Genomic DNA, 72,089 nt, shown 5'->3' with positions numbered 1-72,089 from the left:
TCACTCATATACTATGTACTACACTGTGCTTTTCTTATATTCTTAGTTTTTCAGTGCAACTCACTCATATACTATGTACTACACTGTGCATTTCGTGTAATGCGATTTTTTCAGTAAATTCTAAGTTTTTCAGTGCAACTCATTCATATACTATGTACTATATGTGCGTTTCTTATATTCTAAGTTTTTCAGTGCAACTCACTCATATACTATGTACTACACTGTGCGTTTCTTATATTCTAAGTTTTTCAGTGCAACTCACTCATATACTATGTACTACACTGTGCGTTTCTTATATTCTAAGTTTTTCAGTGCAACTCACTCATATACTATGTACTACACTGTGCGTTTCTTATATTCTAAGTTTTTCAGTGCAACTCAATCATATACCATGTACTACACTGTGCGTTTCTTATATTCTAAGTTTTTCAGTGCAACTCACTCATATACTATGTACTACACTGTGCATTTCGTGTAATGCGGGTTTTTCAGTAAATTCTAAGTTTTTCAGTGCAACTCACTCATATACTATGTACTACACTGTGCGTTTCTTATATTCTAAGTTTTTCAGTGCAACTCACTCATATACTATGTACTACACTGTGCGTTTCTTATATTCTAAGTTTTTCAGTGCACTCACTCATATACTATGTACTACACTGTGCGTTTCTTATATTCTAAGTTTTTCAGTGCAACTCACTCATATACTATGTACTACACTGTGCGTTTCTTATATTCTAAGTTTTTCAGTGCAACTCACTCATATACTATGTACTACACTGTGCGTTTCTTATATTCTAAGTTTTTCAGTGCAACTCACTCATATACTATGTACTACACTGTGCGTTTCTTATATTCTAAGTTTTTCAGTGCAACTCATTCATGTACTATGTACTATATGTGCGTTTCTTATATTCTAAGTTTTTCAGTGCAACTCACTCATATACTATGTACTACACTGTGCGTTTCTTATATTCTAAGTTTTTCAGTGCAACTCACTCATATACTATGTACTACACTGTGCGTTTCTTATATTCTAAGTTTTTCAGTGAAACTCACTCATATACTATGTACTACACTGTGCGTTTCTTAAATTCTAAGTTTTTCAGTGCAACTCACTCATATACTATGTACTACACTGTGCGTTTCTTATATTCTAAGTTTTTCAGTGCAACTCGCTCATATACTATGTACTACACTGTGCGTTTCTTATATTCTAAGTTTTTCAGTGCAACTCACTCATAAACTATGTACTACACTGTGCGTTTCTTAAATTCTAAGTTTTTCAGTGCAACTCACTCATATACTATGTACTACACTGTGCGTTTCTTATATTCTAAGTTTTTCAGTGCAACTCACTCATATACTATGTACTACACTGTGCGTTTCTTAAATTCTAAGTTTTTCAGTGCAACTCACTCATATACTATGTACGTACTACACTGTGCGTTTCTTATATTCTAAGTTTTTCAGTGCAACTCACTCATATACTATGTACTACACTGTGCGTTTCTTATATTCTAAGTTTTTCAGTGCAACTCACTCATATACTATGTACTACACTGTGCGTTTCTTATATTCTAAGTTTTTCAGTGCAACTCACTCATATACTATGTACTACACTGTGCGTTTCTTAAATTCTAAGTTTTTCAGTGCAACTCACTCATATACTATGTACTACACTGTGCGTTTCTTATATTCTAAGTTTTTCAGTGCAACTCACTCATATACTATGTACTACACTGTGCGTTTCTTATATTCTAAGTTTTTCAGTGCAACTCACTCATATACTATGTACTACACTGTGCGTTTCTTATATTCTAAGTTTTTCAGAGCAACTCACTCATATACTATGTACTACACTGTTCGTTTCTTATATTCTAAGTTTTTCAGTGCAACTCACTCGTATACTATATACTACACTGTGCGTTTCTTATATTCTAAGTTTTTCAGTGCAACTCACTCGTATACTATGTACTACACTGTGCGTTTCTTAAATTCTAAGTTTTTCAGTGCAACTCACTCATATACTATGTACTACACTGTGCGTTTCTTATATTCTAAGTTTTTCAATGCAACTCACTCATATACTATGTACTACACTGTGCGTTTCTTATATTCTAAGTTTTTCAGTGCAACTCACTCATATACTATGTACTACACTGTGCGTTTCTTATATTCTAAGTTTTTCAGTGCAACTCACTCATATACTATGTACTACACTGTGCGTTTCTTAAATTCTAAGTTTTTCAGTGCAACTCACTCATATACTATGTACTACACTGTGCGTTTCTTATATTCTAAGTTTTTAAGTGCAACTCACTCATATACTATGTACTACACTGTGCGTTTCTTATATTCTAAGTTTTTCAGTGCAACTCACTCATATACTATGTACTACACTGTGCATTTCGTGTAATGCGGGTTTTTCAGTAAATTCTAAGTTTTTCAGTGCAACTCACTCATATACTATGTACTACACTGTGCGTTTCTTATATTCTAAGTTTTTCAGTGCAACTCACTCATATTCTATGTACTACACTGTGCGTTTCTTATATTCTAAGTTTTTCAGTGCAACTCACTCATATACTATGTACTACACTGTGCATTTCGTGTAATGCGGGTTTTTCAGTACATTCTAAGTTTTTCAGTGCAACTCACTCATATACTATGTACTACACTGTGCGTTTCTTATATTCTAAGTTTTTCAGTGCAACTCACTCATATACTATGTACTACACTGTGCGTTTCTTATATTCTAAGTTTTTCAGTGCAACTCACTCATATACTATGTACTACACTGTGCTAGTCTTATATTCTAAGTTTTTCAGTGCAACTCACTCATATACTATGTACTACACTGTGCGTTTCTTAAATTCTAAGTTTTTCAGTGCAACTCACTCATACACTATGTACTACAATGTGCATTTCTTATTTTCTAAGTTTTTCAGTGCAACTCACTCATATACTATGTACTACACTGTGCGTTTCTTATAATCTAAGTTTTTCAGTGCAACTCACTCATATACTATGTACTACACTGTGCGTTTCTTAGATTCAAAGTTTTTCAGTGCAATTCACTCATATACTATGTACTACACTGTGCATTTCGTGTAATGCGGGTTTTTCAGTACATTCTAAGTTTTTCAGTGCAACTCACTCATATACTACGTACTACACTGTGCGTTTCTTATATTCTAAGTTTTTCAGTGCAACTCACTCATATACTGTGTACTACTCTGTGCGTTTCTTATATTCTAAGTTTTTCAGTGCAACTCACTCATATACTATGTACTACACTGTGCATTTCGTGTAATGCTGGTTTTTCAGTAAATTCTAAGTTTTTCAGTGCAACTCACTCATATACTATGTACTACACTGTGCGTTTCTTATATTCTAAGTTTTTCAGTGCAACTCACTCATATACTATGTACTACTACACTGTGCGTTTCTTATATTCTAAGTTTTTCAGTGCAACTCACTCATATACTATGTACTACACTGTGCGTTTCTTATATTCTAAGTTTTTCAATGCAACTCACTCATATACTATGTACTACACTGTGCGTTTCTTATATTCTAAGTTTTTCAGTGCAACTCACTCATATACTATGTACTACACTGTGCGTTTCTTATATTCTAAGTTTTTCAGTGCAACTCACTCATATACTATGTACTACACTGTGCGTTTCTTAAATTCTAAGTTTTTCAGTGCAACTCACTCATATACTATGTACTACACTGTGCGTTTCTTATATTCTAAGTTTTTAAGTGCAACTCACTCATATACTATGTACTACACTGTGCGTTTCTTATATTCTAAGTTTTTCAGTGCAACTCACTCATATACTATGTACTACACTGTGCATTTCGTGTAATGCGGGTTTTTCAGTAAATTCTAAGTTTTTCAGTGCAACTCACTCATATACTATGTACTACACTGTGCGTTTCTTATATTGTAAGTTTTTCAGTGCAACTCACTCATATACTATGTACTACACTGTGCGTTTCTTATATTCTAAGTTTTTCAGTGCAACTCACTCATATACTATGTACTACACTGTGCTTTTCTTATATTCTAAGTTTTTCAGTGCAACTCACTCATATACTATGTACTACACTGTGCGTTTCTTATATTCTAAGTTTTTCAGTGCAACTCACTCATATACTATGTACTACACTGTGCGTTTCTTATATTCTAAGTTTTTCAGTGCAACTCACTCATACACTATGTACTACAATGTGCGTTTCTTATATTCTAAGTTTTTCAGTGCAACTCACTCATATACTATGTACTACACTGTGCATTTCGTGTAATGCGGGTTTTTCAGTAAATTCTAAGTTTTTCAGTGCAACTCACTCATATACTATGTACTACACTGTGCGTTTCTTATATTCTAAGTTTTTCAGTGCAACTCACTCATATTCTATGTACTACACTGTGCGTTTCTTATATTCTAAGTTTTTCAGTGCAACTCACTCATATACTATGTACTACACTGTGCATTTCGTGTAATGCGGGTTTTTCAGTACATTCTAAGTTTTTCAGTGCAACTCACTCATATACTATGTACTACACTGTGCGTTTCTTATATTCTAAGTTTTTCAGTGCAACTCACTCATATACTATGTACTACACTGTGCGTTTCTTATATTCTAAGTTTTTCAGTGCAACTCACTCATATACTATGTACTACACTGTGCGTTTCTTATATTCTATGTTTTTCAGTGCAACTCACTCATATACTATGTACTACACTGTGCATTTCGTGTAATGCGGGTTTTTCAGTAAATTCTAAGTTTTTCAGTGCAACTCACTCATATACTATGTACTACACTGTGCGTTTCTTATATTCTAAGTTTTTCAGTGCAACTCACTCATATACTATGTACTACACTGTGCATTTCTTAAATTCTAAGATTTTCAGTGCAACTCACTCATACACTATGTACTACAATGTGCGTTTCTTATATTCTAAGTTTTTCAGTGCAACTCAGTCATATACTATGTACTACACTGTGCATTTCGTGTAATGCGGGTTTTTCAGTAAATTCTAAGTTTTTCAGTGCAACTCACTCATATACTATGTACTACACTGTGCGTTTCTTATATTCTAAGTTTTTCAGTGCAACTCACTTATATACTATGTACTACACTGTGCGTTTCTTAAATTCTAAGTTTTTCAGTGCAACTCACTCATATACTATGTACTACACTGTGCGTTTCTTATATTCTAAGTTTTTCAGTGCAACTCACTCATATACTATGTACTACACTGTGCATTTCGTGTAATGCGGGTTTTTCAGTAAATTCTAAGTTTTTCAGTGCAACTCATTCATATACTATGTACTATATGTGCGTTTCTTATATTCTAAGTTTTTCAGTGCAACTCACTCATATACTATGTACTACACTGTGCGTTTCTTAAATTCTAAGTTTTTCAGTGCAACTCACTCATATACTATGTACTACACTGTGCGTTTCTTATATTCTAAGTTTGTCAGTGCAACTCACTCATATACTATGTACTACACTGTGCGTTTCTTATATTCTAAGTTTTTCAGTGCAACTCACTCATATACTATGTACTACACTGTGCGTTTCTTAAATTCTAAGTTTTTCAGTGCAACTCACTCATATACTATGTACTACACTGTGCTTTTCTTATATTCTAAGTTTTTGAGTGCAACTCACTCATATACTATGTACTATACTGTGCGTTTCTTATATTCTAAGTTTTTCAGTGCAACTCACTCATATACTATGTACTACACTGTGCGTTTCTTAAATTCTAAGTTTTTCAGTGCAACTCACTCATATACTATGTACTACACTGTGCTTTTCTTATATTCTAAGTTTTTGAGTGCAACTCACTCATATACTATGTACTACACTGTGCGTTTCTTATATTCTAAGTTTTTCAGTGCAACTCACTCATATACTATGTACTACACTGTGCATTTCGTGTAATGCAGGTTTTTCAGTAAATTCTAAGTTTTTCAGTGCAACTCACTCATACACTATGTACTATATGTGCGTTTCTTATATTCTAAGTTTTTCAGTGCAACTCACTCATACACTATGTACTATATGTGCGTTTCTTATATTCTAAGTTTTTCAGTGCAACTCACTCATATACTATGTACTACACTGTGCTTTTCTTATATTCTAAGTTTTTCAGTGCAACTCACTCATATACTATGTACTACACTGTGCGTTTCTTATATTCTAAGTTTTTGAGTGCAACTCACTCATATACTATGTACTATACTGTGCGTTTCTTATATTCTAAGTTTTTCAGTGCAACTCACTCATATACTATGTACTACACTGTGCGTTTCTTAAATTCTAAGTTTTTCAGTGCAACTCACTCATATACTATGTACTACACTGTGCGTTTCTTATATTCTAAGTTTTTCAGTGCAACTCACTCATATACTATGTACTACACTGTGCGTTTCTTACATTCTAAGTTTTTCAGTGCAACTCACTCATATACTATGTACTACACTATGCGTTTCTTATATTCTAAGTTTTTCAGTTTAACTCACTCATATACTATGTACTACACTGTGCGTTTCTTATATTCTAAGTTTTTCAGTGCAACTCACTCATATACTATGTACTACACTGTGCGTTTCTTATATTCTAAGTTTTTCAGTGCAACTCACTCATATACTATGTGCTACACTGTGCATTTAGTGTAATGCGGGTTTTTCAGTAAATTCTAAGTTTTTCAGTGCAACTCACTCATATACTATGTACTACACTGTGCGTTTCTTATATTCTAAGTTTTTCAGTGCAACTCACTCATATACTATGTACTACACTGTGCGTTTCTTATATTCTAAGTTTTTCAGTGCAACTCGCTCATATACTATGTACTACACTGTGCGTTTCTTATATTCTAAGTTTTTCAGTGCAACTAGCTCATATACTATGTACTACACTGTGCGTGTCTTATATTCTAAGTTTTTCAGTGCAACTCACTCATATACTATGTACTACACTGTGCGTTTCTTAAATTCTAAGTTTTTCAGTGCAACTCACTCATATACTATGTACTACACTGTGCGTTTCTTATATTCTAAGTTTTTCAGTGCAACTCACTCATATACTATGTACTACACTGTGCGTTTCTTATATTCTAAGTTTTTCAGTGCAACTCACTCATATACTATGTACTACACTGTGCGTTTCTTATATTCTTAGTTTTTCAGTGCAACTCACTCATATACTATGTACTACACTGTGCATTTCGTGTAATGCGATTTTTTCAGTAAATTCTAAGTTTTTCAGTGCAACTCATTCATATACTATGTACTATATGTGCGTTTCTTATATTCTAAGTTTTTCAGTGCAACTCACTCATATACTATGTACTACACTGTGCGTTTCTTATATTCTAAGTTTTTCAGTGCAACTCACTCATATACTATGTACTACACTGTGCGTTTCTTATATTCTAAGTTTTTCAGTGCAACTCACTCATATACTATGTACTACACTGTGCGTTTCTTATATTCTAAGTTTTTCAGTGCAACTCAATCATATACCATGTACTACACTGTGCGTTTCTTATATTCTAAGTTTTTCAGTGCAACTCACTCATATACTATGTACTACACTGTGCATTTCGTGTAATGCGGGTTTTTCAGTAAATTCTAAGTTTTTCAGTGCAACTCACTCATATACTATGTACTACACTGTGCGTTTCTTATATTCTAAGTTTTTCAGTGCAACTCACTCATATACTATGTACTACACTGTGCGTTTCTTATATTCTAAGTTTTTCAGTGCACTCACTCATATACTATGTACTACACTGTGCGTTTCTTATATTCTAAGTTTTTCAGTGCAACTCACTCATATACTATGTACTACACTGTGCGTTTCTTATATTCTAAGTTTTTCAGTGCAACTCACTCATATACTATGTACTACACTGTGCGTTTCTTATATTCTAAGTTTTTCAGTGCAACTCACTCATATACTATGTACTACACTGTGCGTTTCTTATATTCTAAGTTTTTCAGTGCAACTCATTCATGTACTATGTACTATATGTGCGTTTCTTATATTCTAAGTTTTTCAGTGCAACTCACTCATATACTATGTACTACACTGTGCGTTTCTTATATTCTAAGTTTTTCAGTGCAACTCACTCATATACTATGTACTACACTGTGCGTTTCTTATATTCTAAGTTTTTCAGTGAAACTCACTCATATACTATGTACTACACTGTGCGTTTCTTAAATTCTAAGTTTTTCAGTGCAACTCACTCATATACTATGTACTACACTGTGCGTTTCTTATATTCTAAGTTTTTCAGTGCAACTCGCTCATATACTATGTACTACACTGTGCGTTTCTTATATTCTAAGTTTTTCAGTGCAACTCACTCATAAACTATGTACTACACTGTGCGTTTCTTAAATTCTAAGTTTTTCAGTGCAACTCACTCATATACTATGTACTACACTGTGCGTTTCTTATATTCTAAGTTTTTCAGTGCAACTCACTCATATACTATGTACTACACTGTGCGTTTCTTAAATTCTAAGTTTTTCAGTGCAACTCACTCATATACTATGTACGTACTACACTGTGCGTTTCTTATATTCTAAGTTTTTCAGTGCAACTCACTCATATACTATGTACTACACTGTGCGTTTCTTATATTCTAAGTTTTTCAGTGCAACTCACTCATATACTATGTACTACACTGTGCGTTTCTTATATTCTAAGTTTTTCAGTGCAACTCACTCATATACTATGTACTACACTGTGCGTTTCTTAAATTCTAAGTTTTTCAGTGCAACTCACTCATATACTATGTACTACACTGTGCGTTTCTTATATTCTAAGTTTTTCAGTGCAACTCACTCATATACTATGTACTACACTGTGCGTTTCTTATATTCTAAGTTTTTCAGTGCAACTCACTCATATACTATGTACTACACTGTGCGTTTCTTATATTCTAAGTTTTTCAGAGCAACTCACTCATATACTATGTACTACACTGTTCGTTTCTTATATTCTAAGTTTTTCAGTGCAACTCACTCGTATACTATATACTACACTGTGCGTTTCTTATATTCTAAGTTTTTCAGTGCAACTCACTCGTATACTATGTACTACACTGTGCGTTTCTTAAATTCTAAGTTTTTCAGTGCAACTCACTCATATACTATGTACTACACTGTGCGTTTCTTATATTCTAAGTTTTTCAATGCAACTCACTCATATACTATGTACTACACTGTGCGTTTCTTATATTCTAAGTTTTTCAGTGCAACTCACTCATATACTATGTACTACACTGTGCGTTTCTTATATTCTAAGTTTTTCAGTGCAACTCACTCATATACTATGTACTACACTGTGCGTTTCTTAAATTCTAAGTTTTTCAGTGCAACTCACTCATATACTATGTACTACACTGTGCGTTTCTTATATTCTAAGTTTTTAAGTGCAACTCACTCATATACTATGTACTACACTGTGCGTTTCTTATATTCTAAGTTTTTCAGTGCAACTCACTCATATACTATGTACTACACTGTGCATTTCGTGTAATGCGGGTTTTTCAGTAAATTCTAAGTTTTTCAGTGCAACTCACTCATATACTATGTACTACACTGTGCGTTTCTTATATTCTAAGTTTTTCAGTGCAACTCACTCATATTCTATGTACTACACTGTGCGTTTCTTATATTCTAAGTTTTTCAGTGCAACTCACTCATATACTATGTACTACACTGTGCATTTCGTGTAATGCGGGTTTTTCAGTACATTCTAAGTTTTTCAGTGCAACTCACTCATATACTATGTACTACACTGTGCGTTTCTTATATTCTAAGTTTTTCAGTGCAACTCACTCATATACTATGTACTACACTGTGCGTTTCTTATATTCTAAGTTTTTCAGTGCAACTCACTCATATACTATGTACTACACTGTGCTAGTCTTATATTCTAAGTTTTTCAGTGCAACTCACTCATATACTATGTACTACACTGTGCGTTTCTTAAATTCTAAGTTTTTCAGTGCAACTCACTCATACACTATGTACTACAATGTGCATTTCTTATTTTCTAAGTTTTTCAGTGCAACTCACTCATATACTATGTACTACACTGTGCGTTTCTTATAATCTAAGTTTTTCAGTGCAACTCACTCATATACTATGTACTACACTGTGCGTTTCTTAGATTCAAAGTTTTTCAGTGCAATTCACTCATATACTATGTACTACACTGTGCATTTCGTGTAATGCGGGTTTTTCAGTACATTCTAAGTTTTTCAGTGCAACTCACTCATATACTACGTACTACACTGTGCGTTTCTTATATTCTAAGTTTTTCAGTGCAACTCACTCATATACTGTGTACTACTCTGTGCGTTTCTTATATTCTAAGTTTTTCAGTGCAACTCACTCATATACTATGTACTACACTGTGCATTTCGTGTAATGCTGGTTTTTCAGTAAATTCTAAGTTTTTCAGTGCAACTCACTCATATACTATGTACTACACTGTGCGTTTCTTATATTCTAAGTTTTTCAGTGCAACTCACTCATATACTATGTACTACTACACTGTGCGTTTCTTATATTCTAAGTTTTTCAGTGCAACTCACTCATATACTATGTACTACACTGTGCGTTTCTTATATTCTAAGTTTTTCAATGCAACTCACTCATATACTATGTACTACACTGTGCGTTTCTTATATTCTAAGTTTTTCAGTGCAACTCACTCATATACTATGTACTACACTGTGCGTTTCTTATATTCTAAGTTTTTCAGTGCAACTCACTCATATACTATGTACTACACTGTGCGTTTCTTAAATTCTAAGTTTTTCAGTGCAACTCACTCATATACTATGTACTACACTGTGCGTTTCTTATATTCTAAGTTTTTAAGTGCAACTCACTCATATACTATGTACTACACTGTGCGTTTCTTATATTCTAAGTTTTTCAGTGCAACTCACTCATATACTATGTACTACACTGTGCATTTCGTGTAATGCGGGTTTTTCAGTAAATTCTAAGTTTTTCAGTGCAACTCACTCATATACTATGTACTACACTGTGCGTTTCTTATATTGTAAGTTTTTCAGTGCAACTCACTCATATACTATGTACTACACTGTGCGTTTCTTATATTCTAAGTTTTTCAGTGCAACTCACTCATATACTATGTACTACACTGTGCTTTTCTTATATTCTAAGTTTTTCAGTGCAACTCACTCATATACTATGTACTACACTGTGCGTTTCTTATATTCTAAGTTTTTCAGTGCAACTCACTCATATACTATGTACTACACTGTGCGTTTCTTATATTCTAAGTTTTTCAGTGCAACTCACTCATACACTATGTACTACAATGTGCGTTTCTTATATTCTAAGTTTTTCAGTGCAACTCACTCATATACTATGTACTACACTGTGCATTTCGTGTAATGCGGGTTTTTCAGTAAATTCTAAGTTTTTCAGTGCAACTCACTCATATACTATGTACTACACTGTGCGTTTCTTATATTCTAAGTTTTTCAGTGCAACTCACTCATATTCTATGTACTACACTGTGCGTTTCTTATATTCTAAGTTTTTCAGTGCAACTCACTCATATACTATGTACTACACTGTGCATTTCGTGTAATGCGGGTTTTTCAGTACATTCTAAGTTTTTCAGTGCAACTCACTCATATACTATGTACTACACTGTGCGTTTCTTATATTCTAAGTTTTTCAGTGCAACTCACTCATATACTATGTACTACACTGTGCGTTTCTTATATTCTAAGTTTTTCAGTGCAACTCACTCATATACTATGTACTACACTGTGCGTTTCTTATATTCTATGTTTTTCAGTGCAACTCACTCATATACTATGTACTACACTGTGCATTTCGTGTAATGCGGGTTTTTCAGTAAATTCTAAGTTTTTCAGTGCAACTCACTCATATACTATGTACTACACTGTGCGTTTCTTATATTCTAAGTTTTTCAGTGCAACTCACTCATATACTATGTACTACACTGTGCATTTCTTAAATTCTAAGATTTTCAGTGCAACTCACTCATACACTATGTACTACAATGTGCGTTTCTTATATTCTAAGTTTTTCAGTGCAACTCAGTCATATACTATGTACTACACTGTGCATTTCGTGTAATGCGGGTTTTTCAGTAAATTCTAAGTTTTTCAGTGCAACTCACTCATATACTATGTACTACACTGTGCGTTTCTTATATTCTAAGTTTTTCAGTGCAACTCACTTATATACTATGTACTACACTGTGCGTTTCTTAAATTCTAAGTTTTTCAGTGCAACTCACTCATATACTATGTACTACACTGTGCGTTTCTTATATTCTAAGTTTTTCAGTGCAACTCACTCATATACTATGTACTACACTGTGCGTTTCTTATATTCTAAGTTTTTCAGTGCAACTCATATAATATGTACTACACTGTGCGTTTCTTATATTCTAAGTTTTTCAGTGCAACTCACTCATATACTATGTACTACACTGTGCGTTTCTTAAATTCTAAGTTTTTCAGTGCAACTCACTCATATACTATGTACTACACTGTGCGTTTCTTATATTCTAAGTTTTTCAGTGCAACTCACTCATATACTATGTACTACACTGTGCGTTTCTTATATTCTAAGTTTTTCAGTGCAACTCACTCATATACTATGTACTACACTGTGCGTTTCTTATATTCTAAGTTTTTCAGTGCAACTCACTCATATACTATGTACTACACTGTGCATTTCTTATATTCTAAGTTTTTCAGTGCAACTCACTCATATACTATGTACTACACTGTGCATTTCGTGTAATGCGGGTTTTTCAGTAAATTCTAAGTTTTTCAGTGCAACTCATTCATATACTATGTACTATATGTGCGTTTCTTATATTCTAAGTTTTTCAGTGCAACTCACTCATATACTATGTACTACACTGTGCATTTCGTGTAATGCGGGTTTTTCAGTAAATTCTAAGTTTTTCAGTGCAACTCACTCATATACTATGTACTACACTGTGCGTTTCTTATATTCTAAGTTTTTCAGTGCAACTCACTCATACACTATGTACTACAATGTGCGTTTCTTATATTCTAAGTTTTTCAGTGCAACTCACTCATATACTATGTACTACACTGTGCATTTCGTGTAATGCGGGTTTTTCAGTAAATTCTAAGTTTTTCAGTGCAACTCACTCATATACTATGTACTACACTGTGCGTTTCTTATATTCTAAGTTTTTCAGTGCAACTCACTCATATACTATATACTACACTGTGCAATTCGTGTAATGCGGGTTTTTCAGTAAATTCTAAGTTTTTCAGTGCAACTCACTCATATACTATGTACTACACTGTGCGTTTCTTATATTCTAAGTTTTTCAGTGCAACTCACTCATATACTATATACTACACTGTGCATTTCTTATATTCTAAGTTTTTCAGTGCAACTCACTCGTATACTATGTACTACACTGTGCGTTTCTTAAATTCTAAGTTTTTCAGTGCAACTCACTCATATACTATGTACTACACTGTGTGTTTCTTAAATTCTAAGTTTTTCAGTGCAACTCACTCATATACTATGTACTACACTGTGCGTTTCTTATATTCTAAGTTTTTCAGTGCAACTCACTCATATACTATGTACTACACTGTGCGTTTCTTATATTCTAAGTTTTTCAGTGCAACTCACTCATATACTATGTACTACACTGTGCGTTTCTTATATTCTAAGTTTTTCAGTGCAACTCACTCGTATACTATGTACTACACTGTGCGTTTCTTAAATTCTAAGTTTTTCAGTGCAACTCACTCATACACTATGTACTACAATGTGCATTTCTTATTTTCTAAGTTTTTCAGTGCAATTCACTCATATACTATGTACTACACTGTGCGTTTCTTATATTCTAAGTTTTTCAGTGCAACTCACTCATAAACTATGTACTACACTGTGCGTTTCTTAGATTCAAAGTTTTTCAGTGCAACTCACTCATATACTATGTACTACACTGTGCATTTCGTGTAATGCGGGTTTTTCAGTACATTCTAAGTTTTTCAGTGCAACTCACTCATATACTATGTACTACACTGTGCGTTTCTTATATTCTAAGTTTTTCAGTGCAACTCACTCATATACTGTGTACTACTCTGTGCGTTTCTTATATTCTAAGTTTTTCAGTGCAACTCACTCATATACTATGTACGTACTACACTGTGCGTTTCTTATATTCTAAGTTTTTCAGTGCAACTCACTCATATACTATGTACTACACTGTGCGTTTCTTATATTCTAAGTTTTTCAGTGCAACTCACTCATATACTATGTACTACACTGTGCGTTTCTTATATTCTAAGTTTTTCAGTGCAACTCACTCATATACTATGTACTACACTGTGCGTTTCTTAAATTCTAAGTTTTTCAGTGCAACTCACTCATATACTATGTACTACACTGTGCGTTTCTTATATTCTAAGTTTTTCAGTGCAACTCACTCATATACTATGTACTACACTGTGCGTTTCTTATATTCTAAGTTTTTCAGTGCAACTCACTCATATACTATGTACTACACTGTGCGTTTCTTATATTCTAAGGTTTTCAGTGCAACTCACTCATAAACTATGTACTACACTGTGCATTTCTTATATTCTAAGTTTTTCAGTGCAACTCACTCATATACTATGTACTACACTGTGCATTTCGTGTAATGCGGGTTTTTCAGTAAATTCTAAGTTTTTCAGTGCAACTCATTCATATACTATGTACTATATGTGCGTTTCTTATATTCTAAGTTTTTCAGTGCAACTCACTCATATACTATGTACTACACTGTGCGTTTCTTATATTCTAAGTTTTTCAGTGCAACTCACTCATATACTATGTACTACACTGTCCGTTTCTTATATTCTAAGTTTTTCAGTGCAACTCACTCATATACTATGTACTACACTGTGCGTTTCTTAAATTCTAAGTTTTTCAGTGCAACTCACTCATATACTATGTACTACACTGTGCGTTTCTTATAATCTAAGTTTTTGAGTGCAACTCACTCATATACTTTGTACTATACTGTGCGTTTCTTATATTCTAAGTTTTTCAGTGCAACTCACTCATATACTATGTACTACACTGTGCGTTTTTAAATTCTAAGTTTTTCAGTGCAACTCACTCATATACTATGTACTACACTGTGCGTTTCTTATATTCTAAGTTTTTCAGTGCAACTCACTCATATACTATGTACTACACTGTGCATTTCGTGTAATGCGGGTTTTTCAGTAAATTCTAAGTTTTTCAGTGCAACTCACTCATATACTATGTACTACACTGTGCGTTTCTTATATTCTAAGTTTTTCAGTGCAACTCACTCATACACTATGTACTACAATGTGCGTTTCTTATATTCTAAGTTTTTCAGTGCAACTCACTCATATACTATGTACTACACTGTGCATTTCGTGTAATGCGGGTTTTTCAGTAAATTCTAAGTTTTTCAGTGCAACTCACTCATATACTATGTACTACACTGTGCGTTTCTTATATTCTAAGTTTTTCAGTGCAACTCACTCATATACTATATACTACACTGTGCAATTCGTGTAATGCGGGTTTTTCAGTAAATTCTAAGTTTTTCAGTGCAACTCACTCATATACTATGTACTACACTGTGCGTTTCTTATATTCTAAGTTTTTCAGTGCAACTCACTCATATACTATGTACTACACTGTGCGTTTCTTATATTCTAAGTTTTTCAGAGCAACTCACTCATATACTATGTACTACACTGTTCGTTTCTTATATTCTAAGTTTTTCAGTGTAACTCACTCATATACTATATACTACACTGTGCGTTTCTTATATTCTAAGTTTTTCAGTGCAACTCACTCGTATACTATGTACTACACTGTGCGTTTCTTAAATTCTAAGTTTTTCAGTGCAACTCACTCATATACTATGTACTACACTGTGCGTTTCTTATATTCTAAGGTTTTCAGTGCAACTCACTCATAAACTATGTACTACACTGTGCATTTCTTATATTCTAAGTTTTTCAGTGCAACTCACTCATATACTATGTACTACACTGTGCATTTCGTGTAATGCGGATTTTTCAGTAAATTCTAAGTTTTTCAGTGCAACTCATTCATATACTATGTACTATATGTGCGTTTCTTATATTCTAAGTTTTTCAGTGCAACTCACTCATATACTATGTACTACACTGTGCGTTTCTTATATTCTAAGTTTTTCAGTGCAACTCACTCATATACTATGTACTACACTGTGCGTTTCTTATATTCTAAGTTTTTCAGTGCAACTCACTCATATACTATGTACTACACTGTGCGTTTCTTAAATTCTAAGTTTTTCAGTGCAACTCACTCATATACTATGTACTACACTGTGCGTTTCTTATAATCTAAGTTTTTGAGTGCAACTCACTCATATACTTTGTACTATACTGTGCGTTTCTTATATTCTAAGTTTTTCAGTGCAACTCACTCATATACTATGTACTACACTGTGCGTTTCTTAAATTCTAAGTTTTTCAGTGCAACTCACTCATATACTATGTACTACACTGTGCGTTTCTTATATTCTAAGTTTTTCAGTGCAACTCACTCATATACTATGTACTACACTGTGCGTTTCTTATATTCTAAGTTTTTCAGTGCAACTCACTCATATACTATGTACTACACTGTGCGTTTCTTAAATTCTAAGTTTTTCAGTGCAACTCACTCATATACTATGTACTACACTGTGCGTTTCTTATAATCTAAGTTTTTGAGTGCAACTCACTCATATACTTTGTACTATACTGTGCGTTTCTTATATTCTAAGTTTTTCAGTGCAACTCACTCATATACTATGTACTACACTGTGCGTTTCTTAAATTCTAAGTTTTTCAGTGCAACTCACTCATATACTATGTACTACACTGTGCGTTTCTTATATTCTAAGTTTTTCAGTGCAACTCACTCATATACTATGTACTACACTGTGCGTTTCTTATATTCTAAGTTTTTCAGAGCAACTCACTCATATACTATGTACTACACTGTTCGTTTCTTATATTCTAAGTTTTTCAGTGCAACTCACTCATATACTATGTACTACACTGTGCATTTCGTGTAATGCGGGTTTTTCAGTAAATTCTAAGTTTTTCAGTGCAACTCACTCATATACTATGTACTACACTGTGCGTTTCTTATATTCTAAGTTTTTCAGTGCAACTCACTCATACACTATGTACTACAATGTGCGTTTCTTATATTCTAAGTTTTTCAGTGCAACTCACTCATATACTATGTACTACACTGTGCATTTCGTGTAATGCGGGTTTTTCAGTAAATTCTAAGTTTTTCAGTGCAACTCACTCATATACTATGTACTACACTGTGCGTTTCTTATATTCTAAGTTTTTCAGTGCAACTCACTCATATACTATATACTACACTGTGCAATTCGTGTAATGCGGGTTTTTCAGTAAATTCTAAGTTTTTCAGTGGAACTCACTCATATACTATGTACTACACTGTGCGTTTCTTATATTCTAAGTTTTTCAGTGCAACTCACTCATATACTATGTACTACACTGTGCGTTTCTTATATTCTAAGTTTTTCAGAGCAACTCACTCATATACTATGTACTACACTGTTCGTTTCTTATATTCTAAGTTTTTCAGTGTAACTCACTCATATACTATATACTACACTGTGCGTTTCTTATATTCTAAGTTTTTCAGTGCAACTCACTCGTATACTATGTACTACACTGTGCGTTTCTTAAATTCTAAGTTTTTCAGTGCAACTCACTCATATACTATGTACTACACTGTGCGTTTCTTATATTCTAAGGTTTTCAGTGCAACTCACTCATAAACTATGTACTACACTGTGCATTTCTTATATTCTAAGTTTTTCAGTGCAACTCACTCATATACTATGTACTACACTGTGCATTTCGTGTAATGCGGATTTTTCAGTAAATTCTAAGTTTTTCAGTGCAACTCATTCATATACTATGTACTATATGTGCGTTTCTTATATTCTAAGTTTTTCAGTGCAACTCACTCATATACTATGTACTACACTGTGCGTTTCTTATATTCTAAGTTTTTCAGTGCAACTCACTCATATACTATGTACTACACTGTGCGTTTCTTATATTCTAAGTTTTTCAGTGCAACTCACTCATATACTATGTACTACACTGTGCGTTTCTTAAATTCTAAGTTTTTCAGTGCAACTCACTCATATACTATGTACTACACTGTGCGTTTCTTATAATCTAAGTTTTTGAGTGCAACTCACTCATATACTTTGTACTATACTGTGCGTTTCTTATATTCTAAGTTTTTCAGTGCAACTCACTCATATACTATGTACTACACTGTGCGTTTCTTAAATTCTAAGTTTTTCAGTGCAACTCACTCATATACTATGTACTACACTGTGCGTTTCTTATATTCTAAGTTTTTCAGTGCAACTCACTCATATACTATGTACTACACTGTGCGTTTCTTATATTCTAAGTTTTTCAGAGCAACTCACTCATATACTATGTACTACACTGTTCGTTTCTTATATTCTAAGTTTTTCAGTGCAACTCACTCATATACTATATACTACACTGTGCGTTTCTTATATTCTAAGTTTTTCAGTGCAACTCACTCGTATACTATGTACTACACTGTGCGTTTCTTAAATTCTAAGTTTTTCAGTGCAACTCACTCATATACTATGTACTACACTGTGTGTTTCTTAAATTCTAAGTTTTTCAGTGCAACTCACTCATATACTATGTACTACACTGTGCATTTCGTGTAATGCGGGTTTTTCAGTAAATTCTAAGTTTTTCAGTGCAACTCATTCATATACTATGTACTATATGTGCGTTTCTTATATTCTAAGTTTTTCAGTGCAACTCACTCATATACTATGTACTACACTGTGCATTTCGTGTAATGCGGGTTTTTCAGTAAATTCTAAGTTTTTCAGTGCAACTCACTCATATACTATGTACTACACTGTGCGTTTCTTATATTCTAAGTTTTTCAGTGCAACTCACTCATACACTATGTACTACAATGTGCGTTTCTTATATTCTAAGTTTTTCAGTGCAACTCACTCATATACTATGTACTACACTGTGCATTTCGTGTAATGCGGGTTTTTCAGTAAATTCTAAGTTTTTCAGTGCAACTCACTCATATACTATGTACTACACTGTGCGTTTCTTATATTCTAAGTTTTTCAGTGCAACTCACTCATATACTATATACTACACTGTGCAATTCGTGTAATGCGGGTTTTTCAGTAAATTCTAAGTTTTTCAGTGCAACTCACTCATATACTATGTACTACACTGTGCGTTTCTTATATTCTAAGTTTTTCAGTGCAACTCACTCATATACTATATACTACACTGTGCGTTTCTTATATTCTAAGTTTTTCAGTGCAACTCACTCGTATACTATGTACTACACTGTGCTTTTCTTAAATTCTAAGTTTTTCAGTGCAACTCACTCGTATACTATGTACTACACTGTGTGTTTCTTAAATTCTAAGTTTTTCAGTGCAACTCACTCATATACTATGTACTACACTGTGCGTTTCTTATATTCTAAGTTTTTCAGTGCAACTCACTCATATACTATGTACTACACTGTGCGTTTCTTATATTCTAAGTTTTTCAGTGCAACTCACTCATATACTATGTACTACACTGTGCGTTTCTTATATTCTAAGTTTTTCAGTGCAACTCACTCGTATACTATGTACTACACTGTGCGTTTCTTAAATTCTAAGTTTTTCAGTGCAACTCACTCATACACTATGTACTACAATGTGCATTTCTTATTTTCTAAGTTTTTCAGTGCAATTCACTCATATACTATGTACTACACTGTGCGTTTCTTATATTCTAAGTTTTTCAGTGCAACTCACTCATATACTATGTACTACACTGTGCGTTTCTTAGATTCAAAGTTTTTCAGTGCAACTCACTCATATACTATGTACTACACTGTGCATTTCGTGTAGTGCGGGTTTTTCAGTACATTCTAAGTTTTTCAGTGCAACTCACTCATATACTATGTACTACACTGTGCGTTTCTTATATTCTAAGTTTTTCAGTGCAACTCACTCATATACTGTGTACTACTCTGTGCGTTTCTTATATTCTAAGTTTTTCAGTGCAACTCACTCATATACTATGTACGTACTACACTGTGCGTTTCTTATATTCTAAGTTTTTCAGTGCAACTCACTCATATACTATGTACTACACTGTGCGTTTCTTATATTCTAAGTTTTTCAGTGCAACTCACTCATATACTATGTACTACACTGTGCGTTTCTTATATTCTAAGTTTTTCAGTGCAACTCACTCATATACTATGTACTACACTGTGCGTTTCTTAAATTCTAAGTTTTTCAGTGCAACTCACTCATATACTATGTACTACACTGTGCGTTTCTTATATTCTAAGTTTTTCAGTGCAACTCACTCATATACTATGTACTACACTGTGCGTTTCTTATATTCTAAGTTTTTCAGTGCAACTCACTCATATACTATGTACTACACTGTGCGTTTCTTATATTCTAAGGTTTTCAGTGCAACTCCCTCATAAACTATGTACTACACTGTGCATTTCTTATATTCTAAGTTTTTCAGTGCAACTCACTCATATACTATGTACTACACTGTGCATTTCGTGTAATGCGGGTTTTTCAGTAAATTCTAAGTTTTTCAGTGCAACTCATTCATATACTATGTACTATATGTGCGTTTCTTATATTCTAAGTTTTTCAGTGCAACTCACTCATATACTATGTACTACACTGTGCGTTTCTTATATTCTAAGTTTTTCAGTGCAACTCACTCATATACTATGTACTACACTGTCCGTTTCTTATATTCTAAGTTTTTCAGTGCAACTCACTCATATACTATGTACTACACTGTGCGTTTCTTAAATTCTAAGTTTTTCAGTGCAACTCACTCATATACTATGTACTACACTGTGCGTTTCTTATAATCTAAGTTTTTGAGTGCAACTCACTCATATACTTTGTACTATACTGTGCGTTTCTTATATTCTAAGTTTTTCAGTGCAACTCACTCATATACTATGTACTACACTGTGCGTTTTTAAATTCTAAGTTTTTCAGTGCAACTCACTCATATACTATGTACTACACTGTGCGTTTCTTATATTCTAAGTTTTTCAGTGCAACTCACTCATATACTATGTACTACACTGTGCATTTCGTGTAATGCGGGTTTTTCAGTAAATTCTAAGTTTTTCAGTGCAACTCACTCATATACTATGTACTACACTGTGCGTTTCTTATATTCTAAGTTTTTCAGTGCAACTCACTCATACACTATGTACTACAATGTGCGTTTCTTATATTCTAAGTTTTTCAGTGCAAATCACTCATATACTATGTACTACACTGTGCATTTCGTGTAATGCGGGTTTTTCAGTAAATTCTAAGTTTTTCAGTGCAACTCACTCATATACTATGTACTACACTGTGCGTTTCTTATATTCTAAGTTTTTCAGTGCAACTCACTCATATACTATATACTACACTGTGCAATTCGTGTAATGCGGGTTTTTCAGTAAATTCTAAGTTTTTCAGTGCAACTCACTCATATACTATGTACTACACTGTGCGTTTCTTATATTCTAAGTTTTTCAGTGCAACTCACTCATATACTATGTACTACACTGTGCGTTTCTTATATTCTAAGTTTTTCAGAGCAACTCACTCATATACTATGTACTACACTGTTCGTTTCTTATATTCTAAGTTTTTCAGTGTAACTCACTCATATACTATATACTACATTGTGCGTTTCTTATATTCTAAGTTTTTCAGTGCAACTCACTCGTATACTATGTACTACACTGTGCGTTTCTTAAATTCTAAGTTTTTCAGTGCAACTCACTCATATACTATGTACTACACTGTGCGTTTCTTATATTCTAAGGTTTTCAGTGCAACTCACTCATAAACTATGTACTACACTGTGCATTTCTTATATTCTAAGTTTTTCAGTGCAACTCACTCATATACTATGTACTACACTGTGCATTTCGTGTAATGCGGATTTTTCAGTAAATTCTAAGTTTTTCAGTGCAACTCATTCATATACTATGTACTATATGTGCGTTTCTTATATTCTAAGTTTTTCAGTGCAACTCACTCATATACTATGTACTACACTGTGCGTTTCTTATATTCTAAGTTTTTCAGTGCAACTCACTCATATACTATGTACTACACTGTGCGTTTCTTATATTCTAAGTTTTTCAGTGCAACTCACTCATATACTATGTACTACACTGTGCGTTTCTTAAATTCTAAGTTTTTCAGTGCAACTCACTCATATACTATGTACTACACTGTGCGTTTCTTATAATCTAAGTTTTTGAGTGCAACTCACTCATATACTTTGTACTATACTGTGCGTTTCTTATATTCTAAGTTTTTCAGTGCAACTCACTCATATACTATGTACTACACTGTGCGTTTCTTAAATTCTAAGTTTTTCAGTGCAACTCACTCATATACTATGTACTACACTGTGCGTTTCTTATATTCTAAGTTTTTCAGTGCAACTCACTCATATACTATGTACTACACTGTGCATTTCGTGTAATGCGGGTTTTTCAGTAAATTCTAAGTTTTTCAGTGCAACTCACTCATATACTATGTACTACACTGTGCGTTTCTTATATTCTAAGTTTTTCAGTGCAACTCACTCATATACTATATACTACACTGTGCAATTCGTGTAATGCGGGTTTTTCAGTAAATTCTAAGTTTTTCAGTGCAACTCACTCATATACTATGTACTACACTGTGCGTTTCTTATATTCTAAGTTTTTCAGTGCAACTCACTCATATACTATGTACTACACTGTGCGTTTCTTATATTCTAAGTTTTTCAGAGCAACTCACTCATATACTATGTACTACACTGTTCGTTTCTTATATTCTAAGTTTTTCAGTGCAACTCACTCATATACTATATACTACACTGTGCGTTTCTTATATTCTAAGTTTTTCAGTGCAACTCACTCGTATACTATGTACTACACTGTGCGTTTCTTAAATTCTAAGTTTTTCAGTGCAACTCACTCATATACTATGTACTACACTGTGTGTTTCTTAAATTCTAAGTTTTTCAGTGCAACTCACTCATATACTATGTACTACACTGTGCGTTTCTTATATTCTAAGTTTTTCAGTGCAACTCACTCATATACTATGTACTACACTGTGCGTTTCTTAAATTCTAAGTTTTTCAGTGCAACTCACTCATATACTATGTACTACACTGTGCGTTTCTTATAATCTAAGTTTTTGAGTGCAACTCACTCATATACTTTGTACTATACTGTGCGTTTCTTATATTCTAAGTTTTTCAGTGCAACTCACTCATATACTATGTACTACACTGTGCGTTTCTTAAATTCTAAGTTTTTCAGTGCAACTCACTCATATACTATGTACTACACTGTGCGTTTCTTATATTCTAAGTTTTTCAGTGCAACTCACTCATATACTATGTACTACACTGTGCATTTCGTGTAATGCGGGTTTTTCAGTAAATTCTAAGTTTTTCAGTGCAACTCACTCATATACTATGTACTACACTGTGCGTTTCTTATATTCTAAGTTTTTCAGTGCAACTCACTCATACACTATGTACTACAATGTGCGTTTCTTATATTCTAAGTTTTTCAGTGCAACTCACTCATATACTATGTACTACACTGTGCATTTCGTGTAATGCGGGTTTTTCAGTAAATTCTAAGTTTTTCAGTGCAACTCACTCATATACTATGTACTACACTGTGCGTTTCTTATATTCTAAGTTTTTCAGTGCAACTCACTCATATACTATATACTACACTGTGCAATTCGTGTAATGCGGGTTTTTCAGTAAATTCTAAGTTTTTCAGTGCAACTCACTCATATACTATGTACTACACTGTGCGTTTCTTATATTCTAAGTTTTTCAGTGCAACTCACTCATATACTATGTACTACACTGTGCGTTTCTTATATTCTAAGTTTTTCAGAGCAACTCACTCATATACTATGTACTACACTGTTCGTTTCTTATATTCTAAGTTTTTCAGTGCAACTCACTCATATACTATATACTACACTGTGCGTTTCTTATATTCTAAGTTTTTCAGTGCAACTCACTCGTATACTATGTACTACACTGTGCGTTTCTTAAATTCTAAGTTTTTCAGTGCAACTCACTCATATACTATGTACTACACTGTGTGTTTCTTAAATTCTAAGTTTTTCAGTGCAACTCACTCATATACTATGTACTACACTGTGCGTTTCTTATATTCTAAGTTTTTCAGTGCAACTCACTCATATACTATGTACTACACTGTGCGTTTCTTATATTCTAAGTTTTTCAGTGCAACTCACTCATATACTATGTACTACACTGTGCATTTCGTGTAATGCTGGTTTTTCAGTAAATTCTAAGTTTTTCAGTGCAACTCACTCATATACTATGTACTACACTGTGCGTTTCTTATATTCTAAGTTTTTCAGTGCAACTCACTCATATACTATGTACTACACTGTGCGTTTCTTATATTCTAAGTTTTTCAGTGCAACTCACTCATATACTATGTACTACACTGTGCTAGTCTTATATTCTAAGTTTTTCAGTGCAACTCACTCATATACTATGTACTACACTGTGCGTTTCTTAAATTCTAAGTTTTTCAGTGCAACTCACTCATACACTATGTACTACAATGTGCATTTCTTATTTTCTAAGTTTTTCAGTGCAACTCACTCATATACTATGTACTACACTGTGCGTTTCTTATATTCTAAGTTTTTCAGTGCAACTCACTCATATACTATGTACTACACTGTGCGTTTCTTAGATTCAAAGTTTTTCAGTGCAATTCACTCATATACTATGTACTACACTGTGCATTTCGAGTAATGCGGGTTTTTCAGTACATTCTAAGTTTTTCAGTGCAACTCACTCATATACTACGTACTACACTATGCGTTTCTTATATTCTAAGTTTTTCAGTGCAACTCACTCATATACTGTGTACTACTCTGTGCGTTTCTTATATTCTAAGTTTTTCAGTGCAACTCACTCATATACTATGTACTACACTGTGCATTTCGTGTAATGCTGGTTTTTCAGTAAATTCTAAGTTTTTCAGTGCAACTCACTCATATACTATGTACTACACTGTGCGTTTCTTATATTCTAAGTTTTTCAGTGCAACTCACTCATATACTATGTACTACTACACTGTGCGTTTCTTATATTCTAAGTTTTTCAGTGCAACTCACTCATATACTATGTACTACACTGTGCGTTTCTTATATTCTAAGTTTTTCAATGCAACTCACTCATATACTATGTACTACACTGTGCGTTTCTTATATTCTAAGTTTTTCAGTGCAACTCACTCATATACTATGTACTACACTGTGCGTTTCTTATATTCTAAGTTTTTCAGTGCAACTCACTCATATACTATGTACTACACTGTGCGTTTCTTAAATTCTAAGTTTTTCAGTGCAACTCACTCATATACTATGTACTACACTGTGCGTTTCTTATATTCTAAGTTTTTAAGTGCAACTCACTCATATACTATGTACTACACTGTGCGTTTCTTATATTCTAAGTTTTTCAGTGCAACTCACTCATATACTATGTACTACACTGTGCATTTCGTGTAATGCGGGTTTTTCAGTAAATTCTAAGTTTTTCAGTGCAACTCACTCATATACTATGTACTACACTGTGCGTTTCTTATATTCTAAGTTTTTCAGTGCAACTCACTCATATACTATATACTACACTGTGCATTTCGTGTAATGCGGGTTTTTCAGTAAATTCTAAGTTTTTCAGTGCAACTCACTCATATACTATGTACTACACTGTGCGTTTCTTATATTCTAAGTTTTTCAGTGCAACTCACTCATATACTATGTACTACACTGTGCGTTTCTTATATTCTAAGTTTTTCAGTGCAACTCACTCATATACTATGTACTACACTGTTCGTTTCTTATATTCTAAGTTTTTCAGTGCAACTCACTCATATACTATGTACTACACTGTGCGTTTCTTATATTCTAAGTTTTTCAGTGCAACTCACTCATATACTATGTACTACACAGTGCGTTTCTTATATTCTAAGTTTTTCAGTGCAACTCACTCATATACTATGTACTACACTGTGCATTTCGTGTAATGCGGGTTTTTCAGTAAATTCTAAGTTTTTCAGTGCAACTCACTCATATACTATGTACTACACTGTGCGTTTCTTATATTCTAAGTTTTTCAGTGCAACTCACTCATATACTATGTACTACACTGTGCGTTTCTTATATTCTAAGTTTTTCAGTGCAACTCACTCATATACTATGTACTACACTGTGCTTTTCTTATATTCTAAGTTTTTCAGTGCAACTCACTCATATACTATGTACTACACTGTGCGTTTCTTATATTCTAAGTTTTTCAGTGCAACTCACTCATATACTATGTACTACACTGTTCGTTTCTTATATTCTAAGTTTTTCAGTGCAACTCACTCATATACTATGTACTACACTGTGCATTTCGTGTAATGCGGGTTTTTCAGTAAATTCTAAGTTTTTCAGTGCAACTCACTCATATACTACGTACTACACTGTGCGTTTCTTATATTCTAAGTTTTTCAGTGCAACTCACTCATATACTGTGTACTACTCTGTGCGTTTCTTATATTCTAAGTTTTTCAGTGCAACTCACTCATATACTATGTACTACACTGTGCATTTCGTGTAATGCGGGTTTTTCAGTAAATTCTAAGTTTTTCAGTGCAACTCACTCATATACTATGTACTACACTGTGCGTTTCTTATATTCTAAGTTTTTCAGTGCAACTCACTCATATACTATGTACTACTACACTGTGCGTTTCTTATATTCTAAGTTTTTCAGTGCAACTCACTCATATACTATGTACTACACTGTGCGTTTCTTATATTCTAAGTTTTTCAATGCAACTCACTCATATACTATGTACTACACTGTGCGTTTCTTATATTCTAAGTTTTTCAGTGCAACTCACTCATATACTATGTACTACACTGTGCGTTTCTTATATTCTAAGTTTTTCAGTGCAACTCACTCATATACTATGTACTACACTGTGCGTTTCTTAAATTCTAAGTTTTTCAGTGCAACTCACTCATATACTATGTACTACACTGTGCGTTTCTTATATTCTAAGTTTTTAAGTGCAACTCACTCATATACTATGTACTACACTGTGCGTTTCTTATATTCTAAGTTTTTCAGTGCAACTCACTCATATACTATGTACTACACTGTGCATTTCGTGTAATGCGGGTTTTTCAGTAAATTCTAAGTTTTTCAGTGCAACTCACTCATATACTATGTACTACACTGTGCGTTTCTTATATTCTAAGTTTTTCAGTGCAACTCACTCATATACTATATACTACACTGTGCATTTCGTGTAATGCGGGTTTTTCAGTAAATTCTAAGTTTTTCAGTGCAACTCACTCATATACTATGTACTACACTGTGCGTTTCTTATATTCTAAGTTTTTCAGTGCAACTCACTCATATACTATGTACTACACTGTGCGTTTCTTATATTCTAAGTTTTTCAGTGCAACTCACTCATATACTATGTACTACACTGTTCGTTTCTTATATTCTAAGTTTTTCAGTGCAACTCACTCATATACTATGTACTACACTGTGCGTTTCTTATATTCTAAGTTTTTCAGTGCAACTCACTCATATACTATGTACTACACTGTGCATTTCGTGTAATGCGGGTTTTTCAGTAAATTCTAAGTTTTTCAGTGCAACTCACTCATATACTATGTACTACACTGTGCGTTTCTTATATTCTAAGTTTTTCAGTGCAACTCACTCATATACTATGTACTACACTGTGCGTTTCTTATATTCTAAGTTTTTCAGTGCAACTCACTCATATACTATGTACTACACTGTGCTTTTCTTATATTCTAAGTTTTTCAGTGCAACTCACTCATATACTATGTACTACACTGTGCGTTTCTTATATTCTAAGTTTTTCAGTGCAACTCACTCATATACTATGTACTACACTGTTCGTTTCTTATATTCTAAGTTTTTCAGTGCAACTCACTCATATACTATGTACTACACTGTGCGTTTCTTATATTCTAAGTTTTTCAGTGCAACTCACTCATATACTATGTACTACACAGTGCGTTTCTTATATTCTAAGTTTTTCAGTGCAACTCACTCACATACTATGTACTACACTGTGCATTTCGTGTAATGCGGGTTTTTCAGTAAATTCTAAGTTTTTCAGTGCAACTCACTCATATACTATGTACTACACTGTGCGTTTCTTATATTCTAAGTTTTTCAGTGCAACTCACTCATATACTATGTACTACACTGTGCGTTTCTTATATTCTAAGTTTTTCAGTGCAACTCACTCATATACTATGTACTACACTGTGCATTTCGTGTAATGCGGGTTTTTCAGTACATTCTAAGTTTTTCAGTGCAACTCACTCATATACTATGTACTACACTGTGCGTTTCTTATATTCTAAGTTTTTCAGTGCAACTCACTCATATACTATGTACTACACTGTGCGTTTCTTATATTCTAAGTTTTTCAGTGCAACTCACTCATATACTATGTACTACACTGTGCGTTTCTTATATTCTATGTTTTTCAGTGCAACTCACTCATATACTATGTACTACACTGTGCATTTCGTGTAATGCGGGTTTTTCAGTAAATTCTAAGTTTTTCAGTGCAACTCACTCATATACTATGTACTACACTGTGCGTTTCTTATATTCTAAGTTTTTCAGTGCAACTCACTCATATACTATGTACTACACTGTGCATTTCTTAAATTCTAAGATTTTCAGTGCAACTCACTCATACACTATGTACTACAATGTGCGTTTCTTATATTCTAAGTTTTTCAGTGCAACTCAGTCATATACTATGTACTACACTGTGCATTTCGTGTAATGCGGGTTTTTCAGTAAATTCTAAGTTTTTCAGTGCAACTCACTCATATACTATGTACTACACTGTGCGTTTCTTATATTCTAAGTTTTTCAGTGCAACTCACTCATATACTATGTACTACACTGTGCGTTTCTTAAATTCTAAGTTTTTCAGTGCAACTCACTCATATACTATGTACTACACTGTGCGTTTCTTATATTCTAAGTTTTTCAGTGCAACTCACTCATATACTATGTACTACACTGTGCGTTTCTTATATTCTAAGTTTTTCAGTGCAACTCATATACTATGTACTACACTGTGCGTTTCTTATATTCTAAGTTTTTCAGTGCAACTCACTCATATACTATGTACTACACTGTGCGTTTCTTAAATTCTAAGTTTTTCAGTGCAACTCACTCATATACTATGTACTACACTGTGCGTTTCTTATATTCTAAGTTTTTCAGTGCAACTCACTCATATACTATGTACTACACTGTGCGTTTCTTATATTCTAAGTTTTTCAGTGCAACTCACTCATATACTATGTACTACACTGTGCGTTTCTTATATTCTAAGTTTTTCAGTGCAACTCACTCATATACTATGTACTACACTGTGCATTTCGTGTAATGCGGGTTTTTCAGTAAATTCTAAGTTTTTCAGTGCAACTCATTCATATACTATGTTCTATATGTGCGTTTCTTATATTCTAAGTTTTTCAATGCAACTCACTCATATACTATGTACTACAATGTGCGTTTCTTATATTCTAAGTTTTTCAGTGCAACTCACTCATATACTATGTACTACACTGTGCGTTTCTTATATTCTAAGTTTTTGAGTGCAACTCACTCATATACTATGTACTATACTGTGCGTTTCTTATATTCTAAGTTTTTCAGTGCAACTCACTCATATACTATGTACTACACTGTGCGTTTCTTAAATTCTAAGTTTTTCAGTGCAACTCACTCATATACTATGTACTACACTGTGCGTTTCTTATATTCTAAGTTTTTCAGTGCAACTCACTCATATACTATGTACTACACTGTGCATTTCGTGTAATGCGGGTTTTTCAGTAAATTCTAAGTTTTTCAGTGCAACTCACTCATATACTATGTACTACACTGTGCGTTTCTTATATTCTAAGTTTTTCAGTGCAACTCACTCATATACTATGTACTACACTGTGCGTTTCTTATATTCTAAGTTTTTCAGTGCAACTCACTCATATACTATGTACTACACTGTGCATTTCGTGTAATGCGGGTTTTTCAGTACATTCTAAGTTTTTCAGTGCAACTCACTCATATACTATGTACTACACTGTGCGTTTCTTATATTCTAAGTTTTTCAGTGCAACTCACTCATATACTATGTACTACACTGTGCGTTTCTTATATTCTAAGTTTTTCAGTGCAACTCACTCATATACTATGTACTACACTGTGCGTTTCTTATATTCTATGTTTTTCAGTGCAACTCACTCATATACTATGTACTACACTGTGCATTTCGTGTAATGCGGGTTTTTCAGTAAATTCTAAGTTTTTCAGTGCAACTCACTCATATACTATGTACTACACTGTGCGTTTCTTATATTCTAAGTTTTTCAGTGCAACTCACTCATATACTATGTACTACACTGTGCATTTCTTAAATTCTAAGATTTTCAGTGCAACTCACTCATACACTATGTACTACAATGTGCGTTTCTTATATTCTAAGTTTTTCAGTGCAACTCACTCATATACTATGTACTACACTGTGCGTTTCTTATATTCTAAGTTTTTCAGTGCAACTCATATACTATGTACTACACTGTGCGTTTCTTATATTCTAAGTTTTTCAGTGCAACTCACTCATATACTATGTACTACACTGTGCGTTTCTTAAATTCTAAGTTTTTCAGTGCAACTCACTCATATACTATGTACTACACTGTGCGTTTCTTATATTCTAAGTTTTTCAGTGCAACTCACTCATATACTATGTACTACACTGTGCGTTTCTTATATTCTAAGTTTTTCAGTGCAACTCACTCATATACTATGTACTACACTGTGCGTTTCTTATATTCTAAGTTTTTCAGTGCAACTCACTCATATACTATGTACTACACTGTGCATTTCGTGTAATGCGGGTTTTTCAGTAAATTCTAAGTTTTTCAGTGCAACTCATTCATATACTATGTTCTATATGTGCGTTTCTTATATTCTAAGTTTTTCAATGCAACTCACTCATATACTATGTACTACAATGTGCGTTTCTTATATTCTAAGTTTTTCAGTGCAACTCACTCATATACTATGTACTACACTGTGCGTTTCTTATATTCTAAGTTTTTGAGTGCAACTCACTCATATACTATGTACTATACTGTGCGTTTCTTATATTCTAAGTTTTTCAGTGCAACTCACTCATATACTATGTACTACACTGTGCGTTTCTTAAATTCTAAGTTTTTCAGTGCAACTCACTCATATACTATGTACTACACTGTGCGTTTCTTATATTCTAAGTTTTTCAGTGCAACTCACTCATATACTATGTACTACACTGTGCATTTCGTGTAATGCGGGTTTTTCAGTAAATTCTAAGTTTTTCAGTGCAACTCACTCATATACTATGTACTACACTGTGCGTTTCTTATATTCTAAGTTTTTCAGTGCAACTCACTCATACACTATGTACTACAATGTGCGTTTCTTATATTCTAAGTTTTTCAGTGCAACTCACTCATATACTATGTACTACACTGTGCATTTCGTGTAATGCGGGTTTTTCAGTAAATTCTAAGTTTTTCAGTGCAACTCACTCATATACTATGTACTACACTGTGCGTTTCTTATATTCTAAGTTTTTCAGTGCAACTCACTCATATACTATATACTACACTGTGCAATTCGTGTAATGCGGGTTTTTCAGTAAATTCTAAGTTTTTCAGTGAAACTCACTCATATACTATGTACTACACTGTGCGTTTCTTATATTCTAAGTTTTTCAGTGCAACTCACTCATATACTATGTACTACACTGTGCGTTTCTTATATTCTAAGTTTTTCAGAGCAACTCACTCATATACTATGTACTACACTGTTCGTTTCTTATATTCTAAGTTTTTCAGTGCAACTCACTCATATACTATATACTACACTGTGCGTTTCTTATATTCTAAGTTTTTCAGTGCAACTCACTCGTATACTATGTACTACACTGTGCGTTTCTTAAATTCTAAGTTTTTCAGTGCAACTCACTCATATACTATGTACTACACTGTGTGTTTCTTAAATTCTAAGTTTTTCAGTGCAACTCACTCATATACTATGTACTACACTGTGCGTTTCTTATATTCTAAGTTTTTCAGTGCAACTCACTCATATACTATGTACTACACTGTGCGTTTCTTATATTCTAAGTTTTTCAGTGCAACTCACTCATATACTATGTACTACACTGTGCGTTTCTTATATTCTAAGTTTTTCAGTGCAACTCACTCCTATACTATGTACTACACTGTGCGTTTCTTAAATTCTAAGTTTTTCAGTGCAACTCACTCATACACTATGTACTACAATGTGCATTTCTTATTTTCTAAGTTTTTCAGTGCAATTCACTCATATACTATGTACTACACTGTGCGTTTCTTATATTCTAAGTTTTTCAGTGCAACTCACTCATATACTATGTACTACACTGTGCGTTTCTTATATTCTATGTTTTTCAGTGCAACTCACTCATATACTATGTACTACACTGTGCATTTCGTGTAATGCGGGTTTTTCAGTAAATTCTAAGTTTTTCAGTGCAACTCACTCATATACTATGTACTACACTGTGCGTTTCTTATATTCTAAGTTTTTCAGTACAACTCACTCATATACTATGTACTACACTGTGCATTTCTTAAATTCTAAGATTTTCAGTGCAACTCACTCATACACTATGTACTACAATGTGCGTTTCTTATATTCTAAGTTTTTCAGTGCAACTCACTCATATACTATGTACTACACTGTGCGTTTCTTATATTCTAAGTTTTTCAGTGCAACTCATATACTATGTACTACACTGTGCGTTTCTTATATTCTAAGTTTTTCAGTGCAACTCACTCATATACTATGTACTACACTGTGCGTTTCTTAAATTCTAAGTTTTTCAGTGCAACTCACTCATATACTATGTACTACACTGTGCGTTTCTTATATTCTAAGTTTTTCAGTGCAACTCACTCATATACTATGTACTACACTGTGCGTTTCTTATATTCTAAGTTTTTCAGTGCAACTCACTCATATACTATGTACTACACTGTGCGTTTCTTATATTCTAAGTTTTTCAGTGCAACTCACTCATATACTATGTACTACACTGTGCATTTCGTGTAATGCGGGTTTTTCAGTAAATTCTAAGTTTTTCAGTGCAACTCATTCATATACTATGTTCTATATGTGCGTTTCTTATATTCTAAGTTTTTCAATGCAACTCACTCATATACTATGTACTACAATGTGCGTTTCTTATATTCTAAGTTTTTCAGTGCAACTCACTCATATACTATGTACTACACTGTGCGTTTCTTATATTCTAAGTTTTTGAGTGCAACTCACTCATATACTATGTACTATACTGTGCGTTTCTTATATTCTAAGTTTTTCAGTGCAACTCACTCATATACTATGTACTACACTGTGCGTTTCTTAAATTCTAAGTTTTTCAGTGCAACTCACTCATATACTATGTACTACACTGTGCGTTTCTTATATTCTAAGTTTTTCAGTGCAACTCACTCATATACTATGTACTACACTGTGCATTTCGTGTAATGCGGGTTTTTCAGTAAATTCTAAGTTTTTCAGTGCAACTCACTCATATACTATGTACTACACTGTGCGTTTCTTATATTCTAAGTTTTTCAGTGCAACTCACTCATACACTATGTACTACAATGTGCGTTTCTTATATTCTAAGTTTTTCAGTGCAACTCACTCATATACTATGTACTACACTGTGCATTTCGTGTAATGCGGGTTTTTCAGTAAATTCTAAGTTTTTCAGTGCAACTCACTCATATACTATGTACTACACTGTGCGTTTCTTATATTCTAAGTTTTTCAGTGCAACTCACTCATATACTATATACTACACTGTGCAATTCGTGTAATGCGGGTTTTTCAGTAAATTCTAAGTTTTTCAGTGAAACTCACTCATATACTATGTACTACACTGTGCGTTTCTTATATTCTAAGTTTTTCAGTGCAACTCACTCATATACTATGTACTACACTGTGCGTTTCTTATATTCTAAGTTTTTCAGAGCAACTCACTCATATACTATGTACTACACTGTTCGTTTCTTATATTCTAAGTTTTTCAGTGCAACTCACTCATATACTATATACTACACTGTGCGTTTCTTATATTCTAAGTTTTTCAGTGCAACTCACTCGTATACTATGTACTACACTGTGCGTTTCTTAAATTCTAAGTTTTTCAGTGCAACTCACTCATATACTATGTACTACACTGTGTGTTTCTTAAATTCTAAGTTTTTCAGTGCAACTCACTCATATACTATGTACTACACTGTGCGTTTCTTATATTCTAAGTTTTTCAGTGCAACTCACTCATATACTATGTACTACACTGTGCGTTTCTTATATTCTAAGTTTTTCAGTGCAACTCACTCATATACTATGTACTACACTGTGCGTTTCTTATATTCTAAGTTTTTCAGTGCAACTCACTCCTATACTATGTACTACACTGTGCGTTTCTTAAATTCTAAGTTTTTCAGTGCAACTCACTCATACACTATGTACTACAATGTGCATTTCTTATTTTCTAAGTTTTTCAGTGCAATTCACTCATATACTATGTACTACACTGTGCGTTTCTTATATTCTAAGTTTTTCAGTGCAACTCACTCATATACTATGTACTACACTGTGCGTTGTTTAGATTCAAAGTTTTTCAGTGCAACTCACTCATATACTATGTACTACACTGTGCATTTCGTGTAATGCGGGTTTTTCAGTACATTCTAAGTTTTTCAGTGCAACTCACTCATATACTATGTACTACACTGTGCGTTTCTTATATTCTAAGTTTTTCAGTGCAACTCACTCATATACTGTGTACTACTCTGTGCGTTTCTTATATTCTAAGTTTTTCAGTGCAACTCACTCATATACTATGTACTACACTGTGCGTTTCTTATATTCTATGTTTTTCAGTGCAACTCACTCATATACTATGTACTACACTGTGCATTTCGTGTAATGCGGGTTTTTCAGTAAATTCTAAGTTTTTCAGTGCAACTCACTCATATACTATGTACTACACTGTGCGTTTCTTATATTCTAAGTTTTTCAGTGCAACTCACTCATATACTATGTACTACACTGTGCATTTCTTAAATTCTAAGATTTTCAGTGCAACTCACTCATACACTATGTACTACAATGTGCGTTTCTTATATTCTAAGTTTTTCAGTGCAACTCAGTCATATACTATGTACTACACTGTGCATTTCGTGTAATGCGGGTTTTTCAGTAAATTCTAAGTTTTTCAGTGCAACTCACTCATATACTATGTACTACACTGTGCGTTTCTTATATTCTAAGTTTTTCAGTGCAACTCACTCATATACTATGTACTACACTGTGCGTTTCTTAAATTCTAAGTTTTTCAGTGCAACTCACTCATATAGTATGTACTACACTGTGCGTTTCTTATATTCTAAGTTTTTCAGTGCAACTCACTCATATACTATGTACTACACTGTGCGTTTCTTATATTCTAAGTTTTTCAGTGCAACTCATATACTATGTACTACACTGTGCGTTTCTTATATTCTAAGTTTTTCAGTGCAACTCACTCATATACTATGTACTACACTGTGCGTTTCTTAAATTCTAAGTTTTTCAGTGCAACTCACTCATATACTATGTACTACACTGTGCGTTTCTTATATTCTAAGTTTTTCAGTGCAACTCACTCATATACTATGTACTACACTGTGCGTTTCTTATATTCTAAGTTTTTCAGTGCAACTCACTCATATACTATGTACTACACTGTGCGTTTCTTATATTCTAAGTTTTTCAGTGCAACTCACTCATATACTATGTACTACACTGTGCATTTCGTGTAATGCGGGTTTTTCAGTAAATTCTAAGTTTTTCAGTGCAACTCATTCATATACTATGTTCTATATGTGCGTTTCTTATATTCTAAATTTTTCAATGCAACTCACTCATATACTATGTACTACAATGTGCGTTTCTTATATTCTAAGTTTTTCAGTGCAACACTCATATACTATGTACTACACTGTGCGTTTCTTATATTCTAAGTTTTTGAGTGCAACTCACTCATATACTATGTACTATACTGTGCGTTTCTTATATTCTAAGTTTTTCAGTGCAACTCACTCATATACTATGTACTACACTGTGCGTTTCTTAAATTCTAAGTTTTTCAGTGCAACTCACTCATATACTATGTACTACACTGTGCGTTTCTTATATTCTAAGTTTTTCAGTGCAACTCACTCATATACTATGTACTACACTGTGCATTTCGTGTAATGCGGGTTTTTCAGTAAATTCTAAGTTTTTCAGTGCAACTCACTCATATACTATGTACTACACTGTGCGTTTCTTATATTCTAAGTTTTTCAGTGCAACTCACTCATACACTATGTACTACAATGTGCGTTTCTTATATTCTAAGTTTTTCAGTGCAACTCACTCATATACTATGTACTACACTGTGCATTTCGTGTAATGCGGGTTTTTCAGTAAATTCTAAGTTTTTCAGTGCAACTCACTCATATACTATGTACTACACTGTGCGTTTCTTATATTCTAAGTTTTTCAGTGCAACTCACTCATATACTATATACTACACTGTGCAATTCGTGTAATGCGGGTTTTTCAGTAAATTCTAAGTTTTTCAGTGAAACTCACTCATATACTATGTACTACACTGTGCGTTTCTTATATTCTAAGTTTTTCAGTGCAACTCACTCATATACTATGTACTACACTGTGCGTTTCTTATATTCTAAGTTTTTCAGAGCAACTCACTCATATACTATGTACTACACTGTTCGTTTCTTATATTCTAAGTTTTTCAGTGCAACTCACTCATATACTATATACTACACTGTGCGTTTCTTATATTCTAAGTTTTTCAGTGCAACTCACTCGTATACTATGTACTACACTGTGCGTTTCTTAAATTCTAAGTTTTTCAGTGCAACTCACTCATATACTATGTACTACACTGTGTGTTTCTTAAATTCTAAGTTTTTCAGTGCAACTCACTCATATACTATGTACTACACTGTGCGTTTCTTATATTCTAAGTTTTTCAGTGCAACTCACTCATATACTATGTACTACACTGTGCGTTTCTTATATTCTAAGTTTTTCAGTGCAACTCACTCATATACTATGTACTACACTGTGCGTTTCTTATATTCTAAGTTTTTCAGTGCAACTCACTCCTATACTATGTACTACACTGTGCGTTTCTTAAATTCTAAGTTTTTCAGTGCAACTCACTCATACACTATGTACTACAATGTGCATTTCTTATTTTCTAAGTTTTTCAGTGCAATTCACTCATATACTATGTACTACACTGTGCGTTTCTTATATTCTAAGTTTTTCAGTGCAACTCACTCATATACTATGTACTACACTGTGCGTTTCTTAGATTCAAAGTTTTTCAGTGCAACTCACTCATATACTATGTACTACACTGTGCATTTCGTGTAATGCGGGTTTTTCAGTACATTCTAAGTTTTTCAGTGCAACTCACTCATATACTATGTACTACACTGTGCGTTTCTTATATTCTAAGTTTTTCAGTGCAACTCACTCATATACTGTGTACTACTCTGTGCGTTTCTTATATTCTAAGTTTTTCAGTGCAACTCACTCATATACTATGTACTACACTGTGCATTTCGTGTAATGCTGGTTTTTCAGTAAATTCTAAGTTTTTCAGTGCAACTCACTCATATACTATGTACTACACTGTGCGTTTCTTATATTCTAAGTTTTTCAGTGCAACTCACTCATATACTATGTACTACACTGTGCTTTTCTTATATTCTAAGTTTTTCAGTGCAACTCACTCATATACTATGTACTACACTGTGCGTTTCTTAAATTCTAAGTTTTTCAGTGCAACTCACTCATACACTATGTACTACAATGTGCGTTTCTTATATTCTAAGTTTTTCAGTGCAACTCACTCATATACTATGTACTACACTGTGCGTTTCTTATATTCTAAGTTTTTCAGTGCAACTCACTCATATACTATATACTACACTGTGCATTTCGTGTAATGCGGGTTTTTCAGTAAATTCTAAGTTTTTCAGTGCAACTCACTCATATACTATGTACTACACTGTGCGTTTCTTATATTCTAAGTTTTTCAGTGCAACTCACTCATATACTATGTACTACACTGTGCGTTTCTTAAATTCTAAGTTTTTCAGTGCAACTCACTCATATAGTATGTACTACACTGTGCGTTTCTTATATTCTAAGTTTTTCAGTGCAACTCACTCATATACTATGTACTACACTGTGCGTTTCTTATATTCTAAGTTTTTCAGTGCAACTCATATACTATGTACTACACTGTGCGTTTCTTATATTCTAAGTTTTTCAGTGCAACTCACTCATATACTATGTACTACACTGTGCGTTTCTTAAATTCTAAGTTTTTCAGTGCAACTCACTCATATACTATGTACTACACTGTGCGTTTCTTATATTCTAAGTTTTTCAGTGCAACTCACTCATATACTATGTACTACACTGTGCGTTTCTTATATTCTAAGTTTTTCAGTGCAACTCACTCATATACTATGTACTACACTGTGCGTTTCTTATATTCTAAGTTTTTCAGTGCAACTCACTCATATACTATGTACTACACTGTGCATTTCGTGTAATGCGGGTTTTTCAGTAAATTCTAAGTTTTTCAGTGCAACTCATTCATATACTATGTTCTATATGTGCGTTTCTTATATTCTAAATTTTTCAATGCAACTCACTCATATACTATGTACTACAATGTGCGTTTCTTATATTCTAAGTTTTTCAGTGCAACACTCATATACTATGTACTACACTGTGCGTTTCTTATATTCTAAGTTTTTGAGTGCAACTCACTCATATACTATGTACTATACTGTGCGTTTCTTATATTCTAAGTTTTTCAGTGCAACTCACTCATATACTATGTACTACACTGTGCGTTTCTTAAATTCTAAGTTTTTCAGTGCAACTCACTCATATACTATGTACTACACTGTGCGTTTCTTATATTCTAAGTTTTTCAGTGCAACTCACTCATATACTATGTACTACACTGTGCATTTCGTGTAATGCGGGTTTTTCAGTAAATTCTAAGTTTTTCAGTGCAACTCACTCATATACTATGTACTACACTGTGCGTTTCTTATATTCTAAGTTTTTCAGTGCAACTCACTCATACACTATGTACTACAATGTGCGTTTCTTATATTCTAAGTTTTTCAGTGCAACTCACTCATATACTATGTACTACACTGTGCATTTCGTGTAATGCGGGTTTTTCAGTAAATTCTAAGTTTTTCAGTGCAACTCACTCATATACTATGTACTACACTGTGCGTTTCTTATATTCTAAGTTTTTCAGTGCAACTCACTCATATACTATATACTACACTGTGCAATTCGTGTAATGCGGGTTTTTCAGTAAATTCTAAGTTTTTCAGTGAAACTCACTCATATACTATGTACTACACTGTGCGTTTCTTATATTCTAAGTTTTTCAGTGCAACTCACTCATATACTATGTACTACACTGTGGGTTTCTTATATTCTAAGTTTTTCAGAGCAACTCACTCATATACTATGTACTACACTGTTCGTTTCTTATATTCTAAGTTTTTCAGTGCAACTCACTCATATACTATATACTACACTGTGCGTTTCTTATATTCTAAGTTTTTCAGTGCAACTCACTCGTATACTATGTACTACACTGTGCGTTTCTTAAATTCTAAGTTTTTCAGTGCAACTCACTCATATACTATGTACTACACTGTGTGTTTCTTAAATTCTAAGTTTTTCAGTGCAACTCACTCATATACTATGTACTACACTGTGCGTTTCTTATATTCTAAGTTTTTCAGTGCAACTCACTCATATACTATGTACTACACTGTGCGTTTCTTATATTCTAAGTTTTTCAGTGCAACTCACTCATATACTATGTACTACACTGTGCGTTTCTTATATTCTAAGTTTTTCAGTGCAACTCACTCCTATACTATGTACTACACTGTGCGTTTCTTAAATTCTAAGTTTTTCAGTGCAACTCACTCATACACTATGTACTACAATGTGCATTTCTTATTTTCTAAGTTTTTCAGTGCAATTCACTCATATACTATGTACTACACTGTGCGTTTCTTATATTCTAAGTTTTTCAGTGCAACTCACTCATATACTATGTACTACACTGTGCGTTTCTTAGATTCAAAGTTTTTCAGTGCAACTCACTCATATACTATGTACTACACTGTGCATTTCGTGTAATGCGGGTTTTTCAGTACATTCTAAGTTTTTCAGTGCAACTCACTCATATACTATGTACTACACTGTGCGTTTCTTATATTCTAAGTTTTTCAGTGCAACTCACTCATATACTGTGTACTACTCTGTGCGTTTCTTATATTCTAAGTTTTTCAGTGCAACTCACTCATATACTATGTACTACACTGTGCATTTCGTGTAATGCTGGTTTTTCAGTAAATTCTAAGTTTTTCAGTGCAACTCACTCATATACTATGTACTACACTGTGCGTTTCTTATATTCTAAGTTTTTCAGTGCAACTCACTCATATACTATGTACTACACTGTGCTTTTCTTATATTCTAAGTTTTTCAGTGCAACTCACTCATATACTATGTACTACACTGTGCGTTTCTTAAATTCTAAGTTTTTCAGTGCAACTCACTCATACACTATGTACTACAATGTGCGTTTCTTATATTCTAAGTTTTTCAGTGCAACTCACTCATATACTATGTACTACACTGTGCGTTTCTTATATTCTAAGTTTTTCAGTGCAACTCACTCATATACTATATACTACACTGTGCATTTCGTGTAATGCGGGTTTTTCAGTAAATTCTAAGTTTTTCAGTGCAACTCACTCATATACTATGTACTACACTGTGCGTTTCTTATATTCTAAGTTTTTCAGTGCAACTCACTCATATACTATGTACTACACTGTGCGTTTCTTATATTCTAAGTTTTTCAGTGCAACTCACTCATATACTTTGTACTACACTGTGCATTTCGTGTAATGCGGGTTTTTCAGTAAATTCTAAGTTTTTCAGTGCAACTCACTCATATACTATGTACTACACTGTGCGTTTCTTATATTCTAAGTTTTTCAGTGCAACTCACTCATATACTATGTACTACACTGTGCGTTTCTTATATTCTAAGTTTTTCAGTGCAACTCACTCATATACTATGTACTACACTGTGCTTTTCTTATATTCTAAGTTTTTCAGTGCAACTCACTCATATACTATGTACTACACTGTGCGTTTCTTAAATTCTAAGTTTTTCAGTGCAACTCACTCATATACTATGTACTACACTGTGCGTTTCTTATATTCTAAGTTTTTCAGTGCAATTCACTCATATACTATGTACTACACAGTGCGTTTCTTATATTCTAAGTTTTTCAGTGCAACTCACTCATATACTATGTACTACACTGTGCATTTCGTGTAATGCGGGTTTTTCAGTAAATTCTAAGTTTTTCAGTGCAACTCACTCATATACTATGTACTACACTGTGCGTTTCTTATATTCTAAGTTTTTCAGTGCAACTCACTCATATACTATGTACTACACTGTGCGTTTCTTATATTCTAAGTTTTTCAGTGCAACTCACTCATATACTATGTACTACACTGTGCTTTTCTTATATTCTAAGTTTTTCAGTGCAACTCACTCATATACTATGTACTACACTGTGCGTTTCTTATATTCTAAGTTTTTCAGTGCAACTCACTCATATACTATGTACTACACTGTGCGTTTCTTATATTCTAAGTTTTTCAGTGCAACTCACTCATATACTATGTACTACACTGTGCATTTCGTGTAATGCGGGTTTTTCAGTACATTCTAAGTTTTTCAGTGCAACTCACTCATATACTATGTACTACACTGTGCGTTTCTTATATTCTAAGTTTTTCAGTGCAACTCACTCATATACTATGTACTACACTGTGCGTTTCTTATATTCTAAGTTTTTCAGTGCAACTCACTCATATACTATGTACTACACTGTGCGTTTCTTATATTCTAAGTTTTTCAGTGCAACTCACTCATATACTATGTACTACACTGTGCGTTTCTTATATTCTAAGTTTTTCAGTGCAACTCACTCATATACTATGTACTACACTGTGCATTTCGTGTAATGCGGGTTTTTCAGTAAATTCTAAGTTTTTCAGTGCAACTCACTCATATACTATGTACTACACTGTGCGTTTCTTATATTCTAAGTTTTTCAGTGCAACTCACTCATATACTATGTACTACACTGTGCGTTTCTTAAATTCTAAGTTTTTCAGTGCAACTCACTCATACACTATGTACTACAATGTGCGTTTCTTATATTCTAAGTTTTTCAGTGCAACTCAGTCATATACTATGTACTACACTGTGCATTTCGTGTAATGCGGGTTTTTCAGTAAATTCTAAGTTTTTCAGTGCAACTCACTCATATACTATGTACTACACTGTGCGTTTCTTATATTCTAAGTTTTTCAGTGCAACTCACTCATATACTATGTACTACACTGTGCGTTTCTTAAATTCTAAGTTTTTCAGTGCAACTCACTCATATACTATGTACTACACTGTGCGTTTCTTATATTCTAAGTTTTTCAGTGCAACTCACTCATATACTATGTACTACACTGTGCGTTTCTTATATTCTAAGTTTTTCAGTGCAACTCATATACTATGTACTACACTGTGCGTTTCTTATATTCTAAGTTTTTCAGTGCAACTCACTCATATACTATGTACTACACTGTGCTTTTCTTATATTCTAAGTTTTTCAGTGCAACTCACTCATATACTATGTACTACACTGTGCGTTTCTTATATTCTAAGTTTTTCAGTGCAACTCACTCATATACTATGTACTACACTGTGCGTTTCTTATATTCTAAGTTTTTCAGTGCAACTCACTCCTATACTATGTACTACACTGTGCGTTTCTTAAATTCTAAGTTTTTCAGTGCAACTCACTCATACACTATGTACTACAATGTGCATTTCTTATTTTCTAAGTTTTTCAGTGCAATTCACTCATATACTATGTACTACACTGTGCGTTTCTTATATTCTAAGTTTTTCAGTGCAACTCACTCATATACTATGTACTACACTGTGCGTTTCTTAGATTCAAAGTTTTTCAGTGCAACTCACTCATATACTATGTACTACACTGTGCATTTCGTGTAATGCGGGTTTTTCAGTACATTCTAAGTTTTTCAGTGCAACTCACTCATATACTATGTACTACACTGTGCGTTTCTTATATTCTAAGTTTTTCAGTGCAACTCACTCATATACTGTGTACTACTCTGTGCGTTTCTTATATTCTAAGTTTTTCAGTGCAACTCACTCATATACTATGTACTACACTGTGCATTTCGTGTAATGCTGGTTTTTCAGTAAATTCTAAGTTTTTCAGTGCAACTCACTCATATACTATGTACTACACTGTGCGTTTCTTATATTCTAAGTTTTTCAGTGCAACTCACTCATATACTATGTACTACACTGTGCTTTTCTTATATTCTAAGTTTTTCAGTGCAACTCACTCATATACTATGTACTACACTGTGCGTTTCTTAAATTCTAAGTTTTTCAGTGCAACTCACTCATACACTATGTACTACAATGTGCGTTTCTTATATTCTAAGTTTTTCAGTGCAACTCACTCATATACTATGTACTACACTGTGCGTTTCTTATATTCTAAGTTTTTCAGTGCAACTCACTCATATACTATATACTACACTGTGCATTTCGTGTAATGCGGGTTTTTCAGTAAATTCTAAGTTTTTCAGTGCAACTCACTCATATACTATGTACTACACTGTGCGTTTCTTATATTCTAAGTTTTTCAGTGCAACTCACTCATATACTATGTACTACACTGTGCGTTTCTTATATTCTAAGTTTTTCAGTGCAACTCACTCATATACTTTGTACTACACTGTGCATTTCGTGTAATGCGGGTTTTTCAGTAAATTCTAAGTTTTTCAGTGCAACTCACTCATATACTATGTACTACACTGTGCGTTTCTTATATTCTAAGTTTTTCAGTGCAACTCACTCATGTACTATGTACTACACTGTGCGTTTCTTATATTCTAAGTTTTTCAGTGCAACTCACTCATATACTATGTACTACACTGTGCTTTTCTTATATTCTAAGTTTTTCAGTGCAACTCACTCATATATTATGTACTACACTGTGCGTTTCTTAAATTCTAAGTTTTTCAGTGCAACTCACTCATACACTATGTACTACAATGTGCGTTTCTTATATTCTAAGTTTTTCAGTGCAACTCACTCATATACTATGTACTACACTGTGCATTTCGTGTAATGCGGGTTTTTCAGTAAATTCTAAGTTTTTCAGTGCAACTCACTCATATACTATGTACTACACTGTGCGTTTCTTATATTCTAAGTTTTTCAGTGCAACTCACTCATATACTATATACTACACTGTGCATTTCGTGTAATGCGGGTTTTTCAGTAAATTCTAAGTTTTTCAGTGCAACTCACTCATATACTATGTACTACACTGTGCGTTTCTTATATTCTAAGTTTTTCAGTGCAACTCACTCATATACTATGTACTACACTGTGCGTTTCTTATATTCTAAGTTTTTCAGTGCAACTCACTCATATACTATGTACTACACTGTGCGTTTCTTATATTCTAAGTTTTTCAGTGCAACTCACTCATATACTGTGTACTACTCTGTGCGTTTCTTATATTCTAAGTTTTTCAGTGCAACTCACTCATATACTATGTACTACACTGTGCATTTCGTGTAATGCTGGTTTTTCAGTAAATTCTAAGTTTTTCAGTGCAACTCACTCATATACTATGTACTACACTGTGCGTTTCTTATATTCTAAGTTTTTCAGTGCAACTCACTCATATACTATGTACTACACTGTGCTTTTCTTATATTCTAAGTTTTTCAGTGCAACTCACTCATATACTATGTACTACACTGTGCGTTTCTTAAATTCTAAGTTTTTCAGTGCAACTCACTCATACACTATGTACTACAATGTGCGTTTCTTATATTCTAAGTTTTTCAGTGCAACTCACTCATATACTATGTACTACACTGTGCGTTTCTTATATTCTAAGTTTTTCAGTGCAACTCACTCATATACTATATACTACACTGTGCATTTCGTGTAATGCGGGTTTTTCAGTAAATTCTAAGTTTTTCAGTGCAACTCACTCATATACTATGTACTACACTGTGCGTTTCTTATATTCTAAGTTTTTCAGTGCAACTCACTCATATACTATGTACTACACTGTGCGTTTCTTATATTCTAAGTTTTTCAGTGCAACTCACTCATATACTTTGTACTACACTGTGCATTTCGTGTAATGCGGGTTTTTCAGTAAATTCTAAGTTTTTCAGTGCAACTCACTCATATACTATGTACTACACTGTGCGTTTCTTATATTCTAAGTTTTTCAGTGCAACTCACTCATGTACTATGTACTACACTGTGCGTTTCTTATATTCTAAGTTTTTCAGTGCAACTCACTCATATACTATGTACTACACTGTGCTTTTCTTATATTCTAAGTTTTTCAGTGCAACTCACTCATATATTATGTACTACACTGTGCGTTTCTTAAATTCTAAGTTTTTCAGTGCAACTCACTCATACACTATGTACTACAATGTGCGTTTCTTATATTCTAAGTTTTTCAGTGCAACTCACTCATATACTATGTACTACACTGTGCATTTCGTGTAATGCGGGTTTTTCAGTAAATTCTAAGTTTTTCAGTGCAACTCACTCATATACTATGTACTACACTGTGCGTTTCTTATATTCTAAGTTTTTCAGTGCAACTCACTCATATACTATATACTACACTGTGCATTTCGTGTAATGCGGGTTTTTCAGTAAATTCTAAGTTTTTCAGTGCAACTCACTCATATACTATGTACTACACTGTGCGTTTCTTATATTCTAAGTTTTTCAGTGCAACTCACTCATATACTATGTACTACACTGTGCGTTTCTTATATTCTAAGTTTTTCAGTGCAACTCACTCATATACTATGTACTACACTGTTCGTTTCTTATATTCTAAGTTTTTCAGTGCAACTCACTCATATACTATGTACTACACTGTGCGTTTCTTATATTCTAAGTTTTTCAGTGCAACTCACTCATATACTATGTACTACACTGTGCGTTTCTTAAATTCTAAGTTTTTCAGTGCAACTCACTCATATACTATGTACTACACAGTGTGTTTCTTAAATTCTAAGTTTTTCAGTGCAACTCACTCATATACTATGTACTACACTGTGCGTTTCTTATATTCTAAGTTTTTCAGTGCAATTCACTCATATACTATGTACTACACAGTGCGTTTCTTATATTCTAAGTTTTTCAGTGCAACTCACTCATATACTATGTACTACACTGTGCATTTCGTGTAATGCGGGTTTTTCAGTAAATTCTAAGTTTTTCAGTGCAACTCACTCATATACTATGTACTACACTGTGCATTTCTTATATTCTAAGTTTTTCAGTGCAACTCACTCATATACTATGTACTACACTGTGCGTTTCTTATATTCTAAGTTTTTCAGTGCAACTCACTCATATACTATGTACTACACTGTGCTTTTCTTATATTCTAAGTTTTTCAGTGCAACTCACTCATATACTATGTACTACACTGTGCGTTTCTTATATTCTAAGTTTTTCAGTGCAACTCACTCATATACTATGTACTACACTGTGCGTTTCTTATATTCTAAGTTTTTCAGTGCAACTCACTCATATACTATGTACTACACTGTGCATTTCGTGTAATGCGGGTTTTTCAGTACATTCTAAGTTTTTCAGTGCAACTCACTCATATACTATGTACTACACTGTGCGTTTCTTATATTCTAAGTTTTTCAGTGCAACTCACTCATATACTATGTACTACACTGTGCGTTTCTTATATTCTAAGTTTTTCAGTGCAACTCACTCATATACTATGTACTACACTGTGCGTTTCTTATATTCTAAGTTTTTCAGTGCAACTCACTCATATACTATGTACTACACTGTGCGTTTCTTATATTCTAAGTTTTTCAGTGCAACTCACTCATATACTATGTACTACACTGTGCATTTCGTGTAATGCGGGTTTTTCAGTAAATTCTAAGTTTTTCAGTGCAACTCACTCATATACTATGTACTACACTGTGCGTTTCTTATATTCTAAGTTTTTCAGTGCAACTCACTCATATACTATGTACTACACTGTGCGTTTCTTAAATTCTAAGTTTTTCAGTGCAACTCACTCATACACTATGTACTACAATGTGCGTTTCTTATATTCTAAGTTTTTCAGTGCAACTCAGTCATATACTATGTACTACACTGTGCATTTCGTGTAATGCGGGTTTTTCAGTAAATTCTAAGTTTTTCAGTGCAACTCACTCATATACTATGTACTACACTGTGCGTTTCTTATATTCTAAGTTTTTCAGTGCAACTCACTCATATACTATGTACTACACTGTGCGTTTCTTAAATTCTAAGTTTTTCAGTGCAACTCACTCATATACTATGTACTACACTGTGCGTTTCTTATATTCTAAGTTTTTCAGTGCAACTCACTCATATACTATGTACTACACTGTGCGTTTCTTATATTCTAAGTTTTTCAGTGCAACTCATATACTATGTACTACACTGTGCGTTTCTTATATTCTAAGTTTTTCAGTGCAACTCACTCATATACTATGTACTACACTGTGCTTTTCTTATATTCTAAGTTTTTCAGTGCAACTCACTCATATACTATGTACTACACTGTGCGTTTCTTATATTCTAAGTTTTTCAGTGCAACTCACTCATATACTATGTACTACACTGTGCGTTTCTTATATTCTAAGTTTTTCAGTGCAACTCACTCATATACTATGTACTACACTGTGCATTTCGTGTAATGCGGGTTTTTCAGTACATTCTAAGTTTTTCAGTGCAACTCACTCATATACTATGTACTACACTGTGCGTTTCTTATATTCTAAGTTTTTCAGTGCAACTCACTCATATACTATGTACTACACTGTGCGTTTCTTATATTCTAAGTTTTTCAGTGCAACTCACTCATATACTATGTACTACACTGTGCGTTTCTTATATTCTAAGTTTTTCAGTGCAACTCACTCATATACTATGTACTACACTGTGCATTTCGTGTAATGCGGGTTTTTCAGTAAATTCTAAGTTTTTCAGTGCAACTCACTCATATACTATGTACTACACTGTGCGTTTCTTATATTCTAAGTTTTTCAGTGCAACTCACTCATATACTATGTACTACACTGTGCATTTCTTAAATTCTAAGATTTTCAGTGCAACTCACTCATACACTATGTACTACAATGTGCGTTTCTTATATTCTAAGTTTTTCAGTGCAACTCAGTCATATACTATGTACTACACTGTGCATTTCGTGTAATGCGGGTTTTTCAGTAAATTCTAAGTTTTTCAGTGCAACTCACTCATATACTATGTACTACACTGTGCGTTTCTTATATTCTAAGTTTTTCAGTGCAACTCACTCATATACTATGTACTACACTGTGCGTTTCTTAAATTCTAAGTTTTTCAGTGCAACTCACTCATATACTATGTACTACACTGTGCGTTTCTTATATTCTAAGTTTTTCAGTGCAACTCACTCATATACTATGTACTACACTGTGCGTTTCTTATATTCTAAGTTTTTCAGTGCAACTCATATACTATGTACTACACTGTGCGTTTCTTATATTCTAAGTTTTTCAGTGCAACTCACTCATATACTATGTACTACACTGTGCGTTTCTTAAATTCTAAGTTTTTCAGTGCAACTCACTCATATACTATGTACTACACTGTGCGTTTCTTATATTCTAAGTTTTTCAGTGCAACTCACTCATATACTATGTACTACACTGTGCGTTTCTTATATTCTAAGTTTTTCAGTGCAACTCACTCATATACTATGTACTACACTGTGCGTTTCTTATATTCTAAGTTTTTCAGTGCAACTCACTCATATACTATGTACTACACTGTGCATTTCTTATATTCTAAGTTTTTCAGTGCAACTCACTCATATACTATGTACTACACTGTGCATTTCGTGTAATGCGGGTTTTTCAGTAAATTCTAAGTTTTTCAGTGCAACTCATTCATATACTATGTACTATATGTGCGTTTCTTATATTCTAAGTTTTTCAGTGCAACTCACTCATATACTATATACTACAATGTGCGTTTCTTATATTCTAAGTTTTTCAGTGCAACTCACTCATATACTATGTACTACACTGTGCGTTTCTTATATTCTAAGTTTTTGAGTGCAACTCACTCATATACTATGTACTATACTGTGCGTTTCTTATATTCTAAGTTTTTCAGTGCAACTCACTCATATACTATGTACTACACTGTGCGTTTCTTAAATTCTAAGTTTTTCAGTGCAACTCACTCATATACTATGTACTACACTGTGCGTTTCTTATATTCTAAGTTTTTCAGTGCAACTCACTCATATACTATGTACTACACTGTGCATTTCGTGTAATGCGGGTTTTTCAGTAAATTCTAAGTTTTTCAGTGCAACTCACTCATATACTATGTACTACACTGTGCGTTTCTTATATTCTAAGTTTTTCAGTGCAACTCACTCATACACTATGTACTACAATGTGCGTTTCTTATATTCTAAGTTTTTCAGTGCAACTCACTCATATACTATGTACTACACTGTGCATTTCGTGTAATGCGGGTTTTTCAGTAAATTCTAAGTTTTTCAGTGCAACTCACTCATATACTATGTACTACACTGTGCGTTTCTTATATTCTAAGTTTTTCAGTGCAACTCACTCATATACTATATACTACACTGTGCAATTCGTGTAATGCGGGTTTTTCAGTAAATTCTAAGTTTTTCAGTGCAACTCACTCATATACTATGTACTACACTGTGCGTTTCTTATATTCTAAGTTTTTCAGTGCAACTCACTCATATACTATGTACTACACTGTGCGTTTCTTAAATTCTAAGTTTTTCAGTGCAACTCACTCATATACTATGTACTACACTGTGCGTTTCTTATATTCTAAGTTTTTCAGTGCAACTCACTCATATACTATGTACTACACTGTGCGTTTCTTATATTCTAAGTTTTTCAGTGCAACTCATATACTATGTACTACACTGTGCGTTTCTTATATTCTAAGTTTTTCAGTGCAACTCACTCATATACTATGTACTACACTGTGCTTTTCTTATATTCTAAGTTTTTCAGTGCAACTCACTCATATACTATGTACTACACTGTGCGTTTCTTATATTCTAAGTTTTTCAGTGCAACTCACTCATATACTATGTACTACACTGTGCGTTTCTTATATTCTAAGTTTTTCAGTGCAACTCACTCATATACTATGTACTACACTGTGCATTTCGTGTAATGCGGGTTTTTCAGTACATTCTAAGTTTTTCAGTGCAACTCACTCATATACTATGTACTACACTGTGCGTTTCTTATATTCTAAGTTTTTCAGTGCAACTCACTCATATACTATGTACTACACTGTGCGTTTCTTATATTCTAAGTTTTTCAGTGCAACTCACTCATATACTATGTACTACACTGTGCGTTTCTTATATTCTAAGTTTTTCAGTGCAACTCACTCATATACTATGTACTACACTGTGCATTTCGTGTAATGCGGGTTTTTCAGTAAATTCTAAGTTTTTCAGTGCAACTCACTCATATACTATGTACTACACTGTGCGTTTCTTATATTCTAAGTTTTTCAGTGCAACTCACTCATATACTATGTACTACACTGTGCATTTCTTAAATTCTAAGATTTTCAGTGCAACTCACTCATACACTATGTACTACAATGTGCGTTTCTTATATTCTAAGTTTTTCAGTGCAACTCAGTCATATACTATGTACTACACTGTGCATTTCGTGTAATGCGGGTTTTTCAGTAAATTCTAAGTTTTTCAGTGCAACTCACTCATATACTATGTACTACACTGTGCGTTTCTTATATTCTAAGTTTTTCAGTGCAACTCACTCATATACTATGTACTACACTGTGCGTTTCTTAAATTCTAAGTTTTTCAGTGCAACTCACTCATATACTATGTACTACACTGTGCGTTTCTTATATTCTAAGTTTTTCAGTGCAACTCACTCATATACTATGTACTACACTGTGCGTTTCTTATATTCTAAGTTTTTCAGTGCAACTCATATACTATGTACTACACTGTGCGTTTCTTATATTCTAAGTTTTTCAGTGCAACTCACTCATATACTATGTACTACACTGTGCGTTTCTTAAATTCTAAGTTTTTCAGTGCAACTCACTCATATACTATGTACTACACTGTGCGTTTCTTATATTCTAAGTTTTTCAGTGCAACTCACTCATATACTATGTACTACACTGTGCGTTTCTTATATTCTAAGTTTTTCAGTGCAACTCACTCATATACTATGTACTACACTGTGCGTTTCTTATATTCTAAGTTTTTCAGTGCAACTCACTCATATACTATGTACTACACTGTGCATTTCTTATATTCTAAGTTTTTCAGTGCAACTCACTCATATACTATGTACTACACTGTGCATTTCGTGTAATGCGGGTTTTTCAGTAAATTCTAAGTTTTTCAGTGCAACTCATTCATATACTATGTACTATATGTGCGTTTCTTATATTCTAAGTTTTTCAGTGCAACTCACTCATATACTATATACTACAATGTGCGTTTCTTATATTCTAAGTTTTTCAGTGCAACTCACTCATATACTATGTACTACACTGTGCGTTTCTTATATTCTAAGTTTTTGAGTGCAACTCACTCATATACTATGTACTATACTGTGCGTTTCTTATATTCTAAGTTTTTCAGTGCAACTCACTCATATACTATGTACTACACTGTGCGTTTCTTAAATTCTAAGTTTTTCAGTGCAACTCACTCATATACTATGTACTACACTGTGCGTTTCTTATATTCTAAGTTTTTCAGTGCAACTCACTCATATACTATGTACTACACTGTGCATTTCGTGTAATGCGGGTTTTTCAGTAAATTCTAAGTTTTTCAGTGCAACTCACTCATATACTATGTACTACACTGTGCGTTTCTTATATTCTAAGTTTTTCAGTGCAACTCACTCATACACTATGTACTACAATGTGCGTTTCTTATATTCTAAGTTTTTCAGTGCAACTCACTCATATACTATGTACTACACTGTGCATTTCGTGTAATGCGGGTTTTTCAGTAAATTCTAAGTTTTTCAGTGCAACTCACTCATATACTATGTACTACACTGTGCGTTTCTTATATTCTAAGTTTTTCAGTGCAACTCACTCATATACTATATACTACACTGTGCAATTCGTGTAATGCGGGTTTTTCAGTAAATTCTAAGTTTTTCAGTGCAACTCACTCATATACTATGTACTACACTGTGCGTTTCTTATATTCTAAGTTTTTCAGTGCAACTCACTCATATACTATGTACTACACTGTGCGTTTCTTATATTCTAAGTTTTTCAGAGCAACTCACTCATATACTATGTACTACACTGTTCGTTTCTTATATTCTAAGTTTTTCAGTGCAACTCACTCATATACTATATACTACACTGTGCGTTTCTTATATTCTAAGTTTTTCAGTGCAACTCACTCGTATACTATGTACTACACTGTGCGTTTCTTAAATTCTAAGTTTTTCAGTGCAACTCACTCATATACTATGTACTACACTGTGTGTTTCTTAAATTCTAATTTTTTCAGTGCAACTCACTCATATACTATGTACTACACTGTGCGTTTCTTATATTCTAAGTTTTTCAGTGCAACTCACTCATATACTATGTACTACACTGTGCGTTTCTTATATTCTAAGTTTTTCAGTGCAACTCACTCATATACTATGTACTACACTGTGCATTTCTTATATTCTAAGTTTTTCAGTGCAACTCACTCGTATACTATGTACTACACTGTGCGTTTCTTAAATTCTAAGTTTTTCAGTGCAACTCACTCATACACTATGTACTACAATGTGCATTTCTTATTTTCTAAGTTTTTCAGTGCAATTCACTCATATACTATGTACTACACTGTGCGTTTCTTATATTCTAAGTTTTTCAGTGCAACTCACTCATATACTATGTACTACACTGTGCGTTTCTTAGATTCAAAGTTTTTCAGTGCAACTCACTCATATACTATGTACTACACTGTGCATTTCGTGTAATGCGGGTTTTTCAGTACATTCTAAGTTTTTCAGTGCAACTCACTCATATACTATGTACTACACTGTGCGTTTCTTATATTCTAAGTTTTTCAGTGCAACTCACTCATATACTGTGTACTACTCTGTGCGTTTCTTATATTCTAAGTTTTTCAGTGCAACTCACTCATATACTATGTACTACACTGTGCATTTCGTGTAATGCTGGTTTTTCAGTAAATTCTATGTTTTTCAGTGCAACTCACTCATATACTATGTACTACACTGTGCGTTTCTTATATTCTAAGTTTTTCAGTGCAACTCACTCATATACTATGTACTACACTGTGCTTTTCTTATATTCTAAGTTTTTCAGTGCAACTCACTCATACACTATGTACTACAATGTGCGTTTCTTATATTCTAAGTTTTTCAGTGAAACTCACTCATATACTATGTACTACACTGTGCGTTTCTTATATTCTAAGTTTTTCAGTGCAAATCACTCATATACTATATACTACACTGTGCATTTCGTGTAATGCGGGTTTTTCAGTAAATTCTAAGTTTTTCAGTGCAACTCACTCATATACTATGTACTACACTGTGCGTTTCTTATATTCTAAGTTTTTCAGTGCAACTCACTCATATACTATGTACTACACTGTGCGTTTCTTATATTCTAAGTTTTTCAGTGCAACTCACTCATATACTATGTACTACACTGTGCATTTCGTGTAATGCGGGTTTTTCAGTAAATTCTAAGTTTTTCAGTGCAACTCACTCATATACTATGTACTACACTGTGCGTTTCTTATATTCTAAGTTTTTCAGTGCAACTCACTCATATACTATGTACTACACTGTGCGTTTCTTATATTCTAAGTTTTTCAGTGCAACTCACTCATATACTATGTACTACACTGTGCTTTTCTTATATTCTAAGTTTTTCAGTGCAACTCACTCATATACTATGTACTACACTGTGCGTTTCTTAAATTCTAAGTTTTTCAGTGCAACTCACTCATACACTATGTACTACAATGTGCGTTTCTTATATTCTAAGTTTTTCAGTGCAACTCACTCATATACTATGTACTACACTGTGCATTTCGTGTAATGCGGGTTTTTCAGTAAATTCTAAGTTTTTCAGTGCAACTCACTCATATACTATGTACTACACTGTGCGTTTCTTATATTCTAAGTTTTTCAGTGCAACTCACTCATATACTATGTACTACACTGTGCGTTTCTTAAATTCTAAGTTTTTAGTGCAACTCACTCATATACTATGTACTACACAGTGTGTTTCTTAAATTCTAAGTTTTTCAGTGCAACTCACTCATATACTATGTACTACACTGTGCGTTTCTTATATTCTAAGTTTTTCAGTGCAATTCACTCATATACTATGTACTACACAGTGCGTTTCTTATATTCTAAGTTTTTCAGTGCAACTCACTCATATACTATGTACTACACTGTGCATTTCGTGTAATGCGGGTTTTTCAGTAAATTCTAAGTTTTTCAGTGCAACTCACTCATATACTATGTACTACACTGTGCGTTTCTTATATTCTAAGTTTTTCAGTGCAACTCACTCATATACTATGTACTACACTGTGCGTTTCTTATATTCTAAGTTTTTCAGTGCAACTCACTCATATACTATGTACTACACTGTGCTTTTCTTATATTCTAAGTTTTTCAGTGCAACTCACTCATATACTATGTACTACACTGTGCGTTTCTTATATTCTAAGTTTTTCAGTGCAACTCACTCATATACTATGTACTACACTGTGCGTTTCTTATATTCTAAGTTTTTCAGTGCAACTCACTCATATACTATGTACTACACTGTGCATTTCGTGTAATGCGGGTTTTTCAGTACATTCTAAGTTTTTCAGTGCAACTCACTCATATACTATGTACTACACTGTGCGTTTCTTATATTCTAAGTTTTTCAGTGCAACTCACTCATATACTATGTACTACACTGTGCGTTTCTTATATTCTAAGTTTTTCAGTGCAACTCACTCATATACTATGTACTACACTGTGCGTTTCTTATATTCTAAGTTTTTCAGTGCAACTCACTCATATACTATGTACTACACTGTGCGTTTCTTATATTCTAAGTTTTTCAGTGCAACTCACTCATATACTATGTACTACACTGTGCATTTCGTGTAATTCGGGTTTTTCAGTAAATTCTAAGTTTTTCAGTGCAACTCACTCATATACTATGTACTACACTGTGCGTTTCTTATATTCTAAGTTTTTCAGTGCAACTCACTCATATACTATGTACTACACTGTGCGTTTCTTAAATTCTAAGTTTTTCAGTGCAACTCACTCATACACTATGTACTACAATGTGCGTTTCTTATATTCTAAGTTTTTCAGTGCAACTCAGTCATATACTATGTACTACACTGTGCATTTCGTGTAATGCGGGTTTTTCAGTAAATTCTAAGTTTTTCAGTGCAACTCACTCATATACTATGTACTACACTGTGCGTTTCTTATATTCTAAGTTTTTCAGTGCAACTCACTCATATACTATGTACTACACTGTGCGTTTCTTAAATTCTAAGTTTTTCAGTGCAACTCACTCATATACTATGTACTACACTGTGCGTTTCTTATATTCTAAGTTTTTCAGTGCAACTCACTCATATACTATGTACTACACTGTGCGTTTCTTATATTCTAAGTTTTTCAGTGCAACTCATATACTATGTACTACACTGTGCGTTTCTTATATTCTAAGTTTTTCAGTGCAACTCACTCATATACTATGTACTACACTGTGCGTTTCTTAAATTCTAAGTTTTTCAGTGCAACTCACTCATATACTATGTACTACACTGTGCGTTTCTTATATTCTAAGTTTTTCAGTGCAACTCACTCATATACTATGTACTACACTGTGCGTTTCTTATATTCTAAGTTTTTCAGTGCAACTCACTCATATACTATGTACTACACTGTGCGTTTCTTATATTCTAAGTTTTTCAGTGCAACTCACTCATATACTATGTACTACACTGTGCGTTTCTTATATTCTAAGTTTTTCAGTGCAACTCACTCATATACTATGTACTACACTGTGCATTTCGTGTAATGCGGGTTTTTCAGTAAATTCTAAGTTTTTCAGTTCAACTCATTCATATACTATGTACTATATGTGCGTTTCTTATATTCTAAGTTTTTCAGTGCAACTCACTCATATACTATGTACTACACTGTGCGTTTCTTATATTCTAAGTTTTTCAGTGCAACTCACTCATATACTATGTACTACACTGTGCGTTTCTTATATTCTAAGTTTTTCAGTGCAACTCACTCATATACTATGTACTACACTGTGCGTTTCTTATATTCTAAGTTTTTCAGTGCAACTCACTCATATACTATGTACTACACTGTGCATTTCTTATATTCTAAGTTTTTCAGTGCAACTCACTCGTATACTATGTACTACACTGTGCGTTTCTTAAATTCTAAGTTTTTCAGTGCAACTCACTCATACACTATGTACTACAATGTGCATTTCTTATTTTCTAAGTTTTTCAGTGCAATTCACTCATATACTATGTACTACACTGTGCGTTTCTTATATTCTAAGTTTTTCAGTGCAACTCACTCATATACTATGTACTACACTGTGCGTTTCTTAGATTCAAAGTTTTTCAGTGCAACTCACTCATATACTATGTACTACACTGTGCATTTCGTGTAATGCGGGTTTTTCAGTACATTCTAAGTTTTTCAGTGCAACTCACTCATATACTATGTACTACACTGTGCGTTTCTTATATTCTAAGTGTTTCAGTGCAACTCACTCATATACTGTGTACTACTCTGTGCGTTTCTTATATTCTAAGTTTTTCAGTGCAACTCACTCATATACTATGTACTACACTGTGCATTTCGTGTAATGCTGGTTTTTCAGTAAATTCTATGTTTTTCAGTGCAACTCACTCATATACTATGTACTACACTGTGCGTTTCTTATATTCTAAGTTTTTCAGTGCAACTCACTCATATACTATGTACTACACTGTGCTTTTCTTATATTCTAAGTTTTTCAGTGCAACTCACTCATACACTATGTACTACAATGTGCGTTTCTTATATTCTAAGTTTTTCAGTGAAACTCACTCATATACTATGTACTACACTGTGCGTTTCTTATATTCTAAGTTTTTCAGTGCAAATCACTCATATACTATATACTACACTGTGCATTTCGTGTAATGCGGGTTTTTCAGTAAATTCTAAGTTTTTCAGTGCAACTCACTCATATACTATGTACTACACTGTGCGTTTCTTATATTCTAAGTTTTTCAGTGCAACTCACTCATATACTATGTACTACACTGTGCGTTTCTTATATTCTAAGTTTTTCAGTGCAACTCACTCATATACTATGTACTACACTGTGCATTTCGTGTAATGCGGGTTTTTCAGTAAATTCTAAGTTTTTCAGTGCAACTCACTCATATACTATGTACTACACTGTGCGTTTCTTATATTCTAAGTTTTTCAGTGCAACTCACTCATATACTATGTACTACACTGTGCGTTTCTTATATTCTAAGTTTTTCAGTGCAACTCACTCATATACTATGTACTACACTGTGCTTTTCTTATATTCTAAGTTTTTCAGTGCAACTCACTCATATACTATGTACTACACTGTGCGTTTCTTAAATTCTAAGTTTTTCAGTGCAACTCACTCATACACTATGTACTACAATGTGCGTTTCTTATATTCTAAGTTTTTCAGTGCAACTCACTCATATACTATGTACTACACTGTGCATTTCGTGTAATGCGGGTTTTTCAGTAAATTCTAAGTTTTTCAGTGCAACTCACTCATATACTATGTACTACACTGTGCGTTTCTTATATTCTAAGTTTTTCAGTGAACTCACTCATATACTATATACTACACTGTGCATTTCGTGTAATGCGGGTTTTTCAGTAAATTCTAAGTTTTTCAGTGCAACTCACTCATATACTATGTACTACACTGTGCGTTTCTTATATTCTAAGTTTTTCAGTGCAACTCACTCATATACTATGTACTACACTGTGCGTTTCTTATATTCTAAGTTTTTCAGTGCAACTCACTCATATACTATGTACTACACTGTTCGTTTCTTATATTCTAAGTTTTTCAGTGCAACTCACTCATATACTATGTACTACACTGTGCGTTTCTTATATTCTAAGTTTTTCAGTGCAACTCACTCATATACTATGTACTACACTGTGCGTTTCTTAAATTCTAAGTTTTTCAGTGCAACTCACTCATATACTATGTACTACACAGTGTGTTTCTTAAATTCTAAGTTTTTCAGTGCAACTCACTCATATACTATGTACTACACTGTGCGTTTCTTATATTCTAAGTTTTTCAGTGCAATTCACTCATATACTATGTACTACACAGTGCGTTTCTTATATTCTAAGTTTTTCAGTGCAACTCACTCATATACTATGTACTACACTGTGCATTTCGTGTAATGCGGGTTTTTCAGTAAATTCTAAGTTTTTCAGTGCAACTCACTCATATACTATGTACTACACTGTGCGTTTCTTATATTCTAAGTTTTTCAGTGCAACTCACTCATATACTATGTACTACACTGTGCGTTTCTTATATTCTAAGTTTTTCAGTGCAACTCACTCATATACTATGTACTACACTGTGCTTTTCTTATATTCTAAGTTTTTCAGTGCAACTCACTCATATACTATGTACTACACTGTGCGTTTCTTATATTCTAAGTTTTTCAGTGCAACTCACTCATATACTATGTACTACACTGTGCGTTTCTTATATTCTAAGTTTTTCAGTGCAACTCACTCATATACTATGTACTACACTGTGCATTTCGTGTAATGCGGGTTTTTCAGTACATTCTAAGTTTTTCAGTGCAACTCACTCATATACTATGTACTACACTGTGCGTTTCTTATATTCTAAGTTTTTCAGTGCAACTCACTCATATACTATGTACTACACTGTGCGTTTCTTATATTCTAAGTTTTTCAGTGCAACTCACTCATATACTATGTACTACACTGTGCGTTTCTTATATTCTAAGTTTATCAGTGCAACTCACTCATATACTATGTACTACACTGTGCGTTTCTTATATTCTAAGTTTTTCAGTGCAACTCACTCATATACTATGTACTACACTGTGCATTTCGTGTAATGCGGGTTTTTCAGTAAATTCTAAGTTTTTCAGTGCAACTCACTCATATACTATGTACTACACTGTGCGTTTCTTATATTCTAAGTTTTTCAGTGCAACTCACTCATATACTATGTACTACACTGTGCGTTTCTTAAATTCTAAGTTTTTCAGTGCAACTCACTCATACACTATGTACTACAATGTGCGTTTCTTATATTCTAAGTTTTTCAGTGCAACTCAGTCATATACTATGTACTACACTGTGCATTTCGTGTAATGCGGGTTTTTCAGTAAATTCTAAGTTTTTCAGTGCAACTCACTCATATACTATGTACTACACTGTGCGTTTCTTATATTCTAAGTTTTTCAGTGCAACTCACTCATATACTATGTACTACACTGTGCGTTTCTTAAATTCTAAGTTTTTCAGTGCAACTCACTCATATACTATGTACTACACTGTGCGTTTCTTATATTCTAAGTTTTTCAGTGCAACTCACTCATATACTATGTACTACACTGTGCGTTTCTTATATTCTAAGTTTTTCAGTGCAACTCATATACTATGTACTACACTGTGCGTTTCTTATATTCTAAGTTTTTCAGTGCAACTCACTCATATACTATGTACTACACTGTGCGTTTCTTAAATTCTAAGTTTTTCAGTGCAACTCACTCATATACTATGTACTACACTGTGCGTTTCTTATATTCTAAGTTTTTCAGTGCAACTCACTCATATACTATGTACTACACTGTGCGTTTCTTATATTCTAAGTTTTTCAGTGCAACTCACTCATATACTATGTACTACACTGTGCGTTTCTTATATTCTAAGTTTTTCAGTGCAACTCACTCATATACTATGTACTACACTGTGCGTTTCTTATATTCTAAGTTTTTCAGTGCAACTCACTCATATACTATGTACTACACTGTGCATTTCGTGTAATGCGGGTTTTTCAGTAAATTCTAAGTTTTTCAGTTCAACTCATTCATATACTATGTACTATATGTGCGTTTCTTATATTCTAAGTTTTTCAGTGCAACTCACTCATATACTATGTACTACACTGTGCGTTTCTTATATTCTAAGTTTTTCAGTGCAACTCACTCATATACTATGTACTACACTGTGCGTTTCTTATATTCTAAGTTTTTCAGTGCATCTCACTCATATACTATGTACTACACTGTGCATTTCTTAAATTCTAAGTTTTTCAGTGCAACTCACTCATATACTATGTACTACACTGTGCGTTTCTTATATTCTAAGTTTTTCAGTGCAACTCACTCATACACTATGTACTACAATGTGCGTTTCTTATATTCTAAGTTTTTCAGTGCAACTCAGTCATATACTATGTACTACACTGTGCGTTTCTTATATTCTAAGTTTTTCAGTGCAATTCACTCATATACTATGTACTACACAGTGCGTTTCTTATATTCTAAGTTTTTCAGTGCAACTCACTCATATACTATGTACTACACTGTGCATTTCGTGTAATGAGGGTTTTTCAGTAAATTCTAAGTTTTTCAGTGCAACTCACTCATATACTATGTACTACACTGTGCGTTTCTTATATTCTAAGTTTTTCAGTGCAACTCACTCATATACTATGTACTACACTGTGCTTTTCTTATATTCTAAGTTTTTCAGTGCAACTCACTCATATACTATGTACTACACTGTGCGTTTCTTATATTCTAAGTTTTTCAGTGCAACTCACTCATATACTATGTACTACACTGTGCGTTTCTTATATTCTAAGTTTTTCAGTGCAACTCACTCATATACTATGTACTACACTGTGCATTTCGTGTAATGCGGGTTTTTCAGTACATTCTAAGTTTTTCAGTGCAACTCACTCATATACTATGTACTACACTGTGCGTTTCTTATATTCTAAGTTTTTCAGTGCAACTCACTCATATACTATGTACTACACTGTGCGTTTCTTATATTCTAAGTTTTTCAGTGCAACTCACTCATATACTATGTACTACACTGTGCGTTTCTTAAATTCTAAGTTTTTCAGTGCAACTCACTCATATACTATGTACTACACTGTGCATTTCGTGTAATGCGGGTTTTTCAGTAAATTCTAAGTTTTTCAGTGCAACTCACTCATATACTATGTACTACACTGTGCGTTTCTTATATTCTAAGTTTTTCAGTGCAACTCACTCATATACTATGTACTACACTGTGCGTTTCTTAAATTCTAAGTTTTTCAGTGCAACTCACTCATACAATATGTACTACAATGTGCGTTTCTTATATTCTAAGTTTTTCAGTGCAACTCAGTCATATACTATGTACTACACTGTGCATTTCGTGTAATGCGGGTTTTTCAGTAAATTCTAAGTTTTTCAGTGCAACTCACTCATATACTATGTAATACACTGTGCGTTTCTTATATTCTAAGTTTTTCAGTGCAACTCATATACTATGTACTACACTGTGCGTTTCTTATATTCTAAGTTTTTCAGTGCAACTCACTCATATACTATGTACTACACTGTGCGTTTCTTAAATTCTAAGTTTTTCAGTGCAACTCACTCATATACTATGTACTACACTGTGCGTTTCTTATATTCTAAGTTTTTCAGTGCAACTCACTCATATACTATGTACTACACTGTGCGTTTCTTATATTCTAAGTTTTTCAGTGCAACTCACTCATATACTATGTACTACACTGTGCGTTTCTTATATTCTAAGTTTTTCAGTGCAACTCACTCATATACTATGTACTACACTGTGCGTTTCTTATATTCTAAGTTTTTCAGTGCAACTCACTCATATACTATGTACTACACTGTGCGTTTCTTATATTCTAAGTTTTTCAGTGCAACTCACTCATATACTATGTACTACACTGTGCGTTTCTTAAATTCTAAGTTTTTCAGTGCAACTCACTCATATACTATGTACTACACTGTGCGTTTCTTATATTCTAAGTTTTTCAGTGCAACTCACTCATACACTATGTACTACAATGTGCGTTTCTTATATTCTAAGTTTTTCAGTGCAACTCACTCATATACTATGTACTACACTGTGGATTTCGTGTAATGCGGGTTTTTCAGTAAATTCTAAGTTTTTCAGTGCAACTCACTCATATACTATGTACTACACTGTGCGTTTCTTATATTCTAAGTTTTTCAGTGCAACTCACTCATATACTATATACTACACTGTGCAATTCGTGTAATGCGGGTTTTTCAGTAAATTCTGAGTTTTTCAGTGCAACTCACTCATATACTAAGTACTACACTGTGCGTTTCTTATATTCTAAGTTTTTCAGTGCAACTCACTCATATACTATGTACTACACTGTGCGTTTCTTATATTCTAAGTTTTTCAGAGCAACTCACTCATATACTATGTACTACACTGTTCGTTTCTTATATTCTAAGTTTTTCAGTGCAACTCACTCATATACTATATACTACACTGTGCGTTTCTTATATTCTAAGTTTTTCAGTGCAACTCACTCGTATACTATGTTCTACACTGTGCGTTTCTTAAATTCTAAGTTTTTCAGTGCAACTTACTCATATACTATGTACTACACTGTGTGTTTCTTAAATTCTAAGTTTTTCAGTGCAACTCACTCATATACTATGTACTACACAGTGCGTTTCTTATATTCTAAGTTTTTCAGTGCAACTCTCTCATATACTATGTACTACACTGTGCGTTTCTTATATTCTAAGTTTTTCTGTGCAACTCACTCATATACTATGTACTACACTGTGCATTTCGTGTAATGCTGGTTTTTCAGTAAATTCTAAGTTTTTCAGTGCAACTCACTCATATACTATGTACTACACTGTGCGTTTCTTATATTCTAAGTTTTTCAGTGCAACTCACTCATATACTATGTACTACACTGTGCGTTTCTTATATTCTAAGTTTTTCAGTGCAACTCACTCATATAATATGTACTACACTGTGCTTTTCTTATATTCTAAGTTTTTCAGTGCAACTCACTCATATACTATGTACTACACTGTGCGTTTCTTAAATTCTAAGTTTTTCAGTGCAACTCACTCATACACTATGTACTACAATGTGCGTTTCTTATTTTCTAAGTTTTTCAGTGCAACTCACTCATATACTATGTACTACACTGTGCATTTCGTGTAATGCGGGTTTTTCAGTAAATTCTAAGTTTTTCAGTGCAACTCATTCATATACTATGTACTATATGTGCGTTTCTTATATTCTAAGTTTTTCAGTGCAACTCACTCATATACTATGTACTACACTGTGCGTTTCTTATATTCTAAGTTTTTCAGTGCAACTCACTCATATACTATGTACTACACTGTGCGTTTCTTATATTCTAAGTTTTTCAGTGCTACTCACTCATATACTATGTACTACACTGTGCGTTTCTTAAATTCTAAGTTTTTCAGTGCAACTCACTCATATACTATGTACTACACTGTGCGTTTCTTATATTCTAAGTTTTTCAGTGCAACTCACTCATACACTATGTACTACAATGTGCGTTTCTTATATTCTAAGTTTTTCAGTGCAACTCACTCATATACTATGTACTACACTGTGGATTTCGTGTAATGCGGGTTTTTCAGTAAATTCTAAGTTTTTCAGTGCAACTCACTCATATACAATATACTACACTGTGCGTTTCTTATATTCTAAGTTTTTCAGTGCAACTCACTCGTATACTATGTACTACACTGTGCGTTTCTTAAATTCCAAGTTTTTCAGTGCAACTCACTCATATACTATGTACTACACTGTGTGTTTCTTAAATTCTAAGTTTTTCAGTGCAACTCACTCATATACTATGTACTACACTGTGCGTTTCTTATATTCTAAGTTTTTCAGTGCAACTCACTCATATACTATGTACTACACTGTGCGTTTCTTATATTCTAAGTTTTTCTGTGCAACTCACTCATATACTATGTACTACACTGTGCATTTCGTGTAATGCTGGTTTTTCAGTAAATTCTAAGTTTTTCAGTGCAACTCACTCATATACTATGTACTACACTGTGCGTTTCTTATATTCTAAGTTTTTCAGTGCAACTCACTCATATACTATGTACTACACTGTGCGTTTCTTATATTCTAAGTTTTTCAGTGCAACTCACTCATATACTATGTACTACACTGTGCTTTTCTTATATTCTAAGTTTTTCAGTGCAACTCACTCATATACTATGTACTACACTGTGCGTTTCTTAAATTCTAAGTTTTTCAGTGCAACTCACTCATACACTATGTACTACAATGTGCGTTTCTTATTTTCTAAGTTTTTCAGTGCAACTCACTCATATACTATGTACTACACTGTGCATTTCTTATATTCTAAGTTTTTCAGTGCAACTCACTCATATACTATGTACTACACTGTGCGTTTCTTAGATTCAAAGTTTTTTCAGTGCAACTCACTCATATACTATGTACTCCACTGTGCATTTCGTGTAATGCGGGTTTTTCAGTACATTCTAAGTTTTTCAGTGCAACTCACTCATATACTATGTACTACACTGTGCGTTTCTTATATTCTAAGTTTTTCAGTGCAACTCACTCATATACTATGTACTACACTGTGCGTTTCTTATATTCTAAGTTTTTCAGTGCAACTCACTCATATACTATGTACTACACTGTGCGTTTCTTATATTCTAAGTTTTTCTGTGCAACTCACTCATATACTATGTACTACACTGTGCATTTCGTGTAATGCTGGTTTTTCAGTAAATTCTAAGTTTTTCAGTGCAACTCACTCATATACTATGTACTACACTGTGCGTTTCTTATATTCTAATTTTTTCAGTGCAACTCACTCATATACTATGTACTACACTGTGCGTTTCTTATATTCTAAGTTTTTCAGTGCAATTCACTCATATACTATGTACTACACTGTGCTTTTCTTATATTCTAAGTTTTTCAGTGCAACTCACTCATATACTATGTACTACACTGTGCGTTTCTTAAATTCTAAGTTTTTCAGTGCAACTCACTCATACACTATGTACTACAATGTGCGTTTCTTATTTTCTAAGTTTTTCAGTGCAACTCACTCATATACTATGTACTACACTGTGCATTTCTTATATTCTAAGTTTTTCAGTGCAACTCACTCATATACTATGTACTACACTGTGCGTTTCTTAGATTCAAAGTTTTTCAGTGCAACTCACTCATATACTATGTACTACACTGTGCATTTCGTGTAATGCGGGTTTTTCAGTACATTCTAAGTTTTTCAGTGCAACTCACTCATATACTATGTACTACACTGTGCGTTTCTTATATTCTAAGTTTTTCAGTGCAACTCACTCATATACTATGTACTACACTGTGCGTTTCTTATATTCTAAGTTTTTCAGTGCAACTCACTCATATACTATGTACTACACTGTGCATTTCGTGTAATGCGGGTTTTTCAGTAAATTCTAAGTTTTTCAGTGCAACTCACTCATATACTATGTACTACACTGTGCGTTTCTTATATTCTAAGTTTTTCAGTGCAACTCACTCATATACTAAGTACTACACTGTGCGTTTCTTAAATTCTAAGTTTTTCAGTGCAACTCACTCATACAATATGTACTACAATGTGCGTTTCTTATATTCTAAGTTTTTCAGTGCAACTCAGTCATATACTATGTACTACACTGTGCATTTCGTGTAATGCGGGTTTTTCAGTAAATTCTAAGTTTTTCAGTGCAACTCACTCATATACTATGTACTACACTGTGCGTTTCTTATATTCTAAGTTTTTCAGTGCAACTCTTATACTATGTACTACACTGTGCGTTTCTTATATTCTAAGTTTTTCAGTGCAACTCACTCATATACTATGTACTACACTGTGCGTTTCTTAAATTCTAAGTTTTTCAGTGCAACTCACTCATATACTATGTACTACACTGTGCGTTTCTTATATTCTAAGTTTTTCAGTGCAACTCACTCATATACTATGTACTACACTGTGCGTTTCTTATATTCTAAGTTTTTCAGTGCAACTCACTCATATACTATGTACTACACTGTGCGTTTCTTATATTCTAAGTTTTTCAGTGCAACTCACTCATATACTATGTACTACACTGTGCATTTCTTATATTCTAAGTTTTTCAGTGCAACTCACTCATATACTATGTACTACACTGTGCATTTCGTGTAATGCGGGTTTTTCAGTAAATTCTAAGTTTTTCAGTGCAACTCATTCATATACTATGTACTATATGTGCGTTTCTTATATTCTAAGTTTTTCAGTGCAACTCACTCATATACTATGTACTACACTGTGCGTTTCTTATATTCTAAGTTTTTCAGTGCAACTCACTCATATACTATGTACTACACTGTGCGTTTCTTATATTCTAAGTTTTTCAGTGCAACTCACTCATATACTATGTACTACACTGTGCGTTTCTTAAATTCTAAGTTTTTCAGTGCAACTCACTCATATACTATGTACTACACTGTGCGTTTCTTATATTCTAAGTTTTTCAGTGCAACTCACTCATACACTATGTACTACAATGTGCGTTTCTTATATTCTAAGTTTTTCAGTGCAACTCACTCATATACTATGTACTACACTGTGGATTTCGTGTAATGCGGGTTTTTCAGTAAATTCTAAGTTTTTCAGTGCAACTCACTCATATACTATGTACTACACTGTGCATTTCTTATATTCTAAGTTTTTCAGTGCAACTCACTCATATACTATATACTACACTGTGCAATTCGTGTAATGCGGGTTTTTCAGTAAATTCTGAGTTTTTCAGTGCAACTCACTCATATACTATGTACTACACTGTGCGTTTCTTATATTCTAAGTTTTTCAGTGCAACTCACTCATATACTATGTACTACACTGTGCGTTTCTTATATTCTAAGTTTTTCAGAGCAACTCACTCATATACTATGTACTACACTGTTCGTTTCTTATATTCTAAGTTTTTCAGTGCAACTCACTCATATACTATATACTACACTGTGCGTTTCTTATATTCTAAGTTTTTCAGTGCAACTCACTCGTATACTATGTTCTACACTGTGCGTTTCTTAAATTCTAAGTTTTTCAGTGCAACTTACTCATATACTATGTACTACACTGTGTGTTTCTTAAATTCTAAGTTTTTCAGTGCAACTCACTCATATACTATGTACTACACAGTGCGTTTCTTATATTCTAAGTTTTTCAGTGCAACTCTCTCATATACTATGTACTACACTGTGCGTTTCTTATATTCTAAGTTTTTCTGTGCAACTCACTCATATACTATGTACTACACTGTGCATTTCGTGTAATGCTGGTTTTTCAGTAAATTCTAAGTTTTTCAGTGCAACTCACTCATATACTATGTACTACACTGTGCGTTTCTTATATTCTAAGTTTTTCAGTGCAACTCACTCATATACTTTGTACTACACTGTGCGTTTCTTATATTCTAAGTTTTTCAGTGCAACTCACTCATATACTATGTACTACACTGTGCTTTTCTTATATTCTAAGTTTTTCAGTGCAACTCACTCATATACTATGTACTACACTGTGCGTTTCTTAAATTCTAAGTTTTTCAGTGCAACTCACTCATACACTATGTACTACAATGTGCGTTTCTTATTTTCTAAGTTTTTCAGTGCAACTCACTCATATACTATGTACTACACTGTGCATTTCGTGTAATGCGGGTTTTTCAGTAAATTCTAAGTTTTTCAGTGCAACTCATTCATATACTATGTACTATATGTGCGTTTCTTATATTCTAAGTTTTTCAGTGCAACTCACTCATATACTATGTACTACACTGTGCGTTTCTTATATTCTAAGTTTTTCAGTGCAACTCACTCATATACTATGTACTACACTGTGCGTTTCTTATATTCTAAGTTTTTCAGTGCAACTCACTCATATACTATGTACTACACTGTGCTTTTCTTAAATTCTAAGTTTTTCAGTGCAACTCACTCATATACTATGTACTACACTGTGCGTTTCTTATATTCTAAGTTTTTCAGTGCAACTCACTCATACACTATGTACTACAATGTGCGTTTCTTATATTCTAAGTTTTTCAGTGCAACTCACTCATATACTATGTACTACACTGTGGATTTCGTGTAATGCGGGTTTTTCAGTAAATTCTAAGTTTTTCAGTGCAACTCACTCATATACAATATACTACACTGTGCGTTTCTTATATTCTAAGTTTTTCAGTGCAACTCACTCGTATACTATGTACTACACTGTGCGTTTCTTAAATTCTAAGTTTTTCAGTGCAACTCACTCATATACTATGTACTACACTGTGTGTTTCTTAAATTCTAAGTTTTTCAGTGCAACTCACTCATATACTATGTACTACACTGTGCGTTTCTTATATTCTAAGTTTTTCAGTGCAACTCACTCATATACTATGTACTACACTGTGCGTTTCTTATATTCTAAGTTTTTCTGTGCAACTCACTCATATACTATGTACTACACTGTGCATTTCGTGTAATGCTGGTTTTTCAGTAAATTCTAAGTTTTTCAGTGCAACTCACTCATATACTATGTACTACACTGTGCGTTTCTTATATTCTAAGTTTTTCAGTGCAACTCACTCATATACTATGTACTACACTGTGCGTTTCTTATATTCTAAGTTTTTCAGTGCAACTCACTCATATACTATGTACTACACTGTGCTTTTCTTATATTCTAAGTTTTTCAGTGCAACTCACTCATATACTATGTACTACACTGTGCGTTTCTTAAATTCTAAGTTTTTCAGTGCAACTCACTCATACACTATGTACTACAATGTGCGTTTCTTATTTTCTAAGTTTTTCAGTGCAACTCACTCATATACTATGTACTACACTGTGCATTTCTTATATTCTAAGTTTTTCAGTGCAACTCACTCATATACTATGTACTACCCTGTGCGTTTCTTAGATTCAAAGTTTTTCAGTGCAACTCACTCATATACTATGTACTACACTGTGCATTTCGTGTAATGCGGGTTTTTCAGTACATTCTAAGTTTTTCAGTGCAACTCACTCATATACTATGTACTACACTGTGCGTTTCTTATATTCTAAGTTTTTCAGTGCAACTCACTCATATACTGTGTACTACTCTGTGCGTTTCTTATATTCTAAGTTTTTCAGTGCAACTCACTCATATACTATGTACTACACTGTGCATTTCGTGTAATGCTGGTTTTTCAGTAAATTCTAAGTTTTTCAGTGCAACTCACTCATATACTATGTACTACACTGTGCGTTTCTTATATTCTAAGTTTTTCAGTGCAACTCACTCATATACTATGTACTACACTGTGCTTTTCTTATATTCTAAGTTTTTCAGTGCAACTCACTCATATACTATGTACTACACTGTGCGTTTTTTAAATTCTAAGTTTTTCAGTGCAACTCACTCATACACTATGTACTACAATGTGCGTTTCTTATATTCTAAGTTTTTCAGTGCAACTCACTCATATACTATGTACTACACTGTGCGTTTCTTATATTCTAAGTTTTTCAGTGCAACTCACTCATATACTATATACTACACTGTGCATTTCCTGTAATGCGGGTTTTTCAGTAAATTCTAAGTTTTTCAGTGCAACTCACTCATATACTATGTACTACACTGTGCGTTTCTTATATTCTAAGTTTTTCAGTGCAACTCACTCATATACTATGTACTACACTGTGCGTTTCTTATATTCTAAGTTTTTCAGTGCAACTCACTCATATACTATGTACTACACTGTGCATTTCGTGTAATGCGGGTTTTTCAGTAAATTCTAAGTTTTTCAGTGCAACTCACTCATATACTATGTACTACACTGTGCGTTTCTTATATTCTAAGTTTTTCAGTGCAACTCACTCATATACTATGTACTACACTGTGCGTTTCTTATATTCTAAGTTTTTCAGTGCAACTCACTCATATACTATGTACTACACTGTACTTTTCTTATATTCTAAGTTTTTCAGTGCAACTCACTCATATACTATGTACTACACTGTGCGTTTCTTAAATTCTAAGTTTTTCAGTGCAACTCACTCATACACTATGTACTACAATGTGCGTTTCTTATATTCTAAGTTTTTCAGTGCAACTCACTCATATACTATGTACTACACTGTGCATTTCGTGTAATGCGGGTTTTTCAGTAAATTCTAAGTTTTTCAGTGCAACTCACTCATATACTATGTACTACACTGTGCGTTTCTTAAATTCTAAGTTTTTCAGTGCAACTCACTCATACACTATGTACTACAATGTGCGTTTCTTATATTCTAAGTTTTTCAGTGCAACTCACTCATATACTATGTACTACACTGTGCGTTTCTTATATTCTAAGTTTTTCAGTGCAACTCACTCATATACTATGTACTACACTGTACTTTTCTTATATTCTAAGTTTTTCAGTGCAACTCACTCATATACTATGTACTACACTGTGCGTTTCTTAAATTCTAAGTTTTTCAGTGCAACTCACTCATACACTATGTACTACAATGTGCGTTTCTTATATTCTAAGTTTTTCAGTGCAACTCACTCATATACTATGTACTACACTGTGCATTTCGTGTAATGCGGGTTTTTCAGTAAATTCTAAGTTTTTCAGTGCAACTCACTCATATACTATGTACTACACTGTGCGTTTCTTAAATTCTAAGTTTTTCAGTGCAACTCACTCATACACTATGTACTACAATGTGCGTTTCTTATATTCTAAGTTTTTCAGTGCAACTCACTCATACACTATGTACTACACTGTGCGTTTCTTATATTCTAAGTTTTTCAGTGCAACTCACTCATACACTATGTACTACACTGTGCGTTTCTTATATTCTAAGTTTTTCAGTGCAACTCACTCATATACTATGTACTACACTGTGCGTTTCTTATATTCTAAGTTTTTCAGTGCAACTCACTCATATACTATGTACTACACTGTGCGTTTCTTATATTCTAAGTTTTTCAGTGCA

This window comes from Mus caroli, unplaced genomic scaffold, assembly GCF_978045245.1.
Source record: "Mus caroli unplaced genomic scaffold, Mus_caroli_1 scaffold_25, whole genome shotgun sequence".
Taxonomy (NCBI): domain Eukaryota; kingdom Metazoa; phylum Chordata; class Mammalia; order Rodentia; family Muridae; genus Mus; species Mus caroli.
The sequence above is the reverse complement of the archived record's forward strand: the minus strand, read 5'-3'. Positions refer to the sequence as shown.